This window comes from Silene latifolia, chromosome 6 (assembly GCF_048544455.1).
Source record: "Silene latifolia isolate original U9 population chromosome 6, ASM4854445v1, whole genome shotgun sequence".
Taxonomy (NCBI): domain Eukaryota; kingdom Viridiplantae; phylum Streptophyta; class Magnoliopsida; order Caryophyllales; family Caryophyllaceae; genus Silene; species Silene latifolia.
The window spans coordinates 136,646,234-136,718,322 of record NC_133531.1 but is presented as its reverse complement, the minus strand read 5'-3'; the positions used below and the strand labels follow the sequence as shown (position 1 = coordinate 136,718,322).

At 39.5% G+C, this 72,089-nt stretch overlaps 2 protein-coding genes, 1 non-coding gene and 1 pseudogene across 3 annotated transcripts; 2 read left to right on the top strand and 2 right to left on the bottom strand.

The window, feature by feature from the left end:
• The first annotated feature begins 4,764 nt into the window (after positions 1-4,764).
• On the top strand, positions 4,765-7,110 carry LOC141588777 (uncharacterized). Its single transcript, XM_074410203.1, has one exon. It carries the CDS (start codon positions 4,765-4,767, stop codon positions 7,108-7,110), a length of 2,346 nt encoding a protein of 781 aa, XP_074266304.1.
• Positions 5,329-5,435, bottom strand: LOC141589414 (small nucleolar RNA R71). Its single transcript, XR_012520353.1, has one exon. It is a non-coding gene; the product is annotated as a small nucleolar RNA R71 (small nucleolar RNA).
• A 26,854-nt stretch (positions 7,111-33,964) lies between the features above and the next one.
• LOC141585785 (MLP-like protein 43) lies at positions 33,965-34,723 on the bottom strand. Its single transcript, XM_074406835.1, has 2 exons — positions 34,503-34,723; positions 33,965-34,334 (listed from the first exon to the last, which is right to left on the bottom strand). Exons 1-2 carry the CDS (start codon positions 34,687-34,689, stop codon positions 34,066-34,068), a joined length of 456 nt encoding a protein of 151 aa, XP_074262936.1. The 5' UTR covers positions 34,690-34,723; the 3' UTR covers positions 33,965-34,065.
• Positions 34,724-60,726: 26,003 nt separating this feature from the next.
• LOC141588776 (cell division cycle 5-like protein) lies at positions 60,727-62,763 on the top strand (annotated as a pseudogene).
• Positions 62,764-72,089: the final 9,326 nt, after the last annotated feature.

The window sequence follows — 72,089 nt, the reverse complement described above, 5'->3', positions numbered from 1 at the left end:
TTTGTAAGTGGTATTTTAGTCAAATCAAGATAAATATATGATTGAGACATAGGAGTCAAAGAGGTACCTAGATGACATTATTAGAATATTTAAAATGTCTTAGTTTTAATATTTTTCCCGTAAAAATAAATGTAAAACGAGATGATGCATGTATAAATGTTAGCTTGAAGGGTCCGTTTCAAATATTGTGTACATAGTAAATTCATTGTGATGATGCACTAGCAATCAATTGTTCGAAAATAAATGATATGCAAGTCATAACATTTTTGTCATATTAATAACCAGTATTCTTTTCGTCTCAGTTATTTGTTTATCTTTTATATTATTTGTAAGGGTGTTTTTAACAGTTCGGCACTTTCTAAAATCAGGAACAATGAATTTTAAACAGTTTAACTTACACAATTGATTATGAATATTTTGAACAATTCAACATTTTAACAATTAATTAGCCTTTTTAGAATATAAAAATATGTTGCATTTATTTATTTTTGATAAATTTATTAAATTTATAATTAGTTAAATTGAGAAGTTGGGTATTTATATTGCGCAGTAGCCTCATGACATATCGAACCTTACGTGCAATATAATAGAAAATGATTTATTAATTACTATATAAATACAAAAAAAATGAAGTTTATTTTTATGCAAGTAATTTGAAAAAAATGGAAAGATGCAGTTTTATACTTTATCATGTTCTAATAATTTAAAATATATTTGTAAGTAAAAATAAGAATAACAATAATATTATAGAATACAACAAGTTATAAAAACAATGTTTAAGTTAAAGATACATATCTCATATACAAACTTATTACACAAAGAACAAAGTTTTTTTTGAGAAACTATATACAATTAGGTATTTAGTAAAGTAAGTCGAATGTGAAAATAAATTATCATTTTAATAATTTAGAAATTATAAGCTTTAAGTTAAAGATACATATCTCATATAGGGATTCTTCCTAGTATCGTACTATTATGGACCATGGACACCGATGCAACAGAGGCCCAACAACAAAGATATTCACGCTTCCGCACAACAAGATGGTTTCTTGACATGGCAGAGCGAGATTGCCGCTTTGAAAGCCAATGAAACTTAGACTGTCCAAGAACCACCTCCTGGTAAGACATCGACCGGTTGTATGTGGGTCTGATGGCATAGGTCGCCAGGTTAGTTCTTTTGGGCAACCATCAATTCGAGGGCATTACTTTTGGTGTAAGTTTTGCTCCCATTGTAAACATGGTTACTTTACGAACTTTTCTTACTAATGCCACTGTCAATACTTGAGAACTATATCAAATGGATGTTCACAATGCCTTTGTCCGTGGTGATCTGGCTAAAGAGGTATATTTGCAATCTCCATAAAGGTATGAGCAGGGGCGGACCAGAAATTTATCTATGGTGTAGCAAATTTATAATCTAATTAAAAATAACCAATGATTGGAATGTTATCTATTGGACAACAAACTCGGAATTCGTCATTTCTATTCAGGTTTTCAGATCTGGTAAAAATTAAAACGTACTCGTTATGGCAAATCCGCCATTGCTATTTTATTTGAGTTTTTAATATTTTTTTGTGAGAAACTACCTTTTATTTAGGGTCATTTGTGAACAACTACCTTTCATTTTATTTTTGACATTCAACTACATTTCATTTCTTCATTTTGTGAAAGACTACCAAAAATCCACTCCCGCCGAAAAAAAGTCAAATTTCCGGCGTTAACTTACTATTTTATGTTAAATCTAACTCTTTACTTCATAATCCTAATAATCGATGATAAAGATTGATTAAACCCAACATTAATCACTTCAATTTGTCTTACCCGAATCAAAGTCCTAATCACCGAAACAAAATCATTATTGATATTAATCTTAACATGGTAAATAATTTTTCAACAATAATGATCTATTATAGCCTTGTTGGCAAAATTAACTCTGAGTGTTAACTATTCGAAAATAATCATGGATTCACTCTTAGGATCACTTGTGTGATACTATCTCATTAGTTTTCTTATAACCACCATCTTACCATGAAGAGGGAAAGAAGGTACTTTAATATGACTTAGATGAACAGTAGGTTGATGAATCATGAGTAGTCTATATATAAGGTTGTTGAAATGTAAGGGTGAAGGTGACAGTGGTAGTAAAGGTGACGATAGATTTGGAGATTGATATGGTTGATGCATTAGTATTGCTTTGAACAAACTTTTGATAAGGTGTTGGGCATGGAGATGAGCTTTTTCAGATTTTGTTGGGTAAACAAAGGGAGAAATATGGGTTATATGTGTGAAAAAGGGAGAAAAGAGCAAGTCAACGCCGGAAAGTTGACTTTTTTTGCCGGAAGTGGATTTTTGGAAGCTTTTCGCAAAATTAAGAAATAAAAGGTCGTTGAAAGCCAAAAATAAAATGAAAGGTAGTTGTTCACAAATGACCCTAAATAAAAGGTAGTTTCTCACCAAAAACACTTATTTTTATATACTCACACATTTATATGAAATCAAAATGAGAAATCAAAGAGAGAGTACCTACTTTGATAAGTACTTCATACTTTTAGATTACTAAATTACATATCAACATAAAAGTATATTGTTGATATAGGATCCTTTTACGCCTTTTTCCCCTCTATTTTCATGCCAACCGACTCCATTTGAGTCGGTTTTGATCGTCCTTTCTCGTGTTTTGTGTCCCGATTCCCTTTACTATGACGTTTTGGCCTCCTTGCAGAAATTAAGGTGGGAACGGGTGAAACGAGGCAAGGAAGACGGGTTGACTTGGCTATGCATGGAAGTAGAAGAAAATGAAGATGAGGAAGCATCCCACCGATAGGTCACAATGCAGATTAAGAATGGCCACCCACTGGGAGTCAGATATATAAAACTCAAAAACCAAGCAAAGTTATTCCCAATGGGCGGCGAAACCAACCACTGGGAGAACGTTCAAGCTGAAAACACAAATTTTTGAAGGAAGATACAGGAATCTCCCAGCCGGTCAAAAGACCGGCGGTCGGCTAGCCGGCTGGGAGTTCCTCCAAAGGCCAAAAGTCAAGTTCCAAGCCAAAGGTGTCCCAGCCGGTCAGGGACCGGCAGCCGGTTGACCGGCCAAGCATACCTGATGACTTCAAAATATTAATTCAACTTCCAGAAACTCCCAGTAGGCGAGAGGACCGCGAATGGATGACCGGCCGGGAGTGCAAAGTCGTGTTTTAAAGCCCATTTCGAATCCTACCCTAATCTTGGTGGAAACTATATATACCCCCTTCCTTAAACCCTTTGTACACACATTCCCAGATCTGAATTTATTTCCCTTTCAAAGCTTCAAACTTTGTTAATTATTTTGTTAATCATTCCTTAATTAGACAAGTTCTTCAATTAATTTGTGATTGAAGTTGGGTTGTAAGAAGAAGATTGAAAGTTTATCCTTATTTATTCTATCATAATTCCTTTCTTGCTATTTGATTGGTATTATTTCTCTCCCTATTTTCATTTTGTTTACATTTGCTTTTCCTTCAAGTTTGTTTGATTGTTGTTGTTAAATTTGCATCTTTGTTGTTAGATTGTTGTTGTTTTCACCATTGTTCATCTTTTCATTGTTTATCTCTTCATTATTTCTCTTTCCTTTGTTCACCCTTGCTAGTTGTCCTCAAAGACTTAACCTTTGAGTTGATTGTGTTAAAGATTGTACCTTTTAGTTTGTTCATCCTTGTTATTAGACTAAACCATCTTTCTTCATAATTAGTGTTGGATATTTGCATGATTAGTAGTAGAATTCATCTTCAACCCATGTTTATGTTTAAAGTTTCCATCTTTGTTGTTTCTCTTGCAATTAGGAACATGATTAGTGAGTAGTCTCCTTCTAGGACTCGGTTTGACCCGATATGGGTAATTTCACTAACTAATTAACATTAAGGCTAATTTGTGGGGAAAATTGGTGAGGGTAGTTTAGAGGAATTTGCATGTTTAAGGTTTGGGTTTTGGGCAGTGTCAACTTGTGACCCTTGTCCACCAACGGGAGTTGGTTAGGTTGTAAATTGGATACCCGAAATTTGACCTTGTCACCAACTAAGGTTGAGACCGGAAGGGAGAACCGAGGGAGGGTGCCTCTAGGCTAGCGTTTGAAATCGACCTCCGGAAGGAGGAGTGGGATGACCCGGAATACGATGAGTACTTAATGATCTTGACCAATTTCTTGAAATCCGTGGAAAAATGCATGTTTTCGTGGTTGTTGGGTTTTGAGTTAGGAATACCAACTTTCGAACCCGGGAGGGGGGTTAGTTGGAGTAGCTAGTGTCCTTTTGCGAACCCGGAAGGGAGGTTCTAGGCGAATTAGAGCCATCTCCCCCTTACTTTTCTACCCCTTTTGATTAGCCGAGACGATTAGTATGTGGAATTACTTATATTCGTGGGAGAACCGAGTTCTAGTCGTTCTCTTTATTTGATCTATCCCTTATCTTTTAGCTTGTTCTTTTCTTGTCTAGTTTATAGTCTTTAAATTTGTTAGTTTAGTGCTAGTTTGTTACCACCATCTTTGTTATTTATCGACTTAGCTAAGCTTGTGAATTAGAACGATTAGTACTCCACCTACTCCTTGTGGGATCGACCCTTTAAAGTGTACAACGATAAAATCGTGCACTTGCGAGGTTTAACTTGAGACCATCAAGTTTTTGGCGCCGTTGCCGGGGAGTACGGCTTGATATTAATCGTTTTTGTTCTAGTTTAGACTAAGTCCTTTGTTACTAATCCTTTCTTTCAAGTGCTTAGGTCTTTTCCATGAGTAGGCGACGAAGAAGAGGTCAACCAACATATCAACTTGACCGCGAAATTGAAGCCACGGCAAGAAGACTTAATTCATTAAGAAGAAGGGGTTTACTTGATACACCACCTATTGAAGAAGTTAATCACCAAGAAGCTACCAAAGTGTTTGAAAATCCTTTTGGGGTTTTAGAAGAAGAACCTAACACCATGGGTGATCCGGTTCCGATAACAGAGACTATGGCTCCTAAGCACATAGTCAATCCAAGCATCCAAAGGCCAAGAATTCAAGCTAATAACTTTGAGATCAAAAATGTCTTGCTCAACCTTGTTCAAGACAGCCAATTTGGAGGAAGTCCCTTGGAGAACCCAAACGATCATCTAAATGAGTTCCTTGAAAATTGTGATATGTACAAGTCAAATGGGGTCTCCGATGATGCGGTTCACTTTAGGTTGTTCCCCCGTTCACTTAGGAGTTCGGCCAAGGATTGGTTGAAGAATTGTGACCCGGATTCCTTCAAGACATGGGATGAGTTGGCATCGGCATTTTTGAACAAGTATTTCCCACCCTCAAGAACGGCCAAAGTCAAGAGTGAACTACAAAGCTTTACTCAAGAAGAGGACGAGACCTTATATGAGGCATGGGAACGATATAAGAAGCTCCAACGGTTATGCCCTCACCATGGCATTTCCGAGGCCGAGCTAGTGAACAACTTTTACAAAGGGTTGACCCAAGACCTTCGGCTTTCATTAGATGCGGGTTCGGGAAAAGGTGCCTTGGACATTTTGGGGCATAAAGCGGCAAAAGAGCTAATTGAGGAGATGGCCTCAAGAACTATGGAATGGGGAAGTGATAGGCAATCAAGAAAAGGCAAGAACAAGGATTCTAATTCGGTTTTGAATGTGGAGGTTAAGGGAATGCTAGATGAACTCACCCAACAAGTTGCTTTGCTAAATTCAAAACCTAAAGGCTCCGATATGAGGCAAGTCTTGTCTTGTGAGTTGTGTGGTGAACAAGGGCACACTCCCATTGGGTGTCCCTTGATTGCACCCCTCCAAGAGGAATGCTATGAGCAAGCAAATGGAATTTGGGAATCCACTAGTGCAAGGCAAGGGTTCAACAATAATAACAACAACCAATTCGTCAATGGAAAAAGAACTCACCCTTTCTTGTCTTATGCTTCACAAAATATTCAAAACCCAACCACTTCCCAACCTCAACAACAACAAAGGTTCAATCAAAACTCTCAATTCCAAAGGCAAATTCCACCCGGTTTCCAAGGGAAACAATTTATCACCCAAAACCAACAACCATTTGGGGGTTTCAAGGGACAAAACTTCAATCAACAACAAAACCAAAATTTCCAACCACAAAACCAAAACTTCCAAACCCCTCAAAAACCATATTGGGAACAAGCCTTTGAACAATTGGTTATAGCAAATCAAAAATCCGACTCAAAGCTTGATAACCACATTGCCTCACAAAACCGGGTTAATGATGAAATACGGGCATCCCAAAAGGCTACGGAAACTCATGTGGCCCAAATTTCTCAACAATTGAGTCAATTGGCTCAAAATCCGGGGAAGTTTCCGGGTAATACGGTTAACCCAAGGGAGGTGAGTGCCGTATTTTTGAGGAGTGGGAAGCAATTAGAGGAGGTTGAGAAATCTCCTAAGTGGAAGAGGAAGAGGGTGTCTAGTGAAGTAGTGAAAGAGCACCCGGTTGAAGTTGTGAAAGAAGATGAGATTATGGTGGAGAAGTCTAAGGAGGTGGAGATGGTTGATCCTCCAAAGCAAGATGAACCTATTGCAACTAAGGCCAAAGAATGTACTCCACCCCCAAGGGAGTATGTAGCACCGGTACCCTTTCCACAAAGGCTTGCAAGGCCTAGGCTTGAAAAGAAATATGAGAAGTTTGTTGAGATCTTGAAGGGAATGAATGTCACTATTCCTTTCCTTGATATGATTACCGAAATTCCATCTTATGACAAGTTTCTTAAGGAACTTGTCACTTTGAAGAAGAAGAATGGAGAGTTGCAAACCATCAACCTCTCTAAGGAATGTAGTGCTATTCTTACTCACACCAACAAGCTTCCAAACAAGCTAGAAGATCCGGGCAGCTTCTCTATTCCTTGTTCTATCCCAGGGGTGGCTATTAAAAGAGCATTGTGTGATTTGGGGGCTAGTGTGAGCCTCATGCCACTTTCAATATTCAAGAGGCTTGATTTGGGAGATTTGAAACCTACTAGAGTTTCACTTCAACTAGCCGATCGGTCGGTTAAATATCCCATTGGTGTGATTGAAGATGTACCCTTGGTTGTTGGGAAGCTTGTTGTGACACCCTCAATTATTGCGGAAAAGTAAACACGTAATTCTAGAATAAAACTGCATGGATATGTTTGTAATAGGTTCATTTGGGTAAAAACCTGTAATTTTTAAAACCTGAACCTGTTATAAAGATATCCAAATTGGAAGGTGTCAAACATACAAGGTCTAACTAGAAGTTTCATAACATAACCATCGCTAAAGTCGCGAATAGCAAATTATACAACCAATGTAAAGAGGGAGACATATGTCCCTAAAATGTATGTGACATAAAAAGTGTTTAAGGGTCACAATAAAATAAAGCCAATCTAGATTCCAAGTTTACTTTGCTCGCTAGCTCGTCCATGTACCCCATATATGCATCACCTACCTGTCGATCGCATTTTATACAAATACGAAAGCCACAGTCAGTGGGGAGTAACTCCGAGTTCTCCCAGCCACGAAATGTCATAATTAATATAACATGTAAACATAAGAATATGAATATGAATAACACATAGCCTTAGCATATAGATGCTAGACAATCGTGCTTATCATGTGAACAACAATATAACAACACATAGTCCTAGCATGCGAATACTAGACCGACTCATACTACCCTATCATGTGAATCACATAACATCCAAGAATCCAAACTCTATCAACCATAGCCGGCTTGCATCTCACCTTCTATGATTCATAGAATCATCAAACAAGAAAGGGCAATATATCAAAGACAGTATAAGTTCTTAGTACGGTCAATAGTCACTCAGAATCTCGAGTCTATACCACGAGGTAGGGAAGGTAATCGAACCGGTATCTTGGCTCAGAGGTTCTATCAAAGCATGGCCAAGACACAACACAACCCTAGCCTAAAATCACAAGCAGAGACCTAGACATGCGGATACACACCACCGCACCCAAGACCCACAATTTTTTTAAAAACAAAGTGAGTACCCTAAGGAGTCCACCAAAGGGTTGGCTAGTACTTAAGCTGACCACTTACTCTCAAAATAAGTAACGAGGTCATGCCCCAACTTGGATATAAACCCACCAAGTCAGGAACACAAAGGCTATTAAGCAGTGAACATATACTCGTCAGAGACTATAAAAACCTATCTATGATGAAGGCCGAAATACTCACCTAGGACCTAGTCCCAGCTAGTCCCAGCTTGAATACTTTAGCCCACACCACACAAGACAAGTAGGACACCCAATTAACCATAAAAGGGGCAAAGAGTCCAACTTACCAACATAAATGCTAACATTCTATCATGTGAAAAGCAATATAAATGTCTATTCAGCAGACAATCCAACAATATCTACAATATCAATAATAATCCAAATTCCAGCTAACCATTAATCTCATAATTCATGAGAACAAGCTAAAATGGCAACAAGGCAAGAAGACTCAAGTATAAGGCAACCAATTCATCCAACAACCAACATGTGAAATGATAATTACAAATATCAAGGCATAACATAAAACCTCCAATAACAACCAATCTCACCTCAAAGACAAACCCTCGACCCGAGTCCCGCGACGGTCATCGGTCAAATCGAGGTCGATCGTTTAAACCTAGTTTGACCAAACTCGTTCGGTCAACTGCCCACTCGAGTCTTGGCCTACTTTGGCCCAAATTACAAAATGTAACACAATGTCATTCTAATGCTATTTCCAATTTCTATCATGTGAAAAACGAAAGTAACACATTATCAATCACCTAAATACTTAACAAACAACCAGCACAACATTAACTACTAATGTGACATTAAATCGTCGAGTAACTCGGAATAGTTACCTTAAACTAGCAAAGAGACAAGCAATAAACTTGAGAAAGCTTCTAAAACCCAAAATTACTCTTCATCTTCAACCACATATGAGTCACCTAAAATAATTATGTGAAGGGACGATATTAACGAATTATTGTTATATAAAATATGAGACGGAAATTAATTTAAATCAAAACATGTAAATCATATTCATTAGCTACTGTCTTATGTTCATAAACCATTATGACCCTCCCTTTTGACAGGCATACCAAGAAAATTGTCACAACTTTTACGCCCTAGAAACAGTCCCATAAAGCACCATTTTATCCGTCCCAAAACTGAGCCCAACTCAGCCTGTCACGGCTCCTAAAACAGAGGCCAAAACAGCCCACACGGCCTCCATTTCGACTGTCCCAAAACAGTCAGAAGGCTGCACAAAAACTGGTACCAAAACAGAGTTCAATCAATCCTAAACCAGTCCCAAACCGAGTCAAAACAGTCCCAAAAATGTCCCAAAGTACCTGCAAAGCGGACTCAAAAACAGTCCTAATTTACTGCACAATACCACAACTAAACAAGATCCCAAATAGCATTCCAAAACAATCCCTACATGTCAGTATACACCGTCTCAACTATCAAAGATACCAATTAGCACCCAAAACAATCCATACATGTCAGCATACACCGTCTTAAATATACCACTTACTAGCTAGCATCCCAAATGATCCCTAGAGGTCAGTATACACCGTCTCAATCGTCTCCACATATCAGTATACACCGTCTCAACTATTCAACTGACTAATTAACATCCATAAGGATCCCTATATATAATTATACACCGTCTCAACTATACAACTGACTAATTAACATCCATAAGGATCCCTATATATAATTATACACCGTCTCAACTATAAAGCAGACTAACCGGCATTCGAAATAAACATATTTTACAAGTAATATTGAGTAACCTGGCATCGTTACCTTTTTCCGATCGAACTAGTCCTTCATGACTAACAAAACTTCTACTGCATCGTCTATTTTAGTACATACAACCGTCTTATAATAAATAAAGCTGAAAATATAAATGGGTTTGTAAAATTACATGACGAAAATGAATTTTACTTACAACGGATTGACAGGAACGATGAAAGCAGCACTATGGAACGAAAATCATTGATAACGGATGACAAACGGAGTGGCAGAATCAATTTAAAATTTAAAAAAAATGAAAAGAACGAAAAAGAAGAAAAAGGAAGGGAGAAGAAGAAATGTTGCGTGAGAAATGAGGGAGCAGCCTGCCTGCCTGCTATTTATTATACGTACGTTTCTTCATCGTTAAGAAATTTCATTCGTTTTTAAAACCGTCTCGAGTTAAATTAAACCGGTTTTGATTCGTTTTGACGGAAAATCAAATTATTCGTCAAACCCGATTTTCGAAAACGCTAAAGTTTTTAAACACGAGTTTACTAGAAAATTAAGTACCCATATGCCCTATATCCTAACTCATTTACCCAACGACCGTAAGAAATAGAAAATCCCATGTTTACGACTTTTCATCGAAATAACCTTTTATTAAAGAAAAGGTTCAAATATAGTTTAAATTACTTTTAAACATTTCCAAACTATCAAAAATAATTATATTACTTCAAAATAAAATAAAATTATATTTTATCGAATTATTATTATTTCAAATAAATTAATATTAAATTAAAGTTGATTTAAAATATTACTTTTAAAATATAATAACGGTCCAAATTTACGGGGTGTTACAATCACCCCATCTTTTAAAAAGTTTCGTCCTCGAAACTTGAAAGTATAAATGAAAGGTTATAAAAATAAAACTGAAATTGGAATCGGTAACCAAAACATTTAAAAGGTCACTTATCGTAAGAATCAAAATTCTTTCAAAAGTTTTAAATAAAATTTTCCGACAGAACCAGATTCTCATCAAAGGAACGGAAGTGTTCTCGTTGCGCATTCAAGAACATCACATTCCAAATCAAAGATAAGGTCAAAAGGCAAATCATTTGTATAAATCAAAAATCAAAATACCTTCAAAAACATTAATGAAGAGTTTTCAAAAATATAAGTCTCATTCATGGAACGGAATTGCTCTTGTCGTGCACACAAGAACGCTAACTTTCCAAGTCAGAGACAGATTTTAAAACAAAAATCATTCGCCGACAAGCGTAGAACAAGTTACTAAACATTTCTAATAACGAGTTCTAACATCCGATCAACGTTAAAATCAAAATAAGAGAAAGGTAATCAACTCAAATTTTCTTTTGCAAAAAGCCAAAATAGAAATAAAGGTTTCACTTTTAAACCAAAATGGGGGTCAAATCCCCGAAAACGTAACATTAAACTTTGACAAAGAAGTCATAAATAGATCAAAGTTAACAGAAATTGGATAAAGTTTAAAGAAATCTCGGGTTTAGCGATTAAAATCATGATAAAGAAGTCTATACTCAAGGAACAAATATGGAATTAAATCAAATTTTCATTTTCAAATCTTTAAAAATAGGTTAGGTTTGCGATGACATAAACTTTTAAGAATGAATCAAAACTGGTAGCTTGAAAGTTTAGAAGTTGTACAAAAAGGAAAGTAACTTAGATAGCATAAAAACAAAGTATGTTAAGAGAGCTCAAACTTAACCAACAAGAGAGCTATAATGACTTTCATAGGGTAAAAATTGAAGTCAAAATTACAAGTATGTCAAAGATAGAGTTTCACAAGATACGAGTGTCAAACTTAAAGGAGGAGCAAGATGAAGCGAGAAAATGAGGTATGAACGGTAACGCTTATGATCAAGGAGAAAGGGAAATTAGACAACAAAGAAACGCCAGACACTCTTATCTCAAACAACAACATCACTCAAAACGGTTCCGAAAACTTCCTAACAACAAAACTCATAACCACATCACTCCCAAGGTTTTCCTCAATCGCTTATGTTACCTCATCCTAATCTATTCCCTGAAACAAGGTACTCCACTATAAGTGTGATCTCATCGCTCCAAATCCTCAAACATCCAGAAACAACTTTCACAAGCCTAAGGTCAAGGCTTCCAACAAAGCTATATTCGTATCCAACTAGTGTCAACTATGGGTTTCTCAAAAAGGTAAACCTTCAATCAAGAATCCCAATACCAAGCTCTAAACTCCAAGAGAAGGTTCCTCAAATATTCCACAAGGTTCTCATTTCAAAACAAGGTAGTATCATATCAACCCCAAAATCTGAAAAATCAATAGGATCTCAAGTTTCTCTACCCTTTTACTTATTAAGGATTCCCAAAAGCGGAACTACACTCAGCTACAACATCATCCCATCATCTCAAGTACTCAATGCGACCTCAAGGTCTATACAACTATAGGGTTAACAAATTCTTCTCAATACTAAGTCTCTCTCAACTCAAGAACTCTCAAGAGCCAACTAATACCAAATCACATCACCAATCCATTATGGTCATCAACATCCCAAGGAGTATTCTTTCAAATTTGACATCCTAAAACTTACTTACCATCAAATTCCCAAGAAACAAGGTCTTAATTGTAACAACACTTTATCACCTCAAAGTTCATAAAACCATAAATTGAAACTATGTTCTTTAACCTAACAATTGGTGTCAACCATACCCCTTTCTAGTTATTAAAACAAGTGCTAAAACTTCCCAATAATGTAGCTTACTCTCACTCTCATACCATACCTCAAGTAGTAATCAATATCACTCACTAAAACCAACTAATAATCCCACCATTAGCTTTTCTCATATGGTCATACACATTATCAAACTCTCATGTCCAAAGTGATTATGGAAGCCAATCACAACTCGACTTACTTAGTCAATCCTATATCCTCAAACCCACCATTTAGTTTCATCCATTTTAAGTCAAGTACTAAGCACTAGTATTCCAAACATAAACAACAATGCCATGTTCCATAACCTTAGTAACCAATGCAACTCACACTTGACACACAAAATCCACCAATCCAACGTACTCACTTTATCAAGGATCTATAGGTATAAGAATCATCAAGTATGTCTCATCACACTACCTAAGTCTTTCCAACATCAAATCCTCTCAAAACCAGGAAAGGGTCAAGCACAAACAATCCCTTCAAAGGTCATAATTTCCAACCAAGGTCAACATTCCTCAAAAGAAAGAGTACTATCAAAAAGGCGTTAAGGAAGGATAAGCAAGGAACAAAGAACGAGTTAGGAGTACAAGAGTAGCTTTTAAAGTAAAATAGAAGGGAGTTTAGAAGGAGGATAAGCACCAAGAGATTAAGAATAAGGCCATATACAAAAAGAATGAGAAACATCTTCAAGGAAGTAGAAGCATTCTTCAAAGGTTGAACAAATCTTCAATCCTCAGCAATAGGCACTAACTCTTGATCTTCGTAAAATATAAGTGTCCTTTCAATGGAACGGAGATACTCTTGGCGATCACTCAAGAACATCAATATTCCAATTCAAAGACATAAAAATACATTTTTACACCAACAAATGATAAAACTAATTATCAGACGTCTCCAATAACAAGCTTTAACACTAATTGACGTTAAAACCAGTGAAAAACATTAAAATATTTTCAAAACCTTTAGTTCAAATTTTTTTTTTATAATTAGGGTAATAACTCCATTAGCTATAGATAAGCTCACGGTCATTGATCCAAGAACGCAACAATTATTAAATGACAATCAACAAACAGGTTAGTACCTAACAAAGAGCAAACACAAAGAGACTACAACATAAGGTCCTAAGTCTACCCATCTTACCCATCTCTCAAGTTTATTATTTTAAGGTCAAGTTATTTATAGTAGGGTGCACAAACGTGCGTCGGGAGCAAATATGCTCTAATACCAACTGTGACACCCTCAATTATTGCGGAAAAGTAAACACGTAATTCTAGAATAAAACTGCATGGATATGTTTGTAATAGGTTCATTTGGGTAAAAACCTGTAATTTTTAAAACCTGAACCTGTTATAAAGATATCCAAATTGGAAGGTGTCAAACATACAAGGTCTAACTAGAAGTTTCATAACATAACCATCGCTAAAGTCGCGAATAGCAAATTATACAACCAATGTAAAGAGGGAGACATATGTCCCTAAAATGTATGTGACATAAAAAGTGTTTAAGGGTCACAATAAAATAAAGCCAATCTAGGTTCCAAGGTTACTTTGCTCGCTAGCTCGTCCATGTACCCCATATATGCATCACCTACCTGTCGATCGCATTTTATACAAATACGAAAGCCACAGTCAGTGGGGAGTAACTCCGAGTTCTCCCAGCCATGAAATGTCATAATTAATATAACATGTAAACATAAGAATATGAATATGAATAACACATAGCCTTAGCATATAGATGCTAGACAATCGTGCTTATCATGTGAACAACAATATAACAACACATAGTCCTAGCATGCGAATACTAGACCGACTCATACTACCCTATCATGTGAATCACATAACATCCAGGAATCCAAACTCTATCAACCATAGCCGGCTTGCATCTCACCTTCTATGATTCATAGAATCATCAAACAAGAAAGGGCAATATATCAAAGACAGGCATAAGTTCTTAGTACGGTCAATAGTCACTCTGTAACTCGAGTCTATACCACGAGGTAGGGAAGGTAATCGAACCGGTATCTTGGCTCAGAGGTTCTATCAAAACATGGCCAAGACACAACACAACCCTAGCCTAAAATCTGCGCAGACCTAGACATGCGGATACACACCACCGCACCCAAGACCCACAATTTTTTTAAAAACAAAGTGAGTACCCTAAGGAGTCCACCAAAGGGTTGGCTAGTACTTAAGCTGACCATTTACTCTCAAAATAAGTAACGAGGTCATGCCCCAACTTGGATATAAACCCACCAAGTCAGGAACACAAAGGCTATTAAGCAGTGAACATATACTCGTCAGAGACTATAAAGACCTATCTATGATGAAGGCCGAAATACTCACCTAGGACCTAGTCCCAGCTAGTCCCAGCTTGAATACTTTAGCCCACACCACACAAGACAAGTAGGACACCCAATTAACCATAAAAGGGGCAAAGAGTCCAACTTACCAACATAAATGCTAACATTCTATCATGTGAAAAGCTATATAAATGTCTATTCAGCAGACAATCCAATAATATCTACAATATCAATAATAATCCAAATTCCAGCTAACCATTAATCTCATAATTCATGAGAACAAGCTAAAATGGCAACAAGGCAAGAAGACTCAAGTATAAGGCAACCAATTCATCCAACAACCAACATGTGAAATGATAATTACAAATATCAAGGCATAACATAAAACCTCCAATAACAACCAATCTCACCTCAAAGACAAACCCTCGACCCGAGTCCCGCGACGGGTCATCGGTCAAATCGAGGCTGACTGGTTTAAACCTAGTTTGACCAAACTCGTTCGGTCAATAATCTGCCCACTCGAGTCTTGGCCTACTTTGGCCCAAATTACAAAATGTAACACAATGTCATTCTAATGCTATTTCCAATTTCTATCATGTGAAAAACGAAAGTAACACATTATCAATCACCTAAATACTTAACAAACAACCAGCACAACATTAACTACTAATGTGACATTAAATCGTCGAGTAACTCGGAATAGTTACCTTAAACTAGCAAAGAGACAAGCAATAAACTTGAGAAAGCTTCTAAAACCCAAAATTACTCTTCATCTTCAACCACATATGAGTCACCTAAAATAATTATGTGAAGGGACGATATTAACGAATTATTGTTATATAAAATATGAGACGGAAATTAATTTAAATCAAAACATGTAAATCATATTCATTAGCTACTGTCTTATGTTCATAAACCATTATGACCCTCCCTTTTGACAGGCATACCAAGAAAATTGTCACAACTTTTACGCCCTAGAAACAGGGCCCCATAAAGCACCATTTTATCCGTCCCAAAATCGAGCCCAACTCAGCCTGTCACGGCTCCTAAAACAGAGGCCAAAACAGCCCACACGGCCTCCATTTCGACTGTCCCAAAATAGTCGAAGGTGCACAAAACTCGGTACCAAAACAGAGTTCAATCAATCCTTAACCAGTCCCAAACCGAGTCAAAACAAATCCCAAAATGTCCCAAAGTACCTGCAAAGCGACTCAAAAACAAATAATTTCATCGCACAATACCACAACTAAACAAGATCCTAAATAGCATCCCAAAACAATCCCTACATGTCAGTATACACCGTCTCAACTATCAAAGATACCAATTAGCACCCAAAACAATCCATACATGTCAGCATACACCGTCTTAAATATACCACTTACTAGCTAGCATCCCAAATGATCCCTAGAGGTCAGTATACACCGTCTCAATCATCTCCACATATCAGTATACACCGTCTCAACTATACAACTGACTAATTAACATCCATAAGGATCCCTATATATAATTATACACCGTCTCAACTATACAACTGACTAATTAACATCCATAAGGATCCCTATATATAATTATACACCGTCTCAACTATAAAGCAGACTAACCGGCATTCGAAATAAACATATTTTACAAGTAATATTGAGTAACCTGGCATCGTTACCTTTTTCCGATCGAACTAGTCCTTCATGACTAACAAAACTTCTACCAGACCGTCTATTTTAGTACATACAACCGTCTTATAATAAATAAAGCTGAAAATATAAATGGGTTTGTAAAATTACATGACGAAAATGAATTTTACTTACAACGGATTGACAGGAACGATGAAAGCAGCACTATGGAACGAAAATCATTGATAACGGATGACAAACGGAGTGGCAGAATCAATTTAAAATTAAAAAAAAAATGAAAAGAACGAAAAAGAAGAAAAAGGAAGGGAGAAGAAGAAATGTTGCGTGAGAAATGAGGGAGCAGCCTGCCTGCTATTTATTATACGTACGTTTCTTCATCGTTAAGAAATTTCATTCGTTTTTAAAACCGTCTCGAGTTAAATTAAACCGGTTTTGATTCGTTTTGACGGAAAATCAAATTATTCGTCAAACCCGATTTTCGAAAACGCTAAAGTTTTTAAACACGAGTTTACTAGAAAATTAAGTACCCATATGCCCTATATCCTAACTCATTTACCCAACGACCGTAAGAAATAGAAAATCCCATGTTTACGACTTTTCATCGAAATAACCTTTTATTAAAGAAAAGGTTCAAATATAGTTTAAATTACTTTTAAACATTTCCAAACTATCAAAAATAATTATATTACTTCAAAATAAAATAAAATTATATTTTATCGAATTATTATTATTTCAAATAAATTAATATTAAATTAAAGTTGATTTAAAATATTACTTTTAAAATATAATAACGGTCCAAATTTACGGGGTGTTACACTTGTCATACCATGTGATTTCTTTGTTATGGATATGCCCGAGGATTACAATGTGCCTATTATTTTGGGTCGACCTTGTCTTGCCACCGGTGGAGCTATGATCGATGTAAAGAGTGGGAAGCTATCTTTGCAAGTGGGTGAAGATAGAGTGGAATTTGAACTTCACAAGTCCATGGAAGCTCCATCTCTAGGTGACACTTGTTGCATTGTAGACATTCTTGAGAATCCCATGGAGGAGCATGACCCAAAGGCTTCTTCTATGGATCCTTTGGAGACTTGTCTTGTAAGTGGGTATGAGGTCGATGACAAAGATGTTGAGACTCTTGCATATGTATGGATGTTGGATTCGGCTCCTATTCATGAACAAGCTCCCAAGTTTGAAGTGTTGGAAGTCGGTAAGAAGGAGGAGAGTTCCACGCCTCCTCCTACGGTTGAACTTAAACCTCTTCCCTCTTCTTTGAAATATGAATTCCTAGGTGACAATTCCACTTTTCCCGTCATCATCAATAGTGCACTTGATGACACCCAAACTTCAAAACTAATTTCTTTGCTCAAAAGGTTCAAGGGTGTCCTTGGGTACACTATTGGTGACCTCAAGGGGATTAGTCCCTCTTTGTGCACTCACAAAATTTTACTTGAAAATGAGGATGCATCCTCAATAGAGGCACAAAGAAGGCTTAATCCCATAATGAAGGAGGTTGTAAGGAAAGAGGTCCTTAAGCTACTTGACGCCGGCATTATCTATCCTATTTCGGATAGTAGGTGGGTAAGCCCGATTCATGTAGTTCCCAAAAAAGGAGGCATGACGGTAGTGCGAAATGACAAGAATGAATTGATTCCTACAAGGACGGTAACCGGGTGGAGAATGTGTGTGGACTATAGGAAGTTGAACAAGTCCACCCGGAAGGATCACTTTCCCTTACCGTTCATGGATCAAATGCTAGAAAGATTAGCTCAACACAACTATTTTTGCTTTTTGGATGGCTATTCGGGATTTTTCCAAATCCCTATCCATCCAAGTGACCAAGAAAAGACCACCTTTACTTGTCCATTTGGCACCTATGCATATAGGAGGATGCCATTTGGGCTATGTAATGCTCCATCTACTTTTCAAAGATCTATGATGTCAATTTTCTCCGATTTCATTGAACAAGAAATAGAAGTTTTCATGGATGATTTCTCGATTGTTGGGAAAAATTTTGAAAGTTGTTTAACGAATTTGGAGAAAGTTTTGAGCAAGTGTCAAGAGTCTCACCTTGTGCTTAATTGGGAGAAGTGCCATTTCATGGTACAAGAAGGTGTTGTGTTGGGACACATAGTGTCCAATCGTGGAATAGAAGTTGATAAGGCTAAGATTGAGGTCATTGCTAGTCTCCCACCTCCCACCAATGTCAAGGGGGTGAGAAGTTTCCTTGGACACGCGGGCTTTTATCGCCGCTTCATCAAGGACTTCTCTAAGATTGCGAGACCTTTGACCGAGTTGTTAGCCAAAGATACTCCTTTTGTATTCTCTAACCGATGTCTTGATGCTTTTAATAGGTTGAAAGAAGCTTTGACAAGTGCTCCAATTACACAACCTCCGGATTGGAGCTTGCCGTTTGAGTTAATGTGTGATGCGAGCGATCATGCCTTGGGCGCGGTTTTAGGCCAAAGGAAGGATGGAAAGGTGCATGCAATTCATTATGCAAGCAAAACTCTTGATGACGCTCAAACAAATTACTCAACAACGGAAAAGGAGCTCTTGGCCGTGGTTTTTGCAATGGAGAAGTTCCGGACCTACTTGGTGGGAGCTAAGGTTATAGTGTTCACCGATCATGTTGCTTTGAGACACTTTCTCATCAAGAAGGAGTCCAAGCCTCGGTTGATTAGGTGGATATTACTTCTCCAAGAGTTTGACATGGAAATTAGGGATAAGAAAGGAGTTGAAAATGTGGTGGCCGACCATTTGTCCCGGCTAATCAACCTCAATGTTGACAATGGGCTCCCTATAAATGATTATTTGCCCGATGACCACTTATTGTCCCTAAGTTTGGGTGAAGCACCGTGGTATGCGGATATTGACAATTATTTGGTCTCCGGGATAATCCCTCATGATTACGACTATCACAAGAAGAAGAAGTTCTTTCATGATGTGAAACAATATTATTAGGATGACCCATGTTTGTATAAGTCTTGTGCCGATGGGATGATAAGAAGGTGTGTTCCGAGAGAAGAAGCTACCTCCATAATGAGCCATTGCCATGACTTACCTTGTGGTGGCCATGCAAGTTCCAAGAAAACGGCCGCTAAAGTACTTCAATGCGGTTTCTTTTGGCCCTCTCTATTCCGTGACGTTGCCTTTTATGTTAAAGGATGTGATAAATGTCAAAGGAGTGGAAATATCACAAGGAAACATGAAATGCCAATGAATTTCATGCTTGAGGTTGAGCTTTTTGATGTGTGGGGGATAGATTATCAAGGTCCCTTCCCATCATCGTTCGGAAATGAGTACATACTTGTGGCGGTCGACTATGTAAGCAAATGGGTTGAGGCGATCCCGACCAAAACTTGTGATGCTAAGGAAGTGATCAAGCTACTTCAAAAGATCATTTTCCCAAGGTTTGGGGTCCCGAGAGTCCTCATTAGCGATCGTGGTACGCATTTCGGAGAAAGAGCATTGGAAGCTTTGTTGAAAAAGTATGGTGTGCAACAAAGGAAGAGTCTTGCCTACCATCCTCAAGCTAATGGGCAAGCCGAGATTTCCAACCGAGAGTTGAAGACTATACTCGAGAGAACCGTGAGCAAGTCAAGAAAGGATTGGTCCTTGAAGATTGATGATGCTTTGTGGGCTTACCGGACGGCCTTCAAAACACCGATCGGTACCTCACCATTCCGATTGGTGTATGGCAAGGCTTGTCATTTGCCGGTTGAACTTGAACACAAGGCATATTGGGCCATCAAGCATCTCAACTATGACTTGAAGACGGCCGGTGAGAAGAGACTTCTTGATTTGAATGAATTGGAGGAATTTAGGCTAGAAGCCTATGAGAATGCTAAGTTGTACAAAGAAAGGACGAAAAGATTTCACGACAAGTGCATAATTAGGAGAGAGTTCAAGGAGGGTGAATTGGTCCTTCTATATGATACCCGTTTGAAGTTCTTTTCCGGAAAGTTGAGGTCGAAGTGGACCGGACCCTTCACCGTTGTCTGATCTTTCCCTCATGGGGCGGTTGAAATAAGCCAAGGAGACCGAACTTTTAAGGTAAACGGTCAAAGATTAAAGCACTATCACGTTGGCAATCCCGTCCAAAAGGAAATGAAGATCCTTGAAACCTTTCTAGTCAATTAAGCTTTTTCGTCCTCATCATGAAAATTGTTGGCTTGTTTACTTGGTCGAGCCTACGACATAAAACAATGGCGCTACGTGGGAGGCAACCCATGCATTTTTGTAAATATCATGCATTTTGGTAGAAAGAGAGAAACTTTGGACGGAAGATACTTGAAATTTTGGTTGATTTCGGTTGCAATTATCGAAGAATTTGGGATTTTGTTTGATGAACAAGCGTTTTACCATTTATTGGCCCTTGTCCGACGTCATGAGTCGGGTTTGAAAGTCGAAAACACGGAAGTCGAGGCCAATAAATGATGGGATATGAGATAGGGGCATATTGGAGAAAATGAGTTGGAACGTATTCCCACCGGTGATCGGTGGCCTTCTTGACCGCCGGGAAGTTCTCAGAACTTTAATTAAAAATGGGACATTTTGAAGGATGAGTTGTCCCAGCCGGCCGGCCGGCAGCCGGTCCACCGGCTGGGAATGCGTATATTTGGAAAAATGTATCAAATTGACTTTGAAGGGAAGTCCCAGCCGGCAGGCCGGCAGCCGGTCCACCGGCTGGGAGTGCGTTTATAGGGGAAATGTATCAAATTGGCTCTTGAGAGAAGTCCAGCCGGCAGGCCGGCAGCCGGCCCACCGGCTGGGAATGCATTTATTGAAGAAATTGAAGCTAGGTCCTCCTCCCGGTGACCGTGGCGGTCTTCTCCGACCGGCTGAGTCTTCTCAGAATTTCCAAGAAAAATTTCAAATTAACACGTTTTCCCAGCCGGGTGACCGGCGGCCGGTCTCCTGACCGGCTGGGAGTGTTCTGATGCCTTAATTTACACGAAAAACACCCTAAACCTTTCATTTCTTTCGACTCCTCCTTCTCTCTTCTCTCACTCTTAACCCTAACCCCCCTACCCCAACCTCACCAACAACTACTCCCACCACCTCCCACCACCCCCTACCACCTCCCTAACACCAACAACCACCACAACCTCCTTCCTAACCCTTCACCCACCATCAAAACAACAAAATGGCCCCAAAGAAAAGAGTGAGGAGAGGAGATTTGGCCCTTGAACAAGCCGAAATGGTGGCGGCGGCGGCGAACGACATGAGCACCGATCCCGACTTCCCAGATATCCAATTCACTTCAATAACCGTGAAAGGTAAATTTGTTTTATTCAAGAAACGCCCCATTACCCCTACCCGATTTATTGATCGACAATCCATGCGGGAATTAGGGCTAGATCAAGTTACTCTTGAAGTATTTGATGGGGTAGGAATGAAAATGATGTACGGGATACATGAGAAAACCTATGCCCGTCTAACATGGGAGTTTTTGAGCTCCCTTCGCATTGACAAGCATCGCCAATCCCAAAAGGTAGCCTTTTTGCATTTTCGATTAATGAACAAGGACTACTCCTTGACCCTCCCGACCTTTGCTTCACATTTCGGGCTTGACACAAGCCCTCCACATAAGGCACCCGATACCTTTTACCATGGGGCCTTATGGAAGGCCATTACGGGTTTAGATGATGTTCCGGGGGTCAAGAGAGCCGCTAACACTGTCCATAATGCGGCTATTCGGGTTTGGCATCGGTTTATGGGTTGAACTATCGTTGGCCGAGAGGAAAATCATAATTTCCGAACAGAGGAATTGGAAATTCTCGGCTCTTACCTTCGTTCCAACCCAACTACCTTCAAGATAGACATTGCCCACCACTTGGCCCTTACATTGTATAGGCTTAGCAACTCTCCGGGTTCTTCGACGGTAATTGTCGTGGGTGGACTCATCACCCATTTGCTAAAGAGGCTCAATAGGAGGGTCAACTTGAGTGGTATGAGATTCATGATTGGTGATACGATGTTTTTCAAGAATTATATCCACCACAACCTCAATTGGTTGAAGACCAAACCGGATGATGGCCTTGACTATTGGCAAATTCGGGTGGACGGAGTTGACCGAAATTCTATCCCTCTTCCTAACCCCGACAAGATGAAAGTGGTGCCCAACTCGGAATATTATTTGCTTGAAATTGAAAATCTTGAAGATCCCTCAATTCCCCAACAAATAAACCTAAATCTTCGGTATACTCGTGGCCGACCTATCATTCCCGCGAGGTCCACCTTGCGGTATGCTACACCGTCTACTCCTTTCATTGCCGGGCCCTTCCAACAAGGGGAGGGGTCCTCTAGTCACCAACCACAACAACCACCCCCTCTCCACGCCGACCTCATTTCCTTCATGGAGGATATGAAAATTACTATGGCGACCGCCGCAAGTGAGCGGCTTGGGCTTCAACAGAGACTTGACCGGATTTACTACGACCATTCCCTTGGTCAATTCCCGGTTTATGATGACATGATGAGGCACCAATACAAGCATCCCTCCGGCCTTCACCCTTCTTACTATTTATTCCCGGATGGCGGACATCCGGACGATGGGAGGATTGTTTACGGCGACATTAATTTGCAGCCCGACTATTTTAGCGCCCCGGTCTTCCCCACCCCGCCTTCCACTCAAGGGGAGGGACAGGACACGAGGTGGTTTGGGGGCGCCCCCTCCATTTTCACTGAGGGAGGTTCTAGTGGAGCCGGAGGGAACACGGAGGTGTTCGTCGGCATGAGCTCGGGGATGGGGGACTTTGGCTCGGATGCCCCTTTGAACACGAACGATTTCATCCGTGAGTCAGAGTTCGGGGCAGGCCATTATGATGGTGATGGTGATGGTGATGGTGATGGCGATGGAGACGGTGATGGTGATGAGACCGAGTAGAGCCTAGTAATGAGGGCTCCACTCCCTTCCTTTCAATCCAAAATGACGAGTATGCCTCTTCCCTTAATCCAAATTCTCTCATTCACGTTTAATTTCTCGCATGCATCTAGTTAGAAATTCACTTAGTTGCATTCATATAAGATTGCATTAGATTTCAATTATGTAATATATTGTCACATTTATACATTGCATTCACTTATTATACCTTGCATTGTCATTTAAATATTGCATATAGAATAGAGCATGCATTGCATTTTGAAAATAAAAACCAACTAAAAAATTGAAAAATGACTAAAACCAACAAAAACATGCTATTTAATTTCTCTAAAATGCCCTCCCATGTTTATAAATAAGTGTGGGGAGGGCCTAAAAAAAAAACCAAAAACTTGTACTTTCATTTTTAATTTCCTCCACACATTTATCTCCATTTGGAATTAATGTAAATAAATAAGTGTGGGAGGAAATTCATATTCAAAAAAACCCAAAAACATGTCATTTTAATTTTTCAAAAACAAAAATCCCAAAAATATGTTATTTTACTTTTGAAAAATCAAAAATTCAAAAATATGTTCCTTTCTTTTTCTTATTCACTCCCTATGCTTTTGTCCATTGAGGACAATGTACATTTCAAGTGTGGGGAGGGAAATATCCACCTTTGTGAATATTGTCTATTTTTACTTGTAAATTTAAGAAAAAGTAAGAAAATGCCTAAAAATTTAAATATTTCTGAAAAATTCAAAAATATTGCATTGTATATATATGTTTGGCTAACCTTTGGCATGGACAGCGACCATTTGAGGCAAAAAGGAGCTAGAAGTCGCTTGGTAAACTCGTTCTAATCTCTTACTCCTTTTCCGTTCTTTCTTTTTGTATCTTGTATATATGAAGGAGAATGGGATTTTGTGCCTTGGATGTTCCCTTGGGGAACTTTTGGATTGTTGGTGTTGATATGCTGCTAGGATTAGTTCAAATTGTTGCATGGTTACCTTATGTTAATTCCCTTTTCTTGCTTGCATTCGTTCACTTGTAAATATGTGTTGTTTTTCCTTCATGATTGCATTGAGTTTGTATATAAATTTTTATGAAAGAACATGGTCAAGAAAGGGAACCAAGTACCCCCATGATGAGCCATTGTGTCCAATTGTGCCTTTCCCCTCCTCGTGACTTGCACCCGTGGCCTCTTAGTTAGCCGAGGGAGGCGGGCTTGACCTATGAGTTTAGACCGATCTTGTGAGACCAAGGGCCGTAGGCTAGACTTTAGGCTAGACTTTAGGCTCGACTTAGCTACTCAAAGGTAAGGGTAGAGCCTCCTAGGGTGGGTACATTCATACCCCGCCCTCATCTAGGTTCGAGAGTAGGTCTCCTCGCGAGGCGTGTCACATCATTACGCATAAGTGTGTCGCATCGTCCTTAGACCGTGAAATTGCATTACATTTTTGTGCACATGATATGAAGCAAAAATCAGTTTTTATGAACCTCACATAGCCAAATAGCCTTGTTTTCTCCCCTACATCGTTTCCCTTTTTTATTCACCCCCTTTGAGCTTAGCCTTTTCATTTGGCAAACCCACCTAAATAGCTACATTCCCATAACCACCCTTCCTTAATCAAGAATTGGTCGGTTTTTGTAGTTGTGTTGTAGGAGGTGATTTGGGTCGCGACGGTGGATGGCTTGCACGTCCACTTGGGTCGGATTTCGATGTGAATTTGGTTTTGTATATAAATATGAGGTTGTAAAATTGTAATGAAAAGCAAAATAGAAAAGTGAAAATGTCATGAAAAATCAAAAAAATAGTGAGTCGTGTTGTATATATTTCATAAAGAAAAGAAAAAGGCAAGCAACACCCCTCCTCGTCATTAAATGGGGTAGAAAAAGCCGTTGCTAAATAAAAAAGGGGGCAAATTGATGTTTTTCCAAAGATGAGTCGGGTTTACACATTTTTTGCATGGCTTGGGAAACCGAGTCGTTGTTACGGTGTAGACGTTGCCATTTGTTGAAATAAAAGGAGTTTGGTCAAGTTTTTCCTACTTGAGTTGGGTTTATGCAATTTTTGCGTAGTTTTGGTCATCAATGCTATGTTAGGACATAGACGTGTCTCATGTGTTGCAATAAGAAATGGGATGTGTTGTGTCGATGATTCTTGATTTGAGCTCCACATATCCAAACGGTGCTTGCACCAATCCCGTTTCGACCTTCTCCTTAGCCCCGTTTTAACCCTTGCTTCATTTTGTGTGCATTCTACCATTGTTGCATTTCATAGGACATAGGACGGTCTTACACATTAGATTGCGGGCACGTTTTTGCTAGTTGAGTTAGTTGAGTGATTTTGGTTACTATTGGTCACAAAAATCACCTTGTTCTTTCATTGAGTGACGAGTGAAAACCGTGAGGATGTCGTTGCCTTGGTCCCCTTAGTCATGGGTCCTTTGGTTGAATCTTGTGTCGGTCTTGTAATTCTCGGCGGTCTTGCCCTTTCCCCGCTCTTGAATTTGTTTCTTGAGCATTGGTCACGCGAGGGTTGCTTTAGTCACGCTTAGGGGGTTGGCACCTCAATTGGCACTTCTGAGACGGTACTCCCGACCAAGACCGTGTTTTGTTGTTTGAAAAATTCGGCCACTTAGATGAGGAAAGTGGATCATTTTGTTAGATGCATTCTATTTATTGATTACGTGCTTTCATGATGGATGTGTCAAAAGTTTTGTAGCAAGACCCAACTTGCCTTGCAATAGGGCACTCTCCCCTCATGAGTGTCAAATTGCGAGTTGAAGGGGCGTTGAGTGCGCTGATACTCGATCAGCTTAATTAGTAGCATTGTTGAGTGGTGCTTATATTGTGCACCCACTCTCCGTATTTATCTTATTTGTACATTGGTTGAGGACTTACTCGGAGACGAGTAAGGTTTAAGTGTGGGGAGGTTTGATATAGGATCCTTTTACGCCTTTTTCCCCTCTATTTTCATGCCAACCGACTCCATTTGAGTCGGTTTTGATCGTCCTTTCTCGTGTTTTGTGTCCCGATTCCCTTTACTATGACGTTTTGGCCTCCTTGCAGAAATTAAGGCGGGAACGGGTGAAACGAGGCAAGGAAGACGGGTTGACTTGGCTATGCATGGAAGTAGAAGGAAATGAAGCTGAGGAAGCATCCCACTGTAGGCCGGCCGAGGGCGAGGGCTTTAAGAGAATGGCCACGCCAGCCTACCGGGAGTGCAGATATATATAAACTCGAAGTCAAAACCAAGCAAAGGTATTCCCAAAGTGGTGGCAGAATGGGCAGCCGGCGGGAGAACGTTCAAGCTGAAAACACAAATTTTTGAAGGAAGATACAGAATCTCCCAGTGGTCAAAAGACCTATGCGGGTTAGCCTACCGGGAGTTCCTCCAAAGGCCAAAAGTCAAGTTCCAAGCCAAAGGTGTCCCAGCCGGTCAGGGACCGGCAGCCGGTTGACCGACCAAGCATACCTGATGACTTCAAAATATTAATTCAACTTCCAGGAAACTCCCAGCCGGCCAGAGGACCGGCAGCCGGTTGACCGGCCGGGAGTGCAAAGTCGTGTTTTAAAGCCCATTTCGAATCCTACCCTAATCTTGGTGGAAACTATATATACCCCCTTCCTTAAACCCTTTGTACACACATTCCCAGATCTGAATTTATTTCCCTTTCAAAGCTTCAAACTTTGTTAATTATTTTGTTAATCATTCCTTAATTAGACAAGTTCTTCAATTAATTTGTGATTGAAGTTGGGTTGTAAGAAGAAGATTGAAAGTTTATCCTTATTTATTCTATCATAATTCCTTTCTTGCTATTTGATTGGTATTATTTCTCTCCCTATTTTCATTTTGTTTACATTTGCTTTTCCTTCAAATTTGTTTGATTGTTGTTGTTAAATTTGCATCTTTGTTGTTAGATTGTGGTTGTTTTCACCATTGTTCATCTTTTCATTGTTTATCTCTTCATTATTTCTCTTTCCTTTGTTCACCCTTGCTAGTTGTCCTCAAAGACTTAACCTTTGAGTTGATTGTGTTAAAGATTGTACCTTTTAGTTTGTTCATCCTTGTTATTAGACTAAACCATCTTTCTTCATAATTAGTGTTGGATATTTGCATGATTAGTAGTAGAATTCATCTTCCACCCATGTTTATGTTTAAAGTTTCCATCTTTGTTGTTTCTCTTGCAATTAGGAACATGATTAGTGAGTAGTCTCCTTCTAGGACTCGGTTTGACCCGATATGGGTAATTTCACTAACTAATTATCATTAAGGCTAATTTGTGGGGAAAATTGGTGAGGGTAGTTTAGAGGAATTTGCATGTTTAAGGTTTGGGTTTTGGGTAGTGTCAACTTGTGACCCTTGTCCACCAACGGGAGTTGGTTAGGTTGTAAATTGGATACCCGAAATTTGACCTTGTCACCAACTAAGGTTGAGACCGGAAGGGAGAACCGAGGGAGGGTGCCTCTAGGCTAGCGTTTGAAATCGACCTCCGGAAGGAGGAGTGGGATGACCCGGAATACGATGAGTACTTAATGATCTTGACCAATTTCTTGAACTCCGTGGAAAAATGCATGTTTTCGTGGTTGTTGGGTTTTGAGTTAGGAATACCAACTTTCGAACCCGGGAGGGGGGTTAGTTGGAGTAGCTAGTGTCCTTTTGCGAACCCGGAAGGGAGGTTCTAGGCGAATTAGAGCCATCTCCCCCTTACTTTTCTACCCCTTTTGATTAGCCGAGACGATTAGTATGTGGAATTACTTATATTCGTGGGAGAACCGAGTTCTAGTCCTTCTCTTTATTTGATCTATCCCTTATCTTTTAGCTTGTTCTTTTCTTGTCTAGTTTATAGTCTTTAAATTTGTTAGTTTAGTGCTAGTTTGTTACCACCATCTTTGTTATTTATCGACTTAGCTAAGTTTGTGAATTAGAACGATTAGTACTCCACCTACTCCTTGTGGGATCGACCCTTTAAAGTGTACAACGATAAAATCGTGCACTTGCGAGGTTTAACTTGAGACCATCAATTGTTCACTCACAAAAAAATTGCTATATCCCGCGCACAATTTTAGTATATCACGCGCACTTTCCCCTCTTTTTCCATCATTACCCTTCTCTTAAAAAAAATTAAAAAAAAAAGGGAAAATAAATAAATCAATTAACCCTAACCTAACAGCCGACACCCCATGCCACCTCCACCGTCCCGACTACCCCTCCCCAGCTCCAACCATCCCGACCCCCGCACCATCGACCACCCTACCCAGCCTCGCCGTCGACCACCCTACCCAGTATTTATTCTAATAGAATCCCAGTTCTATTAATTGTACGCATTTTGAGTCTTCATTTCCGATTTACACCTCCAAATTTAATTAATCCGTTGAGTACATACTATTTTGTGAATTGGGCACTGCAAATTTGGAAGCATATGTTAAAGGAAGACGTGGGGTAGTGTATTCTCTAACATACCGAACACACGTGTATGGGTCAAGTCAGATGTGGTGACCGAATGTGGCATCGAGTGCAGGAGGGGTTGTGGCGGCGTCGAGGGGTTATGGTGGCGTAGAGTGTGGTGTCGGTGATTGGGAGGCGATGGCGTTTCTCAATTTTTGGGGGTTAATTCTCTCTGGTTTCTCTGATAGTGGGGGGTGAGAAATGGGAGGGATATACTCGGAATAAAGGGGGAAAATGCGCGGGATTAAGTAAATTGGTGCACGGGATTTAGTAAGCCCACAAAAAAAATAGCAAGAAGTGTAATGTAGCGTATGTTGTTTGAATCAATAAAAAATTAATTGCGTTAATATTAAACCCCGCGATTTGAGGAGTCGGGAGTGTAGATTTCCAAAGTGAGCAGTAAATTAGTAAATTTGCATTCAGTTTTAGCATACAATTTTAGAAGTTGATTACTCACTCTATCTATCCCAGTTATTTGTGGTCCTTTTTCATATTGGGGTGTCTCAATCATTTGTTATCCTTTCTATTTTAAGAATGAAATTGATGAACAATTTGATCATTCACACTCAATTTGTTCCACTTGTCATTTATTAATTGGCTCCCTCCTCTTTCCTTGGTCTTTGTGCCAAAACCAAAGGATAACAATTGACCGGGATGGAGGGAGTAATTACTTAGCATCAAATGAGTAACTATGGTGTAGCAAGTTTAATTTTTCTCACATTATTTTTTTTCTTTGATGTAGCAAATGCAGAGGGTCCGCCCCTGGGTATGAGCCATGAGGTATGAGTTTGAAACGAATCAAATCATACTAAGTGTTTATTTAACAAAAGTAAAGATTTCATACATGCTCATTATATTATTTTAGTCATTAATCAAATCTTATTGTGACTAATTACCATAATTATTGTCTAGCAAGTAACTATTATTTAATAAAATAATATAATTATTATCACAATAAAATATCATATATTATATTTAGTAATTGCCGGAAATGTCTTAGGACAAATTCCTTTATTATTGATATTGAAATTTTTTTTTGGGGAAAGAGTAAGCTTCTCATTAAATTAAAAATTGTCCCAATACATCAATAACATCAACTCAGCTGTTTAAGCTCATCATGCTTAAACCATCTGAATATGTTCTACCCATTCTAATACATGAGCATTTCGACATTTAATATCACATTGTCTAAGTCTACTTTTAACCTCATGCTTCACCCTGTCAACAAGTACTTTTGGTCTCCAAATATATCCATCAATCCTGCTAGTATTTCGCATCTGCCACAGATGATACATCAGGCACGCCAAGATCACAGCAATCACCATCTTCCTGGAAGCAGAAGACTGCCTCCAGCTAATCATCCATTGAATACATTCAGTGTCAGGCAAGGTGATGTTACACCAAAAACTCATCATCTGAACACACTGCTTACTGTAACAACATTCAAAGAAGAGATGATTATGAGTCTCTTCTTGAAAGCCACATAGAAAGCAACAATTATTCTACACAATCTTCATCCTAAACAACCTATCTTGTGTGAGCAGCCTCTGATGAGCAACAAGCCAACACAGGAAGAAATGTTTAGGTAAAATCCATCTGTTTAGAATCCAAGGATACCAAGCAACCTTCACCCCATCAGGTTTCAACCACTTGTATCCTGCACTAATAGTAAAATGCTCTAAACCATTACCATCAAATAAGTACTCTCTAAAAATCTCCTTGGCCTGGCAGATTTTCCTTCAGGCCCAGCTGCTGCCTTCCCCTGGTTTATAGTCCATCCAATCGGAGTGTTTAATGTAAACTGCATGCACTCATCTCACCCAGAGGTGATCTTTCTTCTGAGCTACCCACCATGCGTATTTACCAATACTGGCAATTTTCCACAGATGCAAATCCTTGAGCCCTAAGCCACCTTGTTTCTTAGGCTTACATATCTGTTCCCATGAAACTAAGGCAGGGCTTTCTTTATGGTCAGTTCCATGCCAAAGATAAGCTCTGCACACAGCTTCAATTATGCCAATAACAGTTTTTGGTAAAATAAAGATTCGACCCCAATAACTATGCAAGTTAGTGAGAACAGCTTTGACTAAAACTACTCTCCCTGCATAAGATAATTTCCTAGAGCCCAAACTCCTGACTCTGTCCACCACCCTCTCAACGAGACATGTACAGTCAAGGATTGAAGGTCTCTTAGGGGATACATTGACTCCCAGGTATTTAAAAGGTATTGTCCCCCTTTTAATCCCAGATAGCAGTTCAATCTCCTTTACCAGCAGTTCATCAATTCCATTGCAATAGATGTTGGACTTCCCCTTATTCATGACCAACCCAGAAACTTTGGAAAAGTACTCAAAGGATTTCAGCAGCAATTTAACTGATGCTCTATCCCTTTTACAAAACAAAATCAGGTCATCAGCAAAACAAAGGTGTGATAATTGAACCCTGTTGCACAATGGATGAAATTTAAAAGCCTCCATCTTCTGAACCACCCTCAAAATTCTACTCAAATACTCAAGACAAATAGTGAATATAAGAGGGGAAAGGGGGTCTCCTTGTCGGAGCCCTCTTTGTCCTTTAAAAAAGCCAAATATGTTGCCATTTAGAGCCAAAGAGTAAGACGGGGTAGTCATACATTGCATATCAATTTGAGTAAATCTTGCAGGGAATCCCATTGCCTCCAACATGCCATTCACAAAGCTCCACTCAACAGAATCATATGCTTTCTGTAAGTCCAGTTTCATCATGAGTCTTGGTGAACAACTCTTTCTTTTGTACAATTTGATCAAATCCTGGCATATCAAAATGTTCCCTACTATGTCTCTTCCTTTAATGAACGCACTCTGAGATGTACTGATCACATCAGGGAGTACTTGTCCCAGTCTTGCACACAAAACCTTAGAAAGGCACTTGTAAATTGTGTTACAGCAGGCAATTGGCCTGAATTGCAACACACTTTCAGGCACCTCAACTTTAGGTATAAGGGTTATGATGGTATTGTTACATTGTTTCAGTAGTTGCCCAGATTGGCACACCCCTTTTACTGCAGCAATCACATCATGCCCAACAATTCCCAGTTATCTTTAAAAAATTGACTATTATAGCCATCAGGTCCTGGAGCTTTTGTACCTGGAATAACAAACATAGCCTCTTTAATTTCTTCAGCAGTTACAGGTGCTAACAGGATAGCACAATGTTCCTGTGTCAAGCACTGACCAGCTGCCACAATCCCCTTATTGATACTGGTAACCTCTTTAGAAGTGCCCAACAGAATTTTATAATACTGCTCTAATGCATTCTGGATGTCTTCAGGTTTGGAACACATACTATGATTCATATGCTTAATTTGAAGCACCCTATTCCTAGCCCTTCTTCTTTTAATTCGAGCGTGGAAGTAAGCAGTGTTATCATCACCAGATTTCATCCATTCACACTTTGCTTTTTGTCTCAGATACTGATCCCTAGCAATTTTAAGACCAGCTAGATCTTTTGCACACTCTCTTTCAGACAGGGATAATTCTTCATTAAGAGGGTCTTGTACCAACAGAGTTTGGAACTGATGCAAAGCAATCTCAGCAACATGAGTAAGATTCTCAATGTCCCTAAAATTCTCTTTATTCAATTTCCTCAGATCAGCTTTTAACCCCCTCAATTTTTGAACAATTCTAAACATTGGAGTCCCTTGCCATTCCTTACTCCATCCATTTCTGACAATACTTTCATATTCTGGTGCTAAAGACCACATATTAAAATATTTGAAAGGTGTGCCTCTCCTATGGATCTCCCCCTCAAAATGAACAAGACCAGGGCAATGGTCAAATAAACCTTCAGGGAGGTAATGCACATAACTATCAGGGAACATATCCACCCACTCCACATTAACCAACACCCTGTCCAGCCTGCTATAAACCTTGGTTCCATATTCATGCTTGTTAGTCCAGGTGTAGAAAGATCCCCTTGTCCCCATATCTTCTAATTGACAGTCCTGAACCACCTGAGCTAAAGGAGCCATCTCAGCATTAGTTATGAGAGCTCCCCCAATTCTTTCATTGCTGGCCATGATTGCATTGAAGTCACCTCCAACTATCCATGGTCCTCTCACATCCTTTTGGTACTATCTCAGACTGTCCCACAAAGGAATTCTTTCAGCCTGTTTGTTCAAACCATATATAACAGTGAACCAAAACATTTTCCTCCTTGCTTTGTCCAACACTTTGGTATGTATACTCTGAATAGAGATATCATACACCTCAACATCAAACGAATTAGGATCCCAAATAAGCCAAATCCTTCCCCCTTTATGCAAACTAGAATTGGTACAAATAGACCAATCATCACACAAATTAACCCTAACTTTATTCCACTTGTTATTCTTAATTTTTGTTTCTAACAATCCAAATAAACCCACTTTATTCTGAGCTAAAAACCTCTTTATTTCTAGTTGTTTATTGGGATTATTCAGACCTCTGATGTTCCAGAAACCACAGCTACCCATATTCAGTAATGGTCTTGCTTGACTCCCCCTTCTCCATATTCCTGTAATCAATCAGACCCAATCTAGCTTTGTGCATAGAATTAGACAAAGCCTCCATACAGGTCACACCCCCAGGAGCAAACCTTCTCCCACCATCCTCATTTCTCATCAACCTAGAAATGAAGCGTCTTGGTAGAGAGCTCTCCACCGTAGGGGTATTAGCAACCATCACTGGAGTCATAACTGTTGCAGGCACAATAGAATTGGTTGGACCCAGATTTTGAACAGGTGTCTTCTGAATGCTCTTTTGCACAGGAACAGTCTTAGGAGGTTGCTTCACTGCTACTGGCTTAACAACTCCTACACCCTTAGGCCTCCACATTTTCTTAACCACAGTTTTTCCACCTTACCCTTCCCGTAGTCAACAAAATAAATGACCTAACCCCTTACATTGATATTGAAATTGATTGGCTTTATTTTCATATGAACTGAGATTCTACTTGATACAATTACGCCTTCTTACGTTCATACTATCTCTCCTCTCATCTCGTTGATATTCTCACAAAAACATTAAGTCGTGTGGGTTATTTCAGTCACTAGTTGCCAACTTGAGCCAACTCTTGTTCTTACCATAAAATAATATTGATGAACTTCGGTATCACCCACTTTTTCGCAAGTACATACATGGCGATTGGCGAATCATACACAATTTTCTCTCCGTGTAGAGACGTTTATTACAAATTCATTGAAAATACAACTACATAACAAATGTCACACCCTTGTGAACTATGAATCAAATTTATACAACTTAAACCAAATATATCACTCATTTCACGCAATCGAAAATCACACAATGTAAGTAATAATAAATTAAACAAATTAATCATGCATTAAGATGATGAGCCTCGACATCTCTGGTCACTTTAATTGCAGTGTCAATGATAGCAGTCGGGTATGGTCCAAAATCATCAAACCTCTCAAATTCCATACCCCATATTATTGCGTCAATATCGCCCTTAGTTATAACATGAAGAGTAAATGTTAAACTCTTATACTCTTCAAGTAAATCTCCATCGATTATTTTTAATCTTATCATCTTCTTCTCCTCATCTATGGCTTCCACTACATTTTTCGCGACACATTTCTTCCCATCTGAACGCAAACAATATGGACAATGGATTATGTGGATAATTAATCACCCTTCAAAAATATTCTCAATATATAAACGTAAATAAATGATTGAGAGAGACACTCATAAATGAAATAAATAAACAAATGACCAGAACGGATAAAGTATTAATAGAGATGAATATATATTACCAACGGTGTACTCCCATTGAATAACAGAACCAACTTGACCAAATTCACCCTCGTGGAGATCACAACCATGAACAACATCAGGAACAATATTGGACACATGATGTGGTTTACTTCCAACTAACTCATGAAATACATCTCCTGATGTTTTAATGTCAACTTCTACTTCAAGCCTTCCTGTCACACCCATCTTAATTAATTACTTGATAATTAATTTTCTCTTAAGAAATGAAATGTGGTTTGAGAGATGATGAAATATCAGGAAGCAAGGTTACGCTTATATATAGAATGCAAATTCTCATTTGTGACGGGCTCTTTTTCGTCACAAATTGTGACGAACTCAAATGTGACAATTTTAATGAGAAAATGCGACCATTATTTGACAGTTAACATTTTATGAGTGATTACTTTTTATCTAGATGGTCACATTTGGAGTCATCACAGTTTGTGACCGTCACAAGAAAGACCAACTGTATATACAATGTGAGTTTTGACTTCTACAAAACTAATCCCATTAAGTATAAGGTGCTCTTATCCTAATGTTTAAAAAATTGATTTTAACTGGTCTATGCAAGATCATTGCATTGTTTAAAATAATTACAATTACTATTTATCAAATGAGTTATATTGTATATAATGAAGTCGTGTATCATATGTACGGAGTAATTTTTGGCTCTGTTTGGTAAAACTAACTGAAAAGGTAGTTGAAACTCAAAACGAAATAAAATTGAAAAGTTAACTGAAGCCTGAAAATATAACTGATAAGGTAGCTGAAAATTAGGAACTGATAAGGTAGCCGATCATATAAAAAAGTGTTCGGTAAACTAACTGATTTGGAAGAAATTACGGAAAAGGATATGATAATTATTTAATAGTATAAATTTAAGGGGTAAAAACGGAAAAATAAATCAAATCAGGTACCTGAAATCTCAAATGCTACTCTAGGTAGTATTTCATTTCAGGTAGCTTATTTGGTTAAATAAGAACCAAATAAAAATTTTTACTTAAAACGCTTTACAGAAAATAAGGACTAAATTTTGGTCAAATAAGGTACTTTGACCAAATCAGATACCTAAAATATCTTGTCAAACAGAGCCTTTTAGGCCACAAAAAGCCCAAATGTCTTGTCAAACAGAGCTTTCATATTTGTACCGATAACTTTTGGTAATCAAAATATTTATCCTCGATGAAAAAAAGTTTCTGAATGAACAAACTTACATAGTTTCATAAAATAACAAAAAAAATGAGGTTGATTATGACAAGGGATGGTGATGGGTTGGGATGTATCTCGTTTCGCCAAGTCGGACCCTAATGAGATGGATTTGAGTCTATTTTGCATGACGTAATGGATAGGTTAGACTTGGGCCTACTTAATATTGGGTCAAATTCGTGTCCGGGGTCTTATCATTGAAACCTAGAGCCAACCTATGAGCTCCAAATTTTGTTTTTTTTTAAACTGTAATGCTTTAAGAATTTTAATTTCTTATCGTTTTCAGTAACTCTTCTATAGGACCGTTCTATAACATAAGACGGACCCAATAAAAAAAAGAGCCCAACAAGAAGAAGAAATATAAATACGAAATTAACAAAAACCCAATATCCCATCAACCTCATTGTCACTGCAAACCACCCACTACTTCCCACTACTTCAATTCATCGTTATCAACGCCGACTTATGCACCGCCGCCGCAGCCCACGACCTCACCACCACCGTACTACTTAATCTGCCGCCTCTACAATCTGCATCCTCTCACCTTCGTTTACGATTGTCATTTTCGTTCCCGATTCATCATTGTTGCGGTTTTCGCCACCACCATCTACTTCCACCCAACGATTAAAACCACAAATAATGAATGATGATTAATTAGCTGCCGCCAACGCCAACTACCTGGTTTGTATTGATCTTAAAAGTTCAGATTTTAAAATTAAATTCCAATACTACTTTCACTTATTGATTTAATTTGAATACTTGTGTTTTTATATTGAGAACTTCATCTTTTGTTTTCAAGTGAAAATTCATGGTTTATATAGAGAACCTTGAACTTTAAGATGAAAATTGGGTTTATTATTATTTCAAAATCTGCCCACAAACCTTGTAATCTGCAAGTTTAATCTTTAAAATTCATTATTTTATCTTGAAAATTTGAAATATTATGTTGAAAACTTCAGTTTTTAAGTTCTTTATATTTAAACTTTTACTTTATTTTACTAAGATGTGGTTTTTAATTTGATAACTATTGTTTTTAGTTTGACAACTATAGTGCTTAAATTGAAAATTGTGGCTTTGAGATGAATATTTTTGGGGCGAAAACGCGCGCGAAGTGTAGTCGTCATTCGAGGCCGATGCGTAGGTCCGATCATTGGTGGCTTAAGGTGAAAGCCGGTAAGAAGGAGATTACAGGGACGAGATGTGAATAGAATTTGGTTGAGGGGAGTTGTTCGATTCTGAAGTCAAATGGATTTCATCGGTTGTTTTGGGCTTTGTTAAATGGATTCGTCTTATAGTATAAGACGGTCTCATCCAACAATTTGTGTATGGTTTTTTTAATTATCACATGTCAACCTACGAAACTCAGATCCACCACGTAATCAATATCTATCTATCTATCTATCTATATTATTAAAGGAAGCTTTTTTCGAGCGTTTATAGAGTCTCCAATTTTTACGAACTACCAGGACCTAAAATTTTTGGTCTAAACCATCCGGTAATCCGAACCACATTGGGCCGACTAATCCAACAATTCTGCACCGCTGACCAAGTCAACATATTGAGCAAGGTCAAAGATACCCACAGCAAGTCAACACCTTTGGACAGCCTAGCCGATGCAGCCCATCGGCCTGTCTCTGGGGTCTCGGCCAGGCAACTAGCCAGCCGGGGCACATATCCGCGTACTCATATCCAAGACCCCTCGGCGGCGAGTCAACAGGCCCGCCGCCACGGGTCCCTCGGCCGAGGGTAGATCAGTCTTTCCACCTGCTAGCCACTTGGCCACTTGGCCACTACGTGACAAAAGGTGAAAGTCTATAAATACTCCTCAACTCTCATTGAGGAAAGGATCCACAATTTAACCTAAGAATCACTATTCATCTGGTAATATCTTACTTATCTCTCTACAAAATACTCTTCGCCAAGTAACAACAACTTATCTCTCTAAGTTTACTGACTTGAGCGTCGGAGTGAGTTCGCTCGGTCCAAAGTCGAGCCCTCAGTTTGTTCATTGTTTCAGGAGACCGAAAGGAGGACTCAACCAAAGACGTCATTCTACAAGCGCGGGTGGTAACAAATAACTGCTCTAGAATTACACCCGGAACAACCAGGACCTAAAATTTTTGGTCTAAACCATCCGGTAATCCGAACCACATTGGGCCGACTAATCCGGATTTCGGGGCGTGTCCAAGGATTACGGTATTTAAACCCCTCCCAATCGCAGTTGTGGGGGATCGATCCGCAGACCTCCCTACCAAGCGCAGCCCCATGCTACCACTGCGCCAACCAACGATTGGTTAAAATTATGAATATTATATATACATTGTATTGTGATTTGCCGTGGTAGACTATAGGTTGGATATGTTTCTCAACAATATTTTTTAAAAGCATCCACCCGGAACAATTGGCGCCGTCTGTGGGGAAAGATACTAGAAGCTAGTCACATTCATTCCCAAACAAAAAAAAAAGAAACACACAAAAACCCACCCAAAAAGCTAAGAAGATGTCGAAACAACAAGAGGTATTCGTAACTGACGAAACCGAATTCTGCCAAGATGATACCGTCCACAATTCCGAGTTGCGCGACCCTCCACCTACCGGCCGAGTAATCCAACCGGAGTATGGGATGCCAATAATACCAGATCTGCCCGCCGCCGACCAGTCACCATCATGGGACATGTGGTTGATGCAGCCAAGCTGAAGCTACTCCTGGACCTAATTGGTAGCACGCCGGCTCACACTGTCACACCGACAAGAGCGGCGACACCCGTCCAGGAGACCAGGGCCCAAAATGTGACTCCGAGAAACTTGAACGAAGCCTTGGAGGAGGCAGACCCAGTCAAGACGCCGGGGGAGCCCAGAGTGTCAGTGGTAGACCTGAGCCCTCCCCGCACTCGAGGGAGGACAGCGTCGCCGCGGCACCAACGAGGCCTACCCCAAAGGAGCCAGAGGAGTCCGACTCAGCAGAGCCGGAGAAGAAGCCCGAGTCGGAGAAGGAGCCCCTCCCGCTACGAGGAAAGGAGCCGGACTAGGAATGCGAGGAGCCGATCGCCACGTGTCGTTCGACACGTGGTCAGACAGCCCCTCAGTGCCTACGTCCTTGAAACCATCGTGCCAACCAAGCTAAAGTTGCCGGCGTTCACATACAAAGGGGATAGCGACCCCACCGACCACGCCGAAGCTTTTGAGTCGTACATGTCGGTGTGGGAACAACCCGATGAGGTCTGGTGCCGAGTCTTCCCAACAACCTTGCATGGGATGGCTCAAAGTTGGTACAAGGGGCTGCCCGACGGCTCGGTATACTGTTACGCCGACCTAAGGGACGCCTTTTTAGCCCTGTACTCTTGCAATAAGAGGAGGGCCGTGGAGACATCGGATCTCCTGACTATCAGACAGGAGGGGGGCGAGTCTCTACGAAGCTATGTGAAGAGGTTCAACGCCAAGGTTCAGCAGATTCGAGAAATTAATCCCGAGCTGGCGGCCTTCGCGCTGATGAAAGGCCTCCCAAGGGGAGACTTAAAAAACGAGCTCATCAAGTACGGAGGCCTGGGCTTAGACGCCGCGAGGAAGATGGCCGACCAAGCCATCAAGGTGGAAGACTATCACAAGACCTGGGTAGGCCACAGCGAGGCTGGGCACTCAGAGAAGAAGAGCCACCGGGAGGACAACCCGGATGAAAGACGCCGTGACAATAATAGGTCACGGTCTGACAAGTCTCTGCCGGAAATGAACTCGGCGGGCGCCGGGGGGAGTTCGGGAACGTACTACCAAAAGCGGTACAATGATCACACCCCCCTGGTCGTATCTGCCGCCGAGGTCTTCGCCCTGAGCAAAAATGAGGGTCAGGAGTGGGAAAGGCCCCTCAGGCCGAGGAGTGACGGTGACACGAGCCATCTTCGTGAGTACCACGCCACACCGCCACTTAAGTAACGACTGCCGGCATCTGAAAAATGCCATTGAAGAGCTGATCCGGAAGGGGAGCCTCGGCAAATACGTTGCCGGAGGCCAAAAAACAGATACCGGCGGGTCAAATAAGAAATCCGTCTTTGAACGGATAGGAGTAATCCATGTTGTCATCGGGGGCAACGAGAACGGTGGGTCCGCTCATGGGCACAAACGGCACCTGAATGAACTATATCAGGCCATCAACTTTGTGCCCAACACAAAGAACCCCCGCTTCCAAAGATCCCCCGATATAACTATTGGGAAGAAGGACTACGAGGGAGTCATCGCCCCTCACAGCGACCCACTTGTAGTCCACTTGGACATAGCCAACCACTTGGTGAAGAGGTGCCTGATTGACACAGGCGCCTACACAAACATTATGTACAGAGAATGCTTTCTCAGCCTCGATCTGAAGGTTGAAGACTTAAGCCTCTGCACCAACCCGTTGTACAGCTTTTCTGGGGCCGGCCTGGTACCTCTGGGGTCAATCAGGCTGCCGGTGATGTTCGGCGAGGGAAGTGCGGCCAAGAATGTTATGTCTGAGTTCGTGGTCATTGACGGCTCGTCTGCCTACAACGTTCTCATAGGCCGGGTCACTTTGAGTGAGGCCGACGCTGTAATGTCCATTCGGGCCCTGACATTGATGTATGTCTCGGACCGGGGGGAAGCGCATAAGCTCGTCTCAAAGAACGAGAAGGACGAAGTGGTCAATGTCCAAGTATCTGCCAGAGGATGCAACATGCAATCCTTCAAAGTGACGAAGAAATCAGAGAAGGGGAAGAGCCCATCCTTGCAACAGGAGGGCGAACGCATGGATACCTCCGTCGACATGGTCGAAGGAGCGGAGACCGAGGAAGTGGAGATTGACCCAGGCCGCACCGTAACTGTCGGTGTCAACCTGGAACCACAATTCAGAGCCGACCTCCTGGACCTGCTGAGGAAGAATAAGGATGTCTTTGCCTACTCAGCGGTTGAGATGCCAGGTGTGAGCCGGGAGGTGATTGTTCACAAGCTGAACGTACTCTCCACCGCTCGCCCTGTCAAGCAAAGAATGAGGAACTCCTCAGCCGAGAAGGACGAGGCCATCAAAGCCGAGGTAGATAAATTACTAGCGGCGGGCTTTATCATGCCTTGCACTTATCCTGAGTGGCTAGCTAATGTTGTAATGGTGAGGAAATCATCGGGGGCATGGAGAATGTGTGTAGACTTTACTAATCTTAATAAAGCCTTCCCCAAAGATTGTTATCCTTTGCCTCGGATAGATAGTTTAATTGACGCCACGGCAGGCTACACTATGCTGAGCCTGCTGGACGCCTTCTCGGGGTATCACCAGGTATTCATGGCCGAGGAAGACATGCCTAAATGCGCATTCATCACTGCTAACGGCACATACATGTACAAAATGATGCCGTTTGGTTTGAAGAATGCCGGTGCAACGTACACAAGACTGGTGGACAAAGTGTTCCAAAATCAAAAAGGGCGAAACATTGAGGCTTACGTCGACGATGCTATTGTAAAAAGCAAGTCTGACAGCGAGCACTTGGCCGATTTACACGAGACATTTTGTTCACTAAGGAAGTACAAGATGAAACTCAACCCAATGAAATGCAACTTCGGTGTCCGGGCAGGTAAGTTCCTCGGCGTACTTGTCAGCGCTAGGGGAATTGATGCCAATCCAGACAAAGTCCGAGCAATCCTAGACCTGCCGGAGCCAAGGAATCGAAAAGAGGTTATGATGCTGACCGGGAGGATGGCGGCTCTAGCCCATTTCATCTCTCGGTCAGCCGACAAGAGCACCCCATTCTTCAAAGTGTTGAAGGGGAATAAAGACTTCAGCTGGGGGGAGGAACAGAGCACAACTTTCAAGCAACTGAAAGCTCATCTTCAGACTCTCCCAACCCTGTCCAGGCCGATGCTGGGGGAGACGCTATATCTATACTTAGCAGTTACCTCGGCCACGGTCAGTGCCGTGATTGTCAGAGAAGAGAACAAGCAGCAACACCCAATTTACTTTATCAGCCATACGCTACTGGCCGCCGAGAGGAACTACCCACTAATTGAAAAAGCAGCCTACGCCGTCGTCGTTGCCGCAAGGAAGTTAAAACCCTACTTCGACGCACATCCCGTAACGGTCTTAACTGACCAGCCGTTGGAGAAGGCATGTGGAAAAATTCGAACAATCTGGTAGGCTTATCAAATGGGCAGTGGAACTCTCCGGCTTCGGCATTCAGTACAAGCCGAGGCCTTCGATAAAGGGTCAAGCACTTGCAGATTTCCTGGCCGAATGCACATATCAAGAAGAGCCAAACCCCGGAGTATAGGAAGTATTCACCGACGGGTCCTCCACGACGAACAGCGCGGGGGCCGGCATCCTTATCATCGGCCCAAACGGGGACGAGTTTGATTATGCCTTGAAATTTACCTTCTCGGCCTCAAACAACGAATCCGAATACGAGGCGGTGATAACTGGAGTCGAGCTAGCTAGAGTCACGGAGCGGAACACATTGTGTTGAAGATGTACTCACCGTTGGTTACTAACCAAATCAGAGGAGAGTTTGAGGCTCGGGACGACGGGATGATAAGATACCGGAAAGGGTAAAAGCCGACACAAAGAAAACCGAAATCTTTCCGGATCCAATGCGTCCCCGTGTCCGAGAACAACCGAGCCGACGCTCTCTCAAAACTTGCCAGTTCAACCATCAAGAATGTCAGCCGAACCGTGCTGGTAGATATCAGGAATGCGAAGAGCATCACTGAGACCGTCGGCATGGTGGGCGACGTGGAAGCCGAGACGACGTGGATGACTCCGATAATGAAATACAAACTTACAAGTGAGTTGCCGGAGGACCGCAATCTCTCGGCCAAGATAAAAAGGATCGCCGCCAGGTACTTGGTGTTCGAAGGGGAACTATACAGAAGGTCCGTAATAAGACCACTTTTGAAATGTGTCGGCCCGACGCGGAGCTAATATCGACGTGAAATTCATGAAGGCATCTCAGGACACCACATGGGGGCAAGAACACTAGCCCACAAAGCTCTCCGAGCCGGCTATTTCGCCCACCATGCTTGAAGATTCCAGGGCAAAAACGAAGAAGTGTACGAACTGTCAAATGCATGCTCCGGTGATACATGCACCTTCCCGAGACCTGCAGCCGGTACTTAATCCCCTTCCTTTTGCACACTGGGGGATGGATCTACTAGGGCCATTTCCAACGGCATCCGGAGGGAGAAAGTACTTGATTGTCGTCATTGACTACATCACCAAATGGATTGAAGCTGTAGCGGTACCTGCGAAGACGATGGCGGCTGTAAGAAAGGTGATTTGGGAGAATGTTATAACTCGTTTTGGACTACCCCAAGTCATGGTGTTTGACCACGGCCGAGAATTTTGGAGTGACCTGATAATGAACTGGTTAGAAGAGTTGGGCATCAAGTTTGCATACTCCTCCGTCTGCCACCCTCAGAGCAACGGACAGGCGGAGGCAGCCAACAAAACGATACTCAACGGTTTGAAGAAAAAGGTTGAAGACTTAAAATGAAGATGGGTCGATGAACTACCCGGCGTTCTGTGGTCCCTTCGAACCACGGAGAAAGAAGCAACGGGTGATCCATTCCACCTAGTCTATGGATCTCAAGCCGTCCTACCAATTGAAGCGGTGTGCCAACATTCGAAACGGCTACCTTTAACCCGGTTGAAAATGAGGAAGGCCTAAAAGCCTCCCTAGACCTGGTCGAAGAAAGCCGAGATACAGCACGCCTCAACTTGGCAGTATACCAAAACCGGATGAGAAGAGCCTACAACCGAAGAGTCCACAAAAGTGACTTAAAAGTAGGAGATCTAGTCCTAAGAAAGTCGGCCGCCACCAACAAAGGAAATATTCATGGTAAATTGACGGCCAACTGGGAGGGTCCCTACAAAGTGGTTGAAGAGATGAGGCCGGGTACATACCGGCTGACAGACATGGAGGGTATGCCTTTGATGAGCCATTGGAACACCGACAACCTAAGAAAGTACTTTGTATAGCGGCGGAGGTGTCCAAACCCATTGTGGGCACCCCAACGCATGATTATATCAAATGAAGAATCACCCAAGTTTTCCATCAAAGTGCTTGTCCTCTCCATAGTCGTTTCGAGGTAGACGCCGACGGTTGCCACCGGGCAGTCACCCCAAGAAAAAGAAACGTATACTCAGTACAGTTGAGACGCAATTCTAGCCGCCTCGGCCAACCGAAGGCCTGGCAGAAGAAACGATCAATATGTCTACAGATACGAACGCTGTCGCGCCGTAACCTCGATTACCTCGGCCAAAGCCGGAAGCGACGGGGACACAACGGTCGATACGCTAGAATAAACGTATACTCGATGATAGTTGAGACGCAATTAGCCGCCGCCAAATCAAGGCCCGGAAGAAGCGATCAATATGTCTACAGATACGAACGCTGTCGCGCCGTAACCTCGATTACCTCGGCCAAAGCCGGGAGCGACGGGGACACAACGACCGATACGCTAACATGTTCACAACAGCAGTTGGGAATCGCAAATCTGACGCCTCGGCCAAGACCGAGAGTGAAAGAGAAAGCGACCAACATGCCAACATGTTTAAAAAGACGTTAAACACAGTTGAGATATGCATTCTAACTGCCTCGGCCAGGCCGAAGGTAAAAACGAAAAAGCGCTCAATTAATAACGCAAGAAGACAAGTGAAGAACTGTGATCAAAACCCCGGCCAAGCCGAGGGCAAATAAGACAAACTTTACTGAAAATGATTACAAGGAGAATACGTGACGACGTAGTCCCCATAGGGATAAGCCGAACACAACCTACCAAAGTTTTTACAAAAAACACAAGGAAAGGAAAAGCAAAAGGTTACAGACATGTCAATGAAGCGCCAAAAGATGGCAGGGAGGCAAGGCTTAATAATTGGCCCCCGAACAGCTAAAGCTATCCGAGACGCCGGGGAAACCTGGTGACGACCGCTCGTCTCCCTATGCCTGTTGCTGCTCGCCAGCGGCGACATCAGCAGCATCATTTTTGGTGGGTGACCCAGAAGGTGACTTGGCAGCTTCAGTTTGAGCTGCCTTTAGCCTCTCAGCCTCCTCTCTGGCCTCCTTCACCTTTGCATCATAAGCCGTCTTGGCCTCAGCTATCTGAGCAGCCTTCGCCGCCTCCGCCTTCTCCGCAGCCGTTGTTTCCGCAGCTTCGGCCATCTCATCCAGAAGCTGGTCAAATTTGTCCCACGGGAAGGAGCCTTCAGGAACGAGCTTCTTGATTGCCTCCCTGGTCGCTTCCTCGGCCTGGTCGCGGAATTGGGCGCACATGCTTGGGATAAGCTCAGTTTGAAGCATCTCAATATCCTTCTCCTTTTGAGCAAGGATAGCCCTTGTGTCCCTGTGTGCCTCCAACTGGGCATGGTACAGATCCTTCCATTCTTCCCTCTTGGCAACGACGGCGTCGTAAGCGCCCTTATACCTGTCCCGCTCCTCCATCAACTTGGCGGTGGCGGCATCTGCAGCCTCAACTTTGGCCCTCTCGGCCACTAGCGCTTCTCGCCTTCCTCCTCACGCTTTCGGCAAGAAGGAGATCCACTTAGCCTTCCCGGGCTTCCCCTTTGCAGCGGAAAGATCAAGCTTAAGCCGTTCGATCAATGGCCCAGTTTGGGCCATGGCCTTTTCTTGCTCCATAATGTGGGAGCCGGCTAGTTGAGTCCACTTCGCCAGCCTCTTGTAGATTCTCGTACCCTCTGCCACAAGCTCGGTGGGGGGAATCTTCTGAAGCAAGGAGTCAGCGGTGGCACTTCTATCACCCGCCTTCTCAGGCTGCTTCTCTAATTGCCGCTCAGTGAGAACGGCGACTGCCGACGGCGGATCTACAAAAAATTTACACAGAGCATCCATGTCAACATGCATTGACACGTCAGAGAGTCTGTCATCGGGAATGTCCAACGAACCAGGCTAAGTCCGAACCGCAAGTTAGATCCGTACTCCGTCCGGACCCTCTTAAATGGAGGGCCAAGCCGAGTCATTCTTCTCCCCGGCAACGGTGGAAGCAGACGGTGGCTCTTTTCTCTTCTTTGGAGGAGGAGGGCCCTTCGCAACGGTCACCATCTCCTCGGTAATATCGACAACCTCCACTTGCTCCTCCTAGACCGCTGGGGTTGAAGAGGGAGTTGGGATTGACGCCGTCGCCGACCTGGCTGCTGCCTTTGATTTTCTCTTCGGCACGCCTCCGAGAACCCGTGCTTGAGCCACCACTGGATCCAGTGCCTTCAGCTGCTTGTCCATGAGTTCGTTGAGAGCCAGTCTACGATCACGCGCGTCAGCCGTAGGATGCCGCTGAACGACCTTCCCGTCCTTATCAAGCCCTAACCTCTTCAAGGTCCTCTCAGACAGATCCTGGCCAAACCGGTCTGCAAGAAACCAAACAAGAGTTACATAAAAGAAGTAAAACAAAGCTCTAAAAACAGAGCATAACAGTAAAGATGGGCCTCACACCGACCCTACTCACCCCGGTTGAGGGCCGGTATGAGGCCGACGCGGCAAAGCAGCTCATCCCAAGAATAATCCGAGTCGGGGCACCCATCCTTCTCGAATCAAACAACCGACGCCCGCTTCTCGTCCGCATTAAGATAGACCTTGAAGCGTCCATCTTCGCCTTACTCCGGTGACCCATTTGTCATGCTCGCCTTACTTACGCACCGCAAATTAACTTGGTCTTTGGAAGGACCGGGCGGCGGATAGTCATCCGGACTTCGACATACACCCATCGCCCCTTCCGGTCCTTACAGAAGAGAGCTTATCAACGGAGACGAGTCCCGCTCCATCTCGCACGCTGTACCACCCCACTTTACCGCAGGGTCGATGGCCAAGATGATGAAGCCGGCGGAATAAGTTAACTGTAGGGACCTCCCCCTTAAAGAGAAAGAGCCACACGAAGCCAACTATCGTCCTAATGGCCAACGGATGCAGTTGAGCCACAACGACGTTCATAGCTTTGATGATGATCATGACGTATTCATTCAAAGGAAACCGGAGCCCATACTCCAGGTGCCTGATATATACGCCGATATGACCCGGGGGAAGGCAACAGACCGCCTGACCCTCCTCAGGGATAACAATTTTGTACCCCTCACCGAAGGAGAAATGACCCTCGAAAAGAGTTCCACCGGAACAACTGGTGAATTTATTGGTCCAGGCACGGTCAAGACCAGTCATGCAGGCCTCGCCGTGATCCAGGATATGCGGCCTCTCACCACCAGAAGGAATCCTTTCCTCACCGTCATCATCAAAGTCTTCATCAGCACCGTCATCATCCTTCCAATCCTCCAAAACTTTTGGGTCAACTTCGGGAGAAGGAGACCTAGGGCCCCCAGACCTTATCGGGATGGCGTCTAGTATCTCCTCCTCATCAAGACGCGACGGGGAACCCCCTGGCGCACGGTTACTAGGACCGGGGTCAGCAGAAGACATGTTTACAACAAAACTTACAAGAGATTGAGAAAGATTTGTTTGTTTACCTTGAAGAAAAGCACTAGCCGAAGCAACGACTTTGAAGATTAGAAGAGAAAGAAGCCCTTGAAAGTTTAGAGGAAAATTTTAGAGAGAATGAAATTGGTGGCCAATTTCAGGGACTAACTGCCCTATTTATAGGGAAAAGCCCATGAAGAAGGACCAATCAGGGCACAGCCCATGAAACGTCAGCCAATCAGCGAACAGACACGTGTCAGACATGCAACCACGGAATGTCAATCGTTGCAACAGTTAAACGTCAATCAACGCAACAGTGACCAAGCGTCTTCAACACGCCCCTTCATATCTCTTTGCCTATTCGTCTTCCTCAACAAATTCCTAAGTATCTGTTCTCCGCCGGCCACATGATCAACCAAGCTAGGTAGCACCGGCCGGGGGCAATCAAAAACAACCGGCACTCTCAACCCTGGTCTCGGCCAGCGTCACTCTCTTTTCCACATCGGATGCCCTTTACACATCCATGTGGAGGGGGGGATATGGTACGGCCTAAACAGAACCAAGCCGAGGTAGAAGAAGCCGAGAAAGAAAATTTTTACTTACGCAGAATATACGCTCAACATACATCGGAGCCCATACCACGGCATAGACTACGCTGGGGGCAAATTGATGGGGCATATTGTGCACCGCTGACCAAGTCAACATATTGAGCAAGGTCAAAGATACCCACAGCAAGTCAACACCTTTGGACAGCCTAGCCGATGCAGCCCATCGGCCTGTCTCTGGGGTCTCGGCCAGGCAACTAGCCAGCCGGGGCACATATCCGCGTACTCATATCCAAGACCCCTCGGCGGCGAGTCAACAGGGCCCGCCGGCCTGCCACGGGTCCCTCGGCCGAGGGTAGATCAGTCTTTCCACCTGCTAGCCACTTGGCCACTTGGCCACTACGTGACAAAAGGTGAAAGTCTATAAATACTCCTCAACTCTCATTGAGGAAAGGATCCACAATTTAACCTAAGAATCACTATTCATCTGGTAATATCTTACTTATCTCTCTACAAAATACTCTTCGCCAAGTAACAACAACTTATCTCTCTAAGTTTACTGACTTGAGCGTCGGAGTGAGTTCGCTCGGTCCAAAGTCGAGCCCTCAGTTTGTTCATTGTTTCAGGAGACCGAAAGGAGGACTCAACCAAAGACGTCATTCTACAAGCGCGGGTGGTAACAAATAACTGCTCTAGAATTACACCCGGAACAACCAGGACCTAAAATTTTTGGTCTAAACCATCCGGTAATCCGAACCACATTGGGCCGACTAATCCGGATTTCGGGGCGTGTCCAAGGATTACGGTATTTAAACCCCTCCCAATCGCAGTTGTGGGGGATCGATCCGCAGACCTCCCTACCAAGCGCAGCCCCATGCTACCACTGCGCCAACCAACGATTGGTTAAAATTATGAATATTATATATACATTGTATTGTGATTTGCCGTGGTAGACTATAGGTTGGATATGTTTCTCAACAATATTTTTTAAAAGCATCCACACTAAACTAATAAAGTGATTTTATGGCTACTAAAACACTTCTAATAAAATAATAAATAAAAGAGAAGATTGAGTATGAGTCCATGTTTAAGCGTAATAGAAAATTGTGTTTGAGTTCTAATTGATATCGATTGCCAAGATAACTGAGCTAACTCAATGAACTATAAATACCCATCGATCATTGTTGCAATCTTGCACCCAAACTCAAACCAAAATCTTTGTTCTAACTTTTGTATATTTTGTAAATTGATTTATTTATTTTATTTGGTGTGACCTTATTTTTTTCTTAGTGCATCATTTTGTTCAGACGAATTATTATTATTTATTATAGCATTGTTTTTTATTATCATTGATGATTTATGTTTTCTAATTAATATGTTTTGCTTTTGCTTTATTGTTTTTGTAGGATGTATATTTATAGTTTATGAGGAACTACAAAGTACAGAGTATTTTCAAGACAAAGCATACTGACATGAAGACATTGTGTGGTTTGTAAACTAAACGATAATAGTTAGTACTACTTTCAATATACATGTACAAGTTATTAGCTTTATTTTTATTTTTAATATCAAACGAGTTATAAGGAGTAAGGATAGTACAATATCGAATCGAGGAGTTCGAATGTAAGTTGAAGTTATTAGTTCTTTTTATTATTATTTTTTTCTTTTATTAATGAGATGTCCTGATTTAAGATTAACGGTTACTATGGTAGAATCCAAGTGTATTATTTATTATTTGATAAATACGTTTTCTAATTATGTCATTGTGGGATTGTTGGCGTCGATGATCAAGTCAACTTTAGGACTTTTTTAAGTTTTAGCAAGTCAGAATGCACTAATTACGATTATTACCTCTTATATCTTACTATTACGATAATAAGGGGCTCGATATAACTTATAAGGTAAAGGTAAAGTTGAGATATCACAAGCTTTTCTCATGACTATAATCTAACTGATCGTTTGTTTTGTTTCAGATTTTTTTTTATCATAAAGTCACGGAAAGGAATTAGATTTTTCTTTAAACAATATATCACGCTTGACTTTGGCGCAAGATTGTTTACAAAATATTTAAGCTATTACGATCGACTTTGAAGCCACGAACTCCAACAAATAACATAGTACTTTGGAGAAACTATCAATAAATAACAAAGATTTAAGACGGATACCTCATTTTAAGCAAGAATTACTAGAGATAAATTAAATATTAACTATTTTACGTAAAATAATGAGCACTTTAAAATAAGTGGTGATTTTATATTAATAAAAAAAGTGATAACTTTTTAATCTAAAATGATCGCTTTTTAGTACTTCGTATTTTATAATGAAACACCAACCGTCTAAACGAGCTCTTAAATGGTTGAAGTTCTATTTACATTATAAAAAGAAAATTGGCTAACCTTAGTTATCCGAAGACGACATTAGTTTTTGATGAAAGTAATAATGTACTCCGTAGTAATTTTTTTGCCCTTGCAAACGTACAATAGTTGATAATTCCTAGAAAGCTTAATTAGTTTTATCTGCTATCGGATATAACGAGTGACTCCCATTGTTTTATTTCTGAACTTTATTCATTCTATACATTATATTATATTTAAATAAATAAAGGTGCGACATTGGTGTACTAATCATGGTTCTTTGATTATTATGGTGGTTTGAATAATTTTAATATAATGATTTTTTAAAAGGTCTTATTGATTACTCTTTAGTCTGTACGTATAATAGATAGATAAATAAGCACTTGTTGTAAGATAAAACACTTACAAATTAGATATGAATAGAAACAGTATTAATAATTTACGCCTAATCAATATATAATATAAATAGATAAGAAATATAGTGTAGTAGAGAAATATGTCTACAATGACCTATAATTGGATTAGCATCTCTATAGGTATATCGCCAGATCATTTGATTTGTTAGAGAGACTCCAACTTTATAGATAGGTCTACGAAGGTATTAGAATCTCCAAACTTTTTGAGTTTGGACGAGGGACAAAAAAATAAAAAATAATAAAAAAATATAGATAAGTATATTATTATTAATGCTACCTAAAAACTAAAGCAACATTCTCATTCAACCTCTTAATCTATACTTTTTTCTCTATCTTTTAAGTCATATTCAACATTAAATAATAATTTTAGATATACTCTTTAACAATTTAACATATACAGTTTATACCTAATGAATACTACATGTAGGCCCCGCGCATCGCACCGGGCATTAAATCTAAGATATATATATAAAAGCTTTTTCAAAGACGTGGTCGTCTCCAAATTTTTCGAAACACTTCAAATAATAAATTATAAATATAATCTAAAAAGATAACATAATTTGTAAAAAATTAATCTAAAAAGATTTTTTGATAAATTCTATCTGATTAAGATGATAAAGTTACATTAGTTACAAACACTAACACGCCTATATATAAATTATCGTTATCATATATAAGAGGGTATTTATACTCTTTTTTATTTTCCTGCAAATTGCCTTGATGACCAATGCCCTGCACGGACCTTGAGATACAAAGCTCAGCTGGCAGATCAAGCACTACAACTACCACTGATGCACGCCTACATTAGAGCTACCTACATTAGAGCTACCAAGCTTGACAAACTCAGTAAGTATGAAATTTATTATCCATAAAAGGGATCAAAGAAACCCCATCCTCATTTGGCATAGAGGAATTTACATACAAGTGCGAGCCCATAACGACGCTTCTCGACTGTGTCCTTATTAGAGAGGATGAGAATAGAGTTGCTTCCGGGAGTGGGAATCAACCTGCAAGAAGTATGATGACAGAGTACCGGCTCTTGTAATAGGTGCGTACTTGAAGCAAGACATGCGAACTTTTGCTAAAGGATACTACAAATATAGCAGGAAATGTATTATGCTCGCCACATGTCAAATTCATGATTTACTACTTTGAAATGGGTTAGACGGAGTGTGCACTGAAACATATGGAGGCTGCCATTGTCTCCAAATGGAAACCAGTTGCAGAGAAGCTTGTTCCTTGGTTCCAGCACTTCAAAGATCAGAAAGATGTTGATGGTCTAGAGAAATTTTACCAGTTGTTAAAGAGAGTTCAGGCCTTGGACACAAAAGCTTATTTATGTCTCCTTGAGACTTACGTGGCTAATGAAAAAACAGTGCCTGATATGCGTGAAAGGATAGAGGAAGATGGCATTATTGTTACTCCCGAGCTTGAGGAGTTGCTTGAGCGGGTTTGCCCTATTGTACTGTTAGATCTACCTTTGAATATATATCACACACTATTAAATTGTGTCTCTTTAGATCGTCTTTGCCTTTTTTTTTACTTTCAAGTATATTGTTTAAATCTTATTCTCCTATTCCGTATCTTTCTTTTACTTTTAATCGTATTCTTTCTTAGCTTCCTACTTTCTTTTACTTTGATCATATTCTTACTTGGTACTCATATTCCTAAGTTGCCGTTAATTGAGTTTTATTTTTGAATCCTACATAAGATAAATCTCCAAAGAGTCATATACATCGACAACTATAACAAGAGTAACACTCTACTTTTTTCACTACCTAATAAAATTTAAATTATAAATTTAAATTATGCAAATTCTATCCGATCAAGGTGATAAAGTTATTTGTAGAACACGTTTTTTATTTTTAATAATAAACTCAGCTGAAGATAATTATTTTTGAGCTAATAAAATAAGAGATATAGTAAATTACAAAAAAGATTGAGTTTTATTTTTGAATCCTACATAAGATAAATCTCCAAAGATTCATATACATCGACAACTATAACAAGAGTAACGCTCTACTTTTTTAACTACCTAATAAAATTTAAATTTTAAATTAAAATTATGCAAATTCTATCTGATCAAGGTGATAAAGTTCTTTGTAGAACTATCACCAAATTTATGGAAATTTTATCCGATTAAGATGACAGAGTTATATTACTATATATAAACTTTAAAAATAAAAAGCTAAAATGATAAGAATTTTAAAACAATTGTAAACCAATCAAACGAGTTGGATGGGTCGGCTGCTGAGGCGGTTCATACATGTTAAACTCGAATACGGGTCAGACTACAAAACTTCGATAATTACCACATGAATTTGATGTAAGGTTTGCTAGACCACTCAAACGAGCTGGATGGGTCACCATTCTTTGCGGTTCATACATGTTAAACTCGAATACGGGTCAGACTAAATATGAGTGGGCTTATACGGGTCACGGGTCGAGGTAGAAGCAGAATACATGTCAAAATATAGATTGGTATGGTAGATTTTATTTGTCAAAAGCAATCATATTCAATAATAATAATATTATAATTAATATTACTTACCATACTTATAGTGAAAAATTTATAAAAATTATATTAATTTAATAAAATATATAAGCTTGATTTTTCAATTATTTTTGTAATTTAAAATATTTATAATAATAATAATTTCTCATTATTCTTCAAATATAAAATATAACATACTCCGTATAATATATACTCCCTCCTATTCACTGTTTTCTTCCCTATTTCCTAAAACGGATTATTCAGGTTTTCTTCCCCTTTCTTATTTTGGAAACTTTTACTCTTATTTTATTCATTCTTCTCTCCTATCACCAAACCCCACCCAACTCTTTTACCCATATTTTATTACTTTTCTTAATGTTTTAACCCCACAATTCCTTATTTAACTCCTAATTATTCATCCCTCTCTCCTATCACCAACTTCACCAAACTCTTTTACTCTTATTTTATTCCTCGTCTTAATACCCGTGCCAACAAACAAAGGGAAGAATTAGACAAGGCTTTTATTTAACTCATTAATTATTTATTCTACGAAGAAAAACTTACATTTTCCAGATGCAAAAAAAAAAAACTACATTTGTACAAGCTCACCTACAAACAGAACACTATTTAGTTACTCGTGCATGGCGATTATAACTTTTATATACACAAATCATAAAAAAAAGGTTAATTTATTTGTATATACTCATATTCTAAAAAAAAAAGAAAAGTAAACATAACTTCTCAATTGCGAAGATACAATTAGAGTCTGTCAATATTATAACCCGTATAACGTATTTTAAAAATCTAGTTTTCATGAAATGGGAATTATAGTGTCCTTATTCGAAAAGTACGCAGGAGCCAATTTTCATCTAATATTGTCAATTTTTAAATATATTATCTGGTTAAACTTTTTAATACATTGTTCTTATGGAATATTTTATTAGAATAAATCACATTTAAAACTTTGAGAATATAATTTTTTTTTTTCAGTATGAAAAAGATTGCTAAATTAAGCTACGACCGACACCGTACCTATAGCATGAACAATCCTATTAAGGCGAACAATGGCTAAGAGAAAAACAATAGGCTTGCATCTTGACTAATATCAGCAATACCATTGACTTGGAGGGCAAGGTTTAGGCAGTCCGTCGTCGCATCTATGTGCCTATAACCCATGGAGATAGCATTGCATATTTAAGAGCCCTTAGTTCAGCCCGAAAAGTCGACTTCGCCAAAGGCGCATCCCCAAAGTGGAATGGTCCTCATCTTGTCTTGAAAAAGCCATCTAGCACTTGCTTTGAAGTTCGATTTCCATGATGCAAGCATCACATTCAATTCTAATATGATCCAAACAGATATTATTGGCAGCATGCATCATTGTCCAATTGTTTAAAGAAGGAATAAAGATCAATGGAGGTGTCATGAAACAATAAGAAGTTACTTAATCACCAAATCCTTCATAGCGTGCTAACAAAGAGGGAAATATTGGCAATATGATTAGAAGACTACTTCTTCAGAAAAGTGAGCCAGTTGACACTCCATTTCTAAGTTGAAATATTGTGGGGCTCATCTTCAAAAGGTATAGGAATTGAAAGGATAAAAACAACGGTTTCAAAACCCATCCTCTATATACTAAAAGATCACAAAATCTCATTTATGATGCAAGACGTATCCGTCACTTTGGAGTGACGGATACCATTTTCTTTTACAAATGACCCAAATAGAGGAGAGAGAGAAGCACATGGAGGTGCCCCCACCTTATCCCCCTATTCGTTTTATGAGTGACATTACCCGTCACTTGCTCCGACCCGTCTTCAGCAAGACTAATTGCTAAAAGATTAACACATCTCCAATTTTCCCGCTTAAATTTTCCGCCTAAACGATATTCTATTGGACAATATTTGTTTCCTTATTAATCAGTGTTGACTATCTATATTTACTACTTTTGAACAATATTTATCTTCTAATTGATTTTATAACATCAATCATTGTTTAACTTTTACATAATTAAATAAGGCTAATAAAATATCTTCTTGCAATTATATATGCAAAATTTCTACCATTTTCAAAATGGAGGTAAACTGCATTAGTTTGATTAATTGTCAAATTCTCTAATAATTATATCTAAAATACCGTACATTTGCACGGGAGCTACACTAGTATATCACGAACACGGTTAAAATCCCAATTACCACTGTCAATTTGCAGTTGGAAGACGCTGATTGGAGGGTTATTATATAAGTCTTCGAGTGAAATTGAAAGCAATTGGGTGAGGGAATGACTAGGATCCATTTGTCCTTCCAAACACCAAGAAGTGAGGGATATCCTACCTGCCAAGATAAATGCACCCCAAGAAAATTAAGGCCTATTGCATAAGTCTTCAGATAGAATATTATGTGTGCCAGGTTGAGATAGGGGCTAGTAGGTACTTTTGGACCCTGCCTTGTTTGCTGCAAAAAAAAGAAGTAAACAATTACCGGGATAGAGGTAGTAGTTTGTTGGTTTATAGAAAAGTCTATTTCTGGGATGAGGCTGGGCTGGTGGCTGTTTATAGACATTATGACTTGACATTATAAAATAAACATCAGTGCCTCAAGTGTGGATCCTTACGCTTTATTATTGATTTTTATGGGTCATTCGCATTTCTTTTAATCATGTACTTCATCCATTCTAGTCAATAGTTAACGTTTGCTTTATTTTCCCCTCGCAAAATAAAGTGAACGTAAACTACTCACTGTGACAGAGGGAGTATACGATTGTAGGTAGGATGTCTTACAATCTGTAACTCTCCTAAAAATAAAACGAAGACAGTTTAGTCCATTTATGAATAACAGTAGTAACATACTAGGGCTATATTTTCCCTATGGAAAATACTAGGCTAATTACATGATTATCTGCAGGTCAAACTCCTGCATAAACCTTATCTAACGGTCATATTACTCATTACTTTCTTCAGGATAGATTTTCCTCACTTAAAACTCTTCCCAATGCTCGACATATGAAAAACTTGTAAATTTTTTTGATGGATCACCTAGTCACAAATTGTGTATAGGTTCAGTATGTTCCTGATGGCCTGTCTTGGAAAGAAATGGAAGGGAGGGAGTGTGACAAATACATTTTCCTTTGTGGGAAATAGAGGATCCATTTTTCCTGCTTGAAGGCAAGTTGAGAAGGAGAACTATGAGAATTGGAGTTGGTTTTTGGCTTGCATAAGACATTAGGTGACAAATCGTAGAGGTCTTTGTGTCTTGTCCGATCGCCATGCGGGTATTTTGAAGTCAATGAGTCAACCGGGAAGTGGTTGGGAAGAGCCATACGCTTTTCATAGGTATTGTATTAGACATCATGCATCAAATATCAACAAGATGTTCAAAGATTCCGATTTAAAATCAACTTTCTCGGAGACCGCAATGCAACATCAAATTAGAAAATTTGACTTAGGTATGGAGAAAATAGGTTTGATCAATGCGAATGCTAGAGCTTTGTTAGATAGCATCCCTCCAAGCAAGTGGTCTCTTGCTCACGATGGTGGGAAGAGATATGGTTTGAAAACAACAAATATGAGTGAATGTTTCAATGGTGTTTTGAAGGGGGTAAGATTTCTCCCAATTCAAGCCCTTGTAAAAGCCACTTTTACCCGAGTTAACAAGTATTTTGTTGAGAGAAGAAAATTGACAAGGGATAGGTTGTTAGGTGGGTTGAAATGGTCGGACAAAGTTACTAAGACACTAGATGAAATTGAAGAAATAGCCGCCCACCATGAAGTTAATGAACATGATTTTGAGACGGGCCTTTATCAAGTGTCTACATGTCAAGGTCGTAGGCTTGGAAATCGTGCCGGGAGAAGCCACACGGTGCGATTGAATGAAGGGACTTGTACTTGTAATAAGTGGCAAAACTTTCATTATCCTTGTTCACATGTAATGGCGGTATGTCGTGCTTTTTCGATCGACGTGGATCAATTTGTTGACCCTTTGTACTCTTCCAGGGAATACCATGGTAGTTATCGCACAATCTTTTAACCAATTCCGGATGAGGGTTATTGGAGACCATGGACGGATAAAACATTGATTCCAAATTATGCTTTGATGAGAGGAAAGGGAAGACCAAAATCAAAAAGAATTCGTAATGCAATGGATGAGAATTCCAAGTCCTCTTATAGTTGTAGTTTATGCAATGTAGAGGGTCATAACAAGCGGTCATGTCCAACAAGGGGATAATTATTCTTTTTATAAACCATGTTATTAATATTTTGTCATTATTTTTTTTATAAACCATGTTATTTTTATTTTGTAGTTTGATGTAATTTTATTAATGATTTGTGAAGGTCAAATGGAGCCGGGCCCAGTGGATCCTAGCGTTCTCACCTTGCAGTCGGACCATAGAAGCACGGACATTTGAGAAGGAGAGGTAATATGTCGTCATTTTATTCACTATGTTATATTTATTTTTTTTAAATGATTTGTTAAGGTCAAATAGGTTTTTATACTTCTTTTTATTTATTTTGAAGGATGTCGGCACACTCAAATGTAGAAATCATTTATTTTCCAAAAATAAATTCACCGTTGCCCCGGCCGTCGAGAATTTTATTAGTGGAACACAATTTCATGGTATTCATAGGTTAGCTTATGTTGTCGCCCGTCCCGATATGATAACTGCATTAGTTGAGCGTTGGAGACAAGAAACCCACACTTTCCATTTACCGGTTGGAGAAGCCACCATCACTTTGCAAGATGTCGGTGTTTTGTTGGGTCTAAAAGTGGGTGGGTTGCCTATCACGGGCAAAAGTGATTATATTTGGTCCGAGTTATTGGATGAGCACCTAGGTAGGCGGCCACCTCCCGATGCATTAAAGGGTAACACATTGAAGTTATCTTGGTTAAGAACCCATTACCAAGACCTACCCGAAGATGCTAGTGAGGTGCGAGTACATAGATTTGTGAGGGCTTATTTGTTATACTTGATTGGTACGGTGCTCTTTCCGGATAAAAGTGGGAATAGAGTACAATTGTTATACTTCCCCCTTTTGATCAATTTGGATAGATTGAATGAATATAGTTGGGGGAGTGCGACACTTGCTTACTTGTATAGACATTTGTGTACGGCTTCTAGGAGAGGAAGCATTGAGATAGGTGGTTGTCTTCTCCTAATGCAACTTTGGTCTTGGGAGCATATATCTATTGGTCGTCCAACCATTATGTTACCTCAAATAGAGGGGGAAGAGAACCCTATTGGTTCACAAGTAGTCCCGGGTGTTGACCCTCTAGGTTGTAGGTGGCTAAGAGTAGACCGTTCTTATACGGATCACTTGCTTGTATTAGTCACATTTAGGCATGCTCTTGATACTATGACCGACTCCATGTTTACTTGGGAACCATACTCTAGGGAAGTCCTTGCCCTTCTCCCCGACATTTGTACCGAAGACCCTTATGAGTGGATTGTAAATGCACCACTCATTTGCTTTGAGGCGGTTGAGTGGCATTATGCGGAGAGGGTTGTTAGGCAATTTGGTTGGCATCCAACGCTACCCAATTCGTGCAAGACTTCTAAGAAGTTGCACAAGATAGATCGACGGGGAAATGCGACTAATTATGAGGAATTGCATAGATTGAGCATTGACAAGTGGAACAACCGTAAATCAAGATTGACTCCTCGCGGTGTTCCCTACAAGGGTTATCTTGACTACAATGATCTATACCTAGAATGGTATCGTAAAATCACTCGTCTAGTCATTAGCCCGCTTAGTGCCGAGACACAAAACAAGGATTTATATGAGAAGAGACACAATTTCTATCCAAATGCGGCGGACAATATGTTACTTGTAAGTAATTCTTTCTATAATTTTATTTGTTTGCTATTTAATTATTTTTACCAACCTTTACATGTTTGCTATTTAATTATTTTTAACAACCTTTGTATAATTTGTTATTTGTTCAATTTTGTAGAGTCAAGGTCATGTATACAACTATGAACGTGCCACAACTATGCTTGGTGAGATGCCGGATGGTGTGCCACTATCACATGTAAACATGGTGAAAGAAATGCAGTCAATGTCACTCGAGTGCTTGCAACGCACGGGACACGGGCATCTAATCCTACCTACCGAGGCCGATCATCCAAGCCCTCCACACAATGAACCTCGAAGATATGACTTACGACACCGAGCGGTTCAACTTACCCCTATCCAAGAGGAGGCGACACCGAGCGGTTCAACTTCAAGACAAAAAGGAAAGAGGCCACACTCGAGATTGGCCTAAGATTAGTTTGATTTCAAAGTAAAATTAGTTGGAATTGTTAACAATGTAAAACACTTTTAGCTACTTTGTTTGAACTTTAGATTTGGTACCTTATAAGTACTTTGTATGCACTATCTTTTATTTTACGTTTTCAATCAAATGAAACATGTTTTCGGAAATTCAATCATGTGTGTGTGTGATTGTTCATGCTGAGTTTGGAGCTTTATTTGCAGGTTTATTGTATTTGGTCCCAAATCGTGGGTGGGAGGTAGCTGTAGTTACAGCTTTTATTTTTTTCAAAAACTTAGCAAAGCCGCTAAGGTCCTCAGCGGCTTAGGGGGGTTTTTCTTTTTTTTTGTGAAAATTACACAAAGCCGCTAAGAACCTCAGCGGCTTTGCCTGTTTTTTCGCATTTCTGGAGTCCAGTAGCTACTGGATTGCTTCAGCATTTTTTTTCCAATTTCCACATGTAAAGACGCTAAGAACCTCAGCGGCTTATGGTGTTTGCTTTTTTTTTTTGAAAAGTTGACAAAGCCGCTAAGAACCTTAGCGGCATTAGCTCTTATTTTTGCAATTTTTTAGTCCAGTGCACTGGATTGAGGAAAATGGTTTCGTAGTAAAAAAAGAAGGAAAGCCGCTGAGAATATTAGCGGCTTTGTTGAAAATCTGCGAAAAAAAATAAAGTGATGACGTGGACACTAGAAACGTAAATAATTTCAACTCAACGCTAATTATCTAATTAGTTTGCTTAATAACGCTAATAAACTAAAAAATTCGGTGGTATTCTCAAAATAATCCAAACTATGTTTTAATCTACAATAAACCCTACTATTACCCCATATTCTCATACGACACTACAGGTTTTTTCACCTGTTAAATCAGGTTAAAATGTTCATGTGGGACCCATTTTTTATTCAAAAAGCATTAATTACTTCATTAACAACCATTACCTTTAAATTACACCATTCCCTACAAAGAAAAAAACACACCAAAACAACCATTGACGGCCTCCCTCGACCACCGTTCAACACCAAGACCACCCAAAACCTCACCCTCCACCATTTATGCCACCCACACTCTCGCCTTATCCTATGCCTCGCTCTATTTTTTCAATAAAAACACAGCCACGGCCAAACCGTGGTCGATCGCCTCCTTGCGTAGGCCACCGCAGAACTTGTTCATCATCCCCCCAATTAATCATTGTTGTCATCTATTGTCCCTCACCCCTCGTGAGTCGCCTCTTGGCTAAAAACCTAGATTCCCAAATCAATTTGGGGAAAAATATTAATTTAGGGTTGGGGTGTTGATATGGTGGTTGTGAGGGTCGATGTAGGTAGTCGGTGAGTTCACTCTGTTGTTATTCAAATGTTGACGGAGACGGGACATCGGAGGCCGTAGAGAGTGGATGGATTTCGTGCAAATGAGATCTGGTGCATGGTGAGAGAGTAGTGATGGCGGATTGACGGTGGTTTGAAGGCGGTGTCATGGTGATGCAAAAGGGGGGGGTCTTGTGATGGTGGTGGGGTAGTTTTTGGTGATTGATGATGAAGGAGTTAAGGTTGGTAAAATGGGGAAGAGTAACGATGAAGATTCACAGAGTAAGGGGTTTAGGAGTGTTGATTATGATGGGGTACCTGTTGCTTAGGTAGCCAGTCACTTGGGTGTAATATGGGAAGGGAGTAGGATAGTTAGGATTATAGTGAGTTAAAACATAGTTTGAATTATTTTAGGAAGGGCGTCCATAGTATGAATTATTCCCATTAATTAATCCTAAAATCTATTGATGCGGACTTATAACTTTTGTGTGCTGATGAATGTTAGGTGTATGATTGATAGTGTTAATGGTGGTAAATGTTAAAGGTGAAAGCGGTGATGGGGATGAGATATGATTCAAAAAAAATGACCTACTTAACAGGTTGTCGGTTGTGTGAGTCTATTACAAGAAAAGGGGGTTAATAGTTGGGTTTGTTCTGAAATTAAACGAAGTTTAGATTATTTTAAGACCACCACCAATAGTTTGGATTATTCCCATTAAATAATCCTATTTATTTAAAAGTTCAATGGTTATTTATGGTCATTTTGGGTAATAGTTATGGAGAATGGTTAGTTTGGAAAATAGTTTGGGTAAAATGGTTGTTTTGGTAAAAGATCCAATTATTGATTTTTGTTATCTCAGTATAGTTTCACACTTGAACTTGCTTACTGGATGCTATTGTTTGCATGTTTAGTTTTTTGATCTTTTGACAGTTCATTGAAATATTGAATGGATGCTCATTTTTATTTTCTTCCTCGCATATTGTAGACAGAATGGACAAGAGAAGAAGATGAAAAGTTACTTCATCTTGCGAAGCTCATGCCGACGCAGTGGAGAACTATAGCACTAATTGTTGGCCGTACTCCCTCACAGTGCCTTGAACGTTATGAAAAACTTCTTGATTCAGCTGTTAATGATGCAACAACATATGAACAAGGAGACGATCCTCGTAAATTACGTCCTGGAGAAATTGATCCAAATCCAGAATCTAAGCCTGCACGACCAGATCTTGTTGATATGGACGAAGATGAAAAAGAAATGTTATGTGAAGCACGTGCTCGTTTGGCTAATACAAGGGGTAAAAAGGCTAAAAGAAAAGCTAGAGAAAAACAACTTGAAGAGGCAAGGAGGCTTGCTTCGTCACGTAAAAGGAGGGAACTCAAGGCAATGGGTATAGATGCTAGGCGAGGAAGAGGAAAAGAAAAGGGATTGACTACAACGCTGAGATCCCTTTTCAGAAAAGGCCTCCCCCTGGGTTTTATGATGTTGTCGATGAAGATAGACCTGTAGAACAGCCTAAATTTCCCACGACAATTGAGGAGCTTGAAGGAGAAAGAAGGGACATTGCTAAAAATAAAATTGCGGAAAGACAGGATGCTCCCGCAGCAATAATGCAAGCCAACAAGCTCAATGATCCTGAAACCGTTAGGAAGAGATCCCCAGATTTCTGATCAAGATCTAGAGGAAATCGCTAGAATGGGATATGCTACTGATATCTTAGCTGGAAATCAGGAGCACATGGAAGGGAGTGGTGCTACTCCTGCTCTTCTTGCAGATTACTCTCAGACTCCACGGCCAGGAGTGACTCCCATGCGAACTCCTCAGAGAACGCCAGCTGGTAAAGGGGATGCTATTATGATGGAGGCCGAAAATTTAGCTAGACTTGGGGAATCTCAGACTCCATTGCTTGAAGGAAGCAACCCTGAAGAGAAGGCCAGGAAGTTCAGACTCCAAACCCCATGCTTACTCCTTTAACAACTCCCGGGGGAGCTGGCCTTACACCTAGACTTGGGATGACTCCCTCCAGGGACAGCAATTCCTTTGGCTTGACGCCAAAAGGGACTCCAATTAGGGATGGGGCTTCATATAAATGAAGGATCGGATATGCATGATAGTGGTAAACTTGAAGTCAGAAGGCAAGCCGAGCTTAAGAGGAACCTCCGCATGGGTCTAAGTAGTCTGCCTGAGCCAAAGAATGACTATGAAGTGGTTGTTCGCCCTGCCCCTGAGGATGCTGAAGAGCAAGAAGAGAAGATTGAAGAAGACATGTCAGATAGGATATATACGTAGTGAATCCTGATAAATTAGTTTCATATCAAGTGCATGCTTTTTAGATTTGAATGTATTCTCACAATTATCACTAAACACGTTCTTCAGGCCAGCTCTTTAATTGAAGAGGAGGCTCAATATCTACGTAGAGCAATGGGACACAAAGAGGATTCACTTGAAGAATTTGTTGGCCTCTCAAGTGTGGCTGGAACTGCTAAGAAACTTTCAGCACTCCAAAATGAATTTCAACACGTCAAGAGGAAAATGGATGATGATAACAAAAAGGCACTAATGGTTACAAGGTTAGTGGTAAAACTCATGTTATTTGGGTTTTCGTGTCTTAAATATGATCTGTCTTCACTTAATTTTTTTATCTAAATATAAGGTATAGTCAGTCCATATATCCTAATATCCATGCTAAATGTCCACAATATTTGATTTGACAACTTAATTCTCCCCAAATTGATGTATGCCTCGTAACTAAACCAATATAAAACCTTGTTTAACAAGACATTTATACAGCTACTCTTTAAGGGGCGGGGTTTGATCATTGTCACTGATAGTGATGTCTTTTCCCCTAATTTCCAGGCACGAGAAGCTAAACTCAGGGAACAAACCGAGCTAACATTCAAACAGATGAATACAGCTGGGACAGAATTGGACTGCTTCTTAGCCTTAGAGAGGCAGGAAAAAGCAGCAGCTACATTAAGGATCAAGGGCCTTTGGGAGGAAGTTCAGAAGCAGAAAGAGCTCGAAACTAGTTTACAGAAGCGTTATGGAGATTCAGGTGTTGATGTGGCAGTACAAAATACAAGCTCAACAACTAGAAGAATTAGAAGCAAAGAAGCTTGCTGAAGAACTGGAAGCCAAGAAGCAAGCTGAAGAAGCTGAAGCTAATAAGCAAACTGATGAAGTAGCTTCTGAAGTGCTTAACATGGCGGAAGTTCCCGAACCTTTTCATATTATTGAACACCCACCATTATTAACATTTTCCTATATTTTTTTTAATTAAACATGGTAATAAATTGATTAAAACTCTTCATAATACTTAACACACACCAAAATAATTAAAAGTTTTTCCTATTTAATTAATTTTTGTAATATAATATGTTAATAATTTTATTAAAACTCCTTATATTACTCAACACCCATAATTTTCATTAACATTTTGTTCTATTTAATTCATCTCTTGAGGTCCTCGGCAATCAATTATCTAATTTAATAATACCACAAAATAAATTAAAAATTAAATTAAAATATGAGAATTTATGGTTGTGTAATGACTATAAAACTTACAATACTTATAATAGTTTCTATTCACTTTATTTATTTAAAATATGCTCATTTGTCATGAGTTTCTAAGTTGTGGATTGTATTTTATGGTTTAATTTATTTATTTGATTATATTGATTATATTGAGTATTATTGTCGAGTATTGTTGTTGTTGTTGTTGTTGTGTCCGATAAAGTACTATATTTTAATTTGTTATGTTGTTGGTTTTATGAATCGTTTGCTTTATATTTGAATTCATGTTTTCCAGTTGGTTTAATTTAAGTGACTTACATGTGACAATGTTTTGATCCGTTTGTCAAGTTTTTGCCAGGTTGATGTTTTAGTTTTCTCCAACTCCCACCTTTTGATTGTTTTTCTATAAAATTTACTTTACCTTTTTAAGTGGTTCATGCTTTTTTAACTATTATAAGACAATCGTTGATCTCAAAATGGAGATCTTATAATATTTCTTTAAATTTGTTATTAAGCGTATATTATTGTGTAATTTTACTATTATGTTTTCCCGATCAACTTATTTGAATTTGTATTTTTGTATTCATGAGTATAATCATCTCTAACATATATTTTTCTTTTTCATTTCATACGAACTATTATCAAGGCATGTACTAAAAGGAAGCGTACTAAAAGAAAGCGAAAGTGAACCTTCAGATAAATATTAAATAGTATGGTTTCTAAATTCTAATCTGTATATTTTTAAGTTTATTTGTTTTTTTTTTTCAAAAACGGAATAGATTATTTTATAATCTTTAATACTATTTCTATTTTTATATAGGATCGTGGACATAAGTAATACTCCCTCCATTTTCCTATTTTCACCCAATTTCATTAAAATATACTCCCTCCGTCCCGGTCAATTATTGTCCTTTGGTTTGGTACAAAGATTAAGGAAAGAAGAGAGGGTCAATAACTAAATGACAAGTGGAACAAATTGAATGAGAATGATCAAATTACTCATCAAATTCATTCTTAAAATAGAAAGGAACACAAATGACTGAGACACCACAATATGGAAAAAGACAACAAATGACCGGGACAGAGGGAGATGCCTACATTGAGGTATTGAGGTTACAACCTTATAAGGCGTCATTAGAGATTTTTCCATACGGAATTTATTATATACGGATGGTTTCAACTTTTAATATTTAAAAAACACACTTTATTATATTACGGAGTAAAACACACGTATATATAATAAGTTGTCTTTATCATTGCTCTGTTGTTAAGTTTCTCAAAATTAGTAGCTGCCACATTGTCACTTGCAGGATTCGATTTAAAAAAATAAACCAAAGTAGTTGTCAAAGAAATAAGGTATTAACTAACTAATTTCTATGTATTTCAAGTCTGTATATTTTTAAATAGATCAAGAACTAATTACTCGAACAAATATTAATGCGATAAAAATATTAAAACTAAAAAAGATAAACCCGTGAATTTTTCACTGTCACAAACCTAGTTGGGAATTCAAATATACTTAAAACATAAGTTCCTTCACGAGAAGGAGAATCATTCTCCACCCTTGAACCGCCATTCTCGGCACATAGGGCAATGGGCTTGAGACGTTTGCGAATTCACCCATTTCAAGATGCAAAGTGAAGATGGAATGCATGGTTGCATTGCCCCAAACCGCAACAAACACATCATCAAAGTTTATATTAATCGACACAAACTAGACGTATAAAACACTGTGCTTAATTTGAGCCGTGCCCCCACCCGTTCTGTTCGTACCAAGATATGATTTAGTGATCAAATGTCTAAGTGCCTTCAGAGTCCAACCAATGTGGAGTGTCGACGTAACATAGCCACTTAACCAGGAAAACTATAATACCTCACTCCTCAACATTCTTGCACAAATTCTCACCAATAAAATGAAGACTACTCAAAGATTGAAGTTTAAATGATATCCTAATCTTCCAAAGTTGCTACGGGGTTTAGTTACTCAAACAACATACCAAAGAGGGGAGATTGCAGAATTAAGAATATTTATCTTCTTACCACTTTGCAATTGTGGACCTTTAGCAACTCTAAAACGGTGTAGGAGGAAAACCAGGGATCTCACATCGCTAAGTTCATTCAAGGTGGTGAACAACAGATGAGAATTGAGAACATTAGGTATGGTACAAAGCAGGGTAGAATAAGGCCCATGTTTACATAGCTAGCCGTTACCCAATGCCTTTAGTTGCTATAACAAGGTATGATAGTTTAACAGCCCCTCCTTCGGCCCCTCCCCCGATTCACGTAAAGGACGGCCTCAAAATACCGATCGCTGGGTCGCTTCATGCGATACTTCCTCTCGCTATGAATAACCTTTCTGGTTTCCTTTTTGAGATGTCTAATCTATTTAACTTGCTACTTAGAATCTTCCTTTTTTTGCATGTTGCTAGAACATTTACTCATGTACAGAGAAATGAAGATATCTTGAGAGATGTTTACATGCTATACTAACATTCTCACCTACCCAGCTACCACGATGATGAGATAAGTCGCACAAACAAAGTGCATATTCTTAGAGAAAAGACAACTCCCTTCAGAGGGGAAAGGAAATAATACCATAACCCCGATTATTCCACAATTTGTAATTTATGAAACCTATGACAAATGATATTAGCATTGTGTGCCCTCACCTACTAGATATATGTTACCATGATAGAGTAAGAAAACAGAGGATGGTTTACTCACTCAAAGGGCAATCATCTCCAGGAAGTTTGCAATCTGGACAACAACCATCGAAGGCCATCCTACATATGCCACAGGTTTCATCTTGGGCATCCCAGTCCATGAAGCCACAAAGATGCCATTGTATAATCTTGACTTTCATCCTCTTTCCTATGAGCTATGGCAGCCAAGCATGCAGTCAAACACATTAATGATAATCACAAAATATAAACTATCCCACCTAGTTACTAAGCTACCTCTGGGAAAGGAGAATGAAGCTTGGGAAAGGAGAACGAAGCTTAGCAACATCGAGTAATAAGCTTAAATAACATAGAAGTGCAACAGCTTTGATAGCACCATTACAACAACAGCATCAGCGGATTTACTCAACATAATCCCACACTAAATCAATATAGGGGAAAAATTACTTGGAACAAAAACATAATCCGAATCAGACAACAACAATTGTCCAAAGAAACCATTAATACTCATATCGAATCAACATGAATAGAAATCTTGAACACAATAGCATAGTAGCTTGAATCTAACTAACTTTGTTTTAACCAAACACAACAATTTAACCTAGAAAGTTTAGTATATTTGCATATATGCAGATCAATTGTGAAACAAGACGGGTAACAAGAAAACCATAACTAAATTTACGTGAGAAATGGAGGAAGAACAGAAAAACTGGAAAAGGTCGACATAAACATAACATAAAACAACAAAGTGAAACATGGGACAAAACCGGGAAATGCGCATCAAATTGTGAGTGACTGTTTGAGCTATGGAACTGCCTACTCTAAAGTAAATGACACCATGTCAATCGCTACCTCACCTCTTCCTTCTCACTAGAATCCACCTAATACGGGCTGGTGGAAACTTAACTTTTGGATACGTTTTTTTTTTTTTTTTGGGAAATGGAAGTGGGATGAGAGCATTTACTAAGGGTTTCAATGGTGTGGTCTCTAAAGCAGCATGTAAACAACTTTGAACCTAATGGGAATTGAGGCAAAGGCAATCAGTTTGCTTTGATGATAGTGTTACAGCAAGAAACCGAAAGCATTGTGATTGACACAAATTGTTCCACTTTGACTACCATTATGTAACATCTTACCAATCACTTTTGTGCCCTAGGCAGAGACATTGAAGTTCTAGCTAGTTATTTGAGATGTATCACATTTCCTTAGTTCTGCATCGAACTCAAGGCAGATAGGTAGGGGGGGAAATATGTTGGCCCGACCACTGTTCACCAGTCACCAGCCTCTTTCATCAAATAAAGGGTAATTAATTGCATTAAGTTACAAGACATAACATCCAAGCAGTAGGCTACAGATATAGAATAACGATCGTAAGGCAGTACCTAAGGTATGCAATCACAATAAAAGTACAGCAGCAGCTGCAATGAGTATAAGACATTAAGAAGAGTACTTAAAGACGATTTCAAATCCGATCTTGCATCACTTAAATTTGATCATCATTGCTACTTTTCCAAATTCAATACAAACACAAGGAATTCAATGCGGAATTCAAAATCAAACCAACCAAATAATAATAGAATTCAACACAAATCATTGATATTCAAATTATTATTCACCCCAGATTTGTTTATATTGTGTTTACAATCGTCAAATTACAATATAAACACCGAATAACAGAACAATTATACCAAAAAAAAAAAAAAGTGGAATTAGACCTAAAAACCGAAAATTAGGGTTTATACCTGAAAGAGAAGTCGTTGATATGACGAGCGAAAGAGGGAAATGATTTTTGACAACGGATTCAAGGTTTGAAAGAATGAAATTGGGCGCAAAAGTGAGTCACAAAGACCTCGACAATCGGATCACTCGAATCGGTTATAGCCTTATAGGTCGGATCATATTGGATTGGGGTTGTTTTGGGTTAATAACGGATTTGGGTTGGTTAGTTTATGTCGGGTCATCAATGGAGAACAACTGATGAGTAGAGTTTGGTCGGGTTAGATTATTAACGAGCTTGGTTACGGTGAGATTAAGGGTGACAATTAGTTGGGTCAAACACGAGTTTCTCCTAGCTCGGTTTGTACTCATGAAATAAAATTCGAGCTCGAGTTGATCAATTCACCCAAACTTGAAAAAATTGAGCTCATTATCATTCTCGCGAGCTTTTAGCCGAGCTCAAGCCTATATATAATTATTAAATTATCGTTTTTTTTTTCAATATTCTCAATACCAGAAGTATTATCAAAACAATGAGAACATTTGATATGGTTATACAAAGATATAGTCATGATAATTTTTATAAAATAAGTGAAGATATTATTTAATTTTATCAAACAAATTTGAGCTACTCTGAGTTTTTCGAGCATGTTTGCCTTCCGAAAACTGATGGTCATTGTTGTGTGGTTAATCACATATGAACGATCACTTGTTTACGAGTTTGTAAGGTTTTTACGTTTTTGCCATTGTAGGGTTTTTAATTATTTCTTTTCGATAATTTTTGTTGTTATTCTTATGTAAGGTCGAGATACACAGAAACTATGTAAAACGGATCTATTTATTATTAAATATAAATAAGTGACCCCTATAAATCCTTTGTTAACTTCATTTGTTGTATAGTTATGTATTATCCGGGCAAAGAATAAAAGAAATTAATGAAATAAATGGAACGGAGAGAGTATATTATTTGTCCGTAATAAATGGATGGTCTAGTTATATTAGCGGTATTTAAGCCGAATTAGTGCAGTACTTGTGAATTAGGCTCAAATGAGGCAAAAGTCCAATATAGTGATTGAATTAATGATGTTGATTATTAAGAACGTTGTAAACTTGTAATGGCACAACCAACTAATTAAAGTATTGAGCACATTGCTTATTGAGTTATTTTTAATTTGTTATATTCATTTTAAAATAATAAAGCTTGATAATGTTTATTCGAGATTCTCATTTTGGAACATCATTATTCAATCTTGTTCTAAATTACTTGCACGAAATTTCAATGCCAAATTTATATGAGAGCAATATTAATTAAAAGCTACTTGACTTACAGCAACATAAGTTAACGTGAAGTATATCGATATAAACTAAAACGTTATTGTATCTTAATTTCAATCCTTATCGCAACAAGAAATTTTCGTTTGTTTAATGTAAAACCATCTTACCCAAAATTTAACCATTTTTGAGAAGCATCAAATTCACCATGCAAAAAACTTCTAGAGTTCAAGGTAGAAATTAAACATGATCAATCACTCTTCTCTTTCGCCCATGCATCGTACGTACGTACTACGATTTCTCTCGATTAAGTCAATTTCTTCATAATCGTTGTTCTCCGGCTAGTCTAATCTTGATTAAGATGATACTATCCGTCTTAAGTTTAAGACGGGGCAAATATTATCCCACACTGGTTTATAGAACAAATCTTTTACTTAATTCAATGCATTTAACTTTTGTCTTATTCATTCCACAGTCACATAGATATATGTAATTTGACATGTCTTAAGTTTAAGACGGATAGTGCCCGTCTTGAACAAGAATTTGTGTTATCTATTTTGCACAAAGTGCATTTGATAGATAGCAAGTAGAAAGCTTTAATTTGCCAGCCGGTTGTGTATGTTTTTTTTTTTTTTTTTTGACAACGGCAGGTTGTGTATGTGGTGCTAGCTTTTTCTCATTATCTACTACAAGGAGAGCCATCCAAACAAATGTGCACTTAACTCACCTTTTAATGATGATCCCCTTTCTAGTTTGTTTTGTACGTTTCTTTCTTCACCAAATCTCCCTTGTAACGGATATATCCGTTATATCCGTTACAAGCTTACAACGGGTTAAATATTATTCATGTGGGTAAATAAGACAATACAAAATGCTACTCTAAGGTATTATGGTTTTTTCTTATCCACCCACATGAATAGATTTGACCCATTGCAAGTTTGCGACTGATATATCCGTTATAAACGATAATTTGTGTTCGTTCTTAAGTGTTATAGAAGTACTTTTTTGTTAACTAGTTCCAGGTTTTTGGCTTCTGAATTAATGTCAAATTAAGAAGTATGCTATGTGCACTCATAAAGGTTTAAAATGTACATCCAAACGAAAAATCAATTAAGATAAAGAATCGGTTAGTATTATTTTCAATATTCTGTGCGCAATAACTTAATTTCATAACAATTTGTTCACAAGTGATAATAAGACGAGAGAACTCGTGAGCATATCGAGCTCCACCTCGACTCGATTAAAACTTGTTTAAAGCTCGGCTCGTGCGAGCTAAACTCGAACTCGGACTCGATTCGATAACTTAACAATTCAATCCAAACTAATAGTAGCTCAGCTCGAAAAACTTACGAGTAGCTCAAACTTGTTTGATAAAATTAAATAATATCTTCACTTATTTTATAAAAATGATCATGACTATATCTTTGTATAACCATATCAAATGTTCTCATTGGTTTGAATAATACTTATGGTATTGAGAATATTGAAAAAAAAAACGATAATTTAATAAAATTATATATAGGCTTGAGCTCGGCTAAAAGCTCGCGAGAATGATAATGAGCTCAATTTTTTCAAGTTTGGGTGAATTGATCAACTCGAGCTCGAATTTTATTTCATGAGTACAAACCGAGCTAGGAGAAACTCGTGTTTGACCCAACTAATTGTCACCCCTAATCTCACCGTAACCAAGCTCGTTAATAATCTAACCCGACCAAACTCTGCTCATCAGTTGTCCTCCATTGATGACTCGACATAAACTAACCAACCCAAATCCGTTATTAACACAAAACAACCCCAATCCAATATGATCCGACCTATAAGGCTATAACCGATTCGAGTGATCCGATTGTCGAGGTCTTTGTGACTCACTTTTGCGCCCAATTTCATTCTTTCAAACCTGGAGTCCGTTGTCAAAAATCATTTCCCTCTTTCGCTCGTCATATCAACGACTTCTCTTTCAGGTATAAACCCTAATTTTCGGTTTTTAGGTCTAATTCCACTTTTTTTTTGGTATAATTGTTCTGTTATTCGGTGTTTATATTGTAATTTGACGATTGTAAACACAATATGAACAAATCTGGGGTGAATGATAATTTGAATATCAATGATTTGTGTTGAATTCTATTATTATTTGGTTGGTTTGATTTTGAATTCCGCATGGAATTCCTTGTGTTTGTATTGAATTTGGAAAAAAGATTGCTTGGTTAGGTTTAATTGTCCAAAGGTAGCAATGATGATCAAATTTAAGTGATGCAAGACCGGATTTGAAATCGTCTTTTAAGTACTCTTCTTAATGCCTTATACTCATTGCAGTTGTTGCTGTACTTTTATTGTGATTGCATACCTAAGTACTGCCTTACGATCGTTATTCTATATCTGTAGCCTACTGCTTGGATGTTATGTCTTGTAACTTAATGCAATTAATTACCCTTT

What these genes read in the sequence shown, in the direction of transcription:
- LOC141585785 (XM_074406835.1), bottom strand. Translation starts at nt 34,689, where the DNA reads ATGGGTGTGACAGGAAGGCTTGAAGTAGAAGTTGACATTAAAACATCA. An exon ending in TCAATGGGAGTACACCGTTG is followed by an intron (nt 34,335 to 34,502) that starts GTAATATATATT and finishes GTTTGCGTTCAG; the next exon opens with ATGGGAAGAAATGTGTCGCG.
- LOC141588777 (XM_074410203.1), top strand. Translation starts at nt 4,765, where the DNA reads ATGAGTAGGCGACGAAGAAGAGGTCAACCAACATATCAACTTGACCGC.